This window comes from Hyperolius riggenbachi, chromosome 5 (assembly GCF_040937935.1).
Source record: "Hyperolius riggenbachi isolate aHypRig1 chromosome 5, aHypRig1.pri, whole genome shotgun sequence".
In the NCBI taxonomy this organism is placed as follows: domain Eukaryota; kingdom Metazoa; phylum Chordata; class Amphibia; order Anura; family Hyperoliidae; genus Hyperolius; species Hyperolius riggenbachi.
The window spans coordinates 224,127,492-224,199,580 of record NC_090650.1 but is presented as its reverse complement, the minus strand read 5'-3'; the positions used below and the strand labels follow the sequence as shown (position 1 = coordinate 224,199,580).

The 72,089-nt window shown below is 43.9% G+C and overlaps 2 protein-coding genes across 7 annotated transcripts in view; one reads left to right on the top strand and one right to left on the bottom strand.

Annotated features, from left to right (window-relative positions):
• CTNNAL1 (catenin alpha like 1) overlaps positions 1-10,756 on the top strand; it is a 285,190-nt gene extending 274,434 nt beyond the window's left edge. For all 5 annotated transcript variants that reach the window (XM_068236706.1, XM_068236703.1, XM_068236704.1 and 2 more), the window contains one exon: positions 8,887-10,756. In XM_068236706.1, the coding sequence (XP_068092807.1) occupies positions 8,887-9,051 (165 nt within the window). In that variant the 3' untranslated portion in view covers positions 9,052-10,756. The remainder of the gene's footprint in view (positions 1-8,886) is intronic.
• A 26,905-nt stretch (positions 10,757-37,661) lies between these two features.
• ABITRAM (actin binding transcription modulator) lies at positions 37,662-69,827 on the bottom strand. Of its 2 annotated transcripts, none has more exons than XM_068234582.1 (7): positions 69,749-69,827; positions 60,311-60,403; positions 56,839-56,890; positions 53,902-54,031; positions 52,508-52,584; positions 45,553-45,622; positions 37,662-38,187 (listed from the first exon to the last, which is right to left on the bottom strand). In XM_068234582.1, the coding sequence occupies exons 2-7, from the start codon at positions 60,375-60,377 to the stop codon at positions 38,041-38,043; spliced, it is 543 nt and encodes a 180-aa protein (XP_068090683.1). In that variant the 5' UTR covers positions 60,378-60,403; positions 69,749-69,827; the 3' UTR covers positions 37,662-38,040. The 2 variants fall into 2 exon arrangements, with proteins under 2 accessions (XP_068090683.1, XP_068090684.1); XM_068234583.1 differs by having other exon boundaries at positions 69,745-69,771.
• Between the last annotated feature and the right edge of the window lie 2,262 nt (positions 69,828-72,089).

The following is a 72,089-nucleotide window of genomic DNA, read 5'->3' as shown; positions in this document are numbered from 1 at the left end:
GCATTGGAACTCTGTCCACACCGACCAAGTAATAGCATATTGATCTGACCGATCTGTTGAGAGAAGGATCAATCTTTCCATGATCTCAGTTGTGTCAACCTTCTGTAACCATGCTTTAATTGATGGGGGGTTTTGGGATTTCCAATGTAGAGGGATGAGGGCTCTCGCTGCATTAACCAGGTGTATCGTCAGGGATTTCTTATAACTTTTGACTGGGGTATGTGTATCATGCAGAAGAAAGAAGCTTGGACTAAAGACCAGAGTCGAGCAAGTGATCCTTTCTATTAGTTTATGGACAGATTTCCAGAAGTCGATCAAGGAGGGACAGGACCAGAACACATGGAGTATATCTGCATTTTGATTTCCACATCTCCAGCACAAATCTGAAACAGATGGAAAGAACCTGTGCAGGAGATTAGGGGTCCTGTACCACCTGGTCAAAATCTTGTATCCTGTCTCTTGTGTCGAGACATTCAGGGACCCTTTGTGATTGAGGATAAGGATGTTTTGCCATTGTTCCTTGCCAAGGTTTAGACCTAAGTCCCTCTCCGACTTCTCTTGAAAGCTCAACTGCTCAGGACAGGATGACATCAGCAAAATTTGGTATAATCGTGAAATCAGATGGTTATGTGGGGCTGAAGATAAAATCAAGTTTTCGAAGGGCGTTAAGGATTTTACCCAATCAAACCAACCCTTTAGGGAATTAATGTATGAACGTATATGAAAGAACTGCCAAAAGGTAAGTTTCTTGTCTTCCCTAAGGGTTTGCATTTCAGCCATGTTTTTCACCTGTCCGTTTACGATAAAGTCTAGAACCCTCGGGCAACTGTCTTTCGGCCATCTCTGTAAAAATGGTATATCAGCTGCTGATAGAAAATTAGGATTAGCTAAGAGTGGAGTTAGTTTGCTAGGGAAGGCCGACAGCCCCAGCGCTGGGAGGTACTTCCGCATACTTTTAATTGTAGTGGAAAGCAAAGGATTGTTCCACGATTTAATCATCTGGCTTGGGGTGTCAGCCCACCCCAGAGTGGAGGCCAAGCAACTAGCAATTTCCTGTTCAATGAGGACCCATTTTTTAGGGGACGTAGCGTTTGCCCATTCAACCACTCTTAACAGTATAGAGGCGAGATGATACTTAAATAAATCTGGGATACCCATTCCACCTGAGTCTTTGGGGAGAGACAAGGTAGTGCGCTTGATGCGGGGTGGTTTGTGGCCCCAAATGAATCTGTCAATTTGGGTTTGTAGCGTGCGCAAGAAGGAAGCGGGGAGCGTAATTGGTAAACACTGGCTGATGTATAGGAACCGGGGTAGTATATTCATCTTGACTGATGCCATCCTGCCAAACCAAGACAGATAAGGCTTCTGGCCCCAAGACAGAAGATCTGACCTAAGAACCTCTCCAATCCGTGTGAAGTTCGCTTCAAATAGTTTGTGGAGGTCATTTGTAATGTCTATCCCTAAATATCGTAATGATTTCTCGGCCCAGAGAAAGGCAAATGAGGAACGGCATTTTTGGACTATCCCGGTATCTAAGGATACATTGAGGGCCTGGGATTTATGAAAGTTTATACGTAAGTTAGAGATTGCCCCAAATTCTTCAAATCTCGTGATCAAACGAGGCAAAGAGATAAGCGGGTCCTTAAGATAGAAAAGTAAGTCATCCGCAAAAGCTGCTACGACATGGTAAGTATTACCAATACACAGCCCATTAATTGTCTTATCCTCTCTGATTGCATTCAGGAAGGGCTCTAAGGTGAGTATATAAATCAAGGGGGAGAGGGGGCACCCCTGTCTAGTACCATTGGTGATCGTTAGTGGAGCGGATAGTACCCCATTTACCTTCACTCTGGCCGAGGGATTTGAATACAGTAGGCCAATCCAACCCTCCATTGCCGAACCGATGTTAAGGCGTGACAGGGTGGCGTGGATATAATCCCACGCCACCCTGTCAAAGGCCTTTTTTGCGTCTGTGGACAATATGAAGGTCCCTTTGACTGATTTTTTAGCATGTGAAATAACATCTATTGTCCTCATGACGTTGTCTTTGGATTCTCGGCCTGGGACGAAGCCAGCTTGATCTAGGTTAATGTGCTTAGGAATGTGTGGTAGTAATCTATTCGCCAAGATCTTTGCCAAGAGTTTGGCGTCTAGATTTAAGAGTGAGATCGGGCGATAATTAGAGCAATTTTGAATGTCTTTACCTTGTTTGGGAATCACGGCAATGTGAGCTTCCAGGAATTGTCTGGACGGATGCATACCTGGCGAGAGATTGTTAAAGGCTGCAACAAAAGCAGGGGCGAGGATGCTACTAAAAGACTTGTAATATTGGGAAGTGAAGCCGTCCGGCCCGGGGGCCTTCCCTGGTTTGAGGGCTTTAATTGCAACCAGGAATTCGTCTGTTGATAATGGCGCTTCTAGGTCTTCTCTGTCTGAATTTGTTAGTTCTAAGGGTTTGGAGTATTTAGTAAGAAACTCTAAAATTAAATTTTGCCTTCTGGTTTGTTGGTTTGGATCTGGTTCCCCAGAGTGCAGGTTATATAAAGAATTGTAGTAAAGACGAAACTCTTCAGCTATCTCATCAGATCTTACCAACTTGCGTTGTTGTTTATTTTGCGTTGTTGCGTTTATTGTTTATAACTGATGGAATTTAGGAAGAAATCTGTTGCTTTCTCAGAGCTCTCGCCAGGTATTTTCCAGATTTATTGCCGGATTCGTAAAATATGCGTCTACCATTCAATATCTTTCTCCTGGCTTCGGAGAACAGTAGATGGTGGAGTTTAGTCCTAGTAGAGTTGAGTTCCTCGAGGGTCTGAACAGCTAGTGATCGTTTGTGTAATGACTCTAGTCTCGTTACCTCAGATGTTAATTGGAGGATACCCTCTTCTCGTTCTCTTTTTAGCTTTGCGCCCAGTCTAATTAGATTCCCCCTCACCACGGCCTTATGGGCCTCCCAGACCGTGAGGGCCGACACCTCAGGACCCGAGTTGGTAGAAAAATAATTGGAGAGCGTGTTGGAGATTGCTTCTTTTCTGCCGCTATCAGAGAGCAGATTTGGATTCAGCCTCCAACACCAGGTTTTGGATGTTTTGTTAGGGAAGCGGAGATTAAGAAATACTGGAGCATGATCCGAAATAATTTTGGTGCCTATGGAGGCGTCAGATATCATAGGTAAGTCTCTCTGTGACATAAAGATGTAATCAATTCTGGTATGTTTGTTATGTAGAGGGGAGAAGCAAGTGAAGTCTTTCTCTGTTGGATGTGAGATCCTCCACGTGTCCTGAAGAGTCAGCCCCCGTAAGCTCGCCCTAATGGCATTCAAGGCTCTGTAGGAGATGGAGGAAGAGCCATTAGAACAATCGAGCAGAGGATTAAGTGGGACATTCAGGTCTCCACCTAGAATCAAAATGCCTCCATAAAAAGTTAAAAGTTCTGAAAGCACTGACTTCATAAACTTAGGTTGGTGTTGATTAGGGGCATAAAGTGCCACAAAAGTGAACTGTCTCTCTCCGATCATGCCCTTAACAAATAAATATCTACCCTCTGGATCCCGTCTGACATCTTGCATCACAAACGGGATACGCTTGTGTATGAGGATGGAGACTCCTTCTGTTTTTGTAGTAGGAGAGGTGGAGTGGAATGCTATAGGAAAGGTAGCATGAAGTTTTGTGGGAATATGATGTGCTCTCAGATGGGTCTCCTGGAGGAGTACAACATCTACTTTTTCTTTTTTTAAGTAATTAAACACCACCGTCCTTTTTTCAGGTGTATTGATCCCATTTACGTTAATGGAAGCAAGTTTTAGGAGTTCCCACCCTGAGTTGTGGGTGTCATTATGCGATTGTCTTGCCATTTCTGGCAGACAGCTAATACTGTCAGACAGGATCCAGTGGGGACCAATTGAAGATGTTCTGGGACAGTAAAGGTTAAAGAGAGTATAGAAAAGAAAAGGAAGTATGAGAAAGGTAAGGATCGTCTGGCACATGGGAGAGTTTGAGTATTTTACTGGAAGAAACCGCAAAACTGAAAATTAACCCGCTCAGGAACGACTTGGGGGGTCGCACCTGGACTTCAATGGGAGATCAAAAGGTCAGCGTGCAAATCAATACACACTGGGCGGGAGGGTGACACTTGACGGTCTATAAGCAGAAAAACAGCAATTTAACCAAGTAACCCGCATAACCCGTCTATATAAACAGAAGGTGATCGTTCGGCCCTGATAATACTAATGTTAAATATATCATAACCTGTATATTTTAGCTATAGTTGTCATGTTAATAACCGAACCAGATTTCAGATTTAGCTAGACACATTGCTATGCTATTGCATTAAATCTAACAAGTAACATACTGAGAAGGTATTCTAGTAGCAGGTAAGAAGCGTCACACACAGACCTGAGTAAAATGGGGAGCTGTGAAATTACTGTGTAGTAAACAGAGGAGACATTATCAAAACTTTTGGCAGAGGGTGTACCCAAGTTACTACCTAGTGCCGACCCGGGTAAGAAATGTGGGTCGTCAAGAGGATTGTGCTGGGCGATGACCCATGCTGGTTTAATACAGTTCAGTCCTCATCAGATTGGTCCTGACTCACTGGCTGGAGTTTGTTCGGGCCTGGAGTCCTCCTCCTGGCCTGTTTGGGATTGTGTCATCTCGGAACTGTAACTCTGGGTGGTGGTAATTGAATCCAGTCCCAGGATCAGGCAAATACCCTCCCATGGAGGGATCTTTAGAGTAGGTAGGCCCAGATCTGCACAGAAGTCCCCAAGCTCAGCCGAGTTGCGGAGTAGAAACAGCTTGCCATTAGTAAAAACTGACAGAGCAAACGGGAATCTCCAGCGGTAAGTTAGGCCTTTATCTTTCAGAGCTTTCAGCAGCGGTTGGAGAGATCGCCTTTTAGACAGAGTGATAGGAGACAAGTCCTGATATAAATGAATAGGGTGTTCATTAAACAGAATCTCCTCTTGAGTTCTGGAAGCCTGCATAATTTCCTCTTTAAGAGGGAAAGACTCCAGGCAGCAGATAATGTCTCTCGGTTTCTCTGAGTCGATATTGCGGGGTTTCAGGGCTCTGACAAAGTTTATCTCAGTTTCAGAAGATCTGTCAAGCAAATCATTAAAAATGGCCGACAGCGCTTTTTTAGTGTTCTCCGCCGTTACAGATTCCGGCACTCCTCTCACCCTAATGTTGTTTCTTCTGCCTCTATTATCGAGGTCTTCGAGATGTGTAGAGTGGGCAGCTAGCAGAGTATTATGCGAGACCGCTGTCTGGTGAAGCACGGAAATCCGTGCATCTCTTTTAGTGCCCGCAGCTTCTAATGCGTTCATGCGTCCCCCTATGGCGGCCACTTCAGCGCGTACTCCCGCAATGGCGGCATGTAACGAGGTTTTAATGTCCTCTGCCATCGCCTGTATGTCGGCCAGGGTAGAGGGTCGTTCACCCACCTTTGAGCTGTGAGGAGGAGAGGAGGAGGAAGCGGCCTTGGTGTCTTTCTCCTTTGCCGGCGCCATCTTGGCTGGCAGGGCTGTGCTTCTCTGGGTTCTGAAGATCTCCGGAACGATTCTCCCTTGTTGTGATGGAGGGAGTTTGGGGTCTGTGAGGGTGCTTTGGGAGCTTCTAGTGCTTCTCATATCAGTTGGGGGCCAAAACGAAGCTTAGAAATGCAGCTTTAGACGGGTTCTGCGCGGGAGCTCTGGTTTAGGCAGCCATCTCCTTACGGCGTCAAGCCACGCCCCCTACTTTGTCCATCTTGTGTCCTCTGCCCGTGTCCTCTTTCTCCCTTCCTCTGTCTCCATGTGATTTGTCCACCTGTGTCCTCTGTCCTGGCGTCCAATGCCCTGTGCTCTGTCCCTCTTCCTTAGTCCCCTGTTTCCTCCATGTCCAGGGTATCCACATTGTCCCAGTGTGTGCTGTGTCCCAGGGTCTGCATGTCTGCCAACCCCCTATGTCCCAGTGTCTGCCTGTCTCCAGTCACTCTGTGACCCGGTGTCTGCGTGTCCCAGTGTAATAATCACATAGATGCAACTGCCCGGTGTCTACTTGTCCCGGGGCCGCCTGTCTCCAGTCACTCTGTGACCCGGTGTCTGCGTGTCACAGTGTAATAATCACATACATGCCGCTGCCCGGTGTCTGCTTGTCCCGGGGCCGCCTGTCCCCGGTGTTGGTGTTCCAGTGTAATAATCATATACATGTAGCTGCCACTTCTTAACCAGGCTGTCCCCCGTGTCTCAAATACATACCTCTCCTATCTTTTATCATCTGGCCGTCCCCCGGTGCCGCCGCAGCTTGCTTGCATCATCGGGAAGTCCTGGACGTCTTTGCAGAGAAATAACCAATCAGGCTGGGGGCCAATCACTGCGCGCTGTTATGGGCCAAATTGACGGAGAGGTGGTCCCGCCCGCGAGACCATCGCGTCCTATCAACATAGGAGCAAGGAGCAGAGAGCATTCTGATTGGCCATTAAAACCAGCGCCCCCTGCCTGATTGGTGCATTTCTTTGCAAAGACGTCCAAGACTTCCCGATGATGCAAGCAAGCTGCGGCGGTACCGGGGGACGGCGCGATAATAAAAGATAGGAGAGGTATGTATTTGAGACACGGGGGACAGCCTGGTTAATAAATGGCAGCTAAATGTATATGATTATTACGCTGGAACATCACTACCGGGGACAGGCGGCCCCGGGACAAGCAGACACCGGGCAGCGGCATGTATGTGATTATTACACTGTGACACGCAGACTCTGGGTCACAGAGTGACTGGAGACAGGCGGCACCCGGGACAAGCAGACACCGGGCAGTTGCATCTATGTGATTATTACACTGTGACACGCAGACACTGGGACATGCAGACACCGGGAGCAGGCAGACACTGGGTCACAGAATACAGGCAGACACTGAAATAGAGGGACACATGGACAGGGGGATGCAGACAGGGAAAGGAGGCACAGGTTCAAATATGTAGTATTCGGACTATAAGACGCACTGACTCCCCCCCACTTTTGCGTCTTATAGTCCGAAAAATACGGTATTTTAGTTTGCGATTTATATTTTCTTTAGTAGAATTACAGGCTGTAAACCTCCCCAAATGTCCAAGAGCTGTAATAAGATGTGTTGGATCATTTCCATTTAGCAGCATGTAGTAAGGGCTTAGCCTATTTTTACACTTGGGAAACTGAAACACTTAATGTGAGAATGCTTCCATTTGTGGAGTGTATTTTAGAACTACCTTAGTATATTGTAGAGAGTATAAGTGGTCATTGCAGGTTGTCATGGAATATCCTCATGTAACACAGCAGGTGTACGTTCTTCATGGCTTCTTTACATGGAAATTGTGATTGTTCATGTGAAATTAAAATTATAGGGTGTGAGCGCAAAATTGCATCAAGAATAATTACAGATGTTTACTCTTTTCTACACTAGCCCAAGGCACAAAGCATGGAGCAGGTCAAACAACAAGTTTGTTTAGCCGTGTACTTTTTCATTACTTTTATAATAATTAAACTTGTAAGCATTAAATAATATGTAAACCTGTGCATATAAAAAACAAATAAGGAACCTACAATTGTTGACATTGTCTATAAAGTTGCAAGCCATGGGGCTCTCCTCCTGGTTTCTTGTAAGTCATTTATCTGAAAGAAGCCTGCAGCTTGGAAGTTCAGACCTTTCAGATCTTTCCAGCTGTAGGTTTGTCAGTGGTGCATCCAGGACCAGAATACCAGAATTCCATTAAACTGTTATCTGTGCAGCCAAACACTGAACAGGATCATCTTGACACTATTGCTTCCTACTTGCAGCAGAATAAAGCAGAAAATTATTTTGCAAGACATACCGTATATACTCTAATACAACTCGACCTTGTATATAAGTTGACTCCAATATTCAAACCTCTTGAGCTGGAATGTTTTATTGACTCAAGTATAAGTCTACCCAGCAAAGTTAATGGCTGCACTTGGGGCTCAGGAGGGATTAATGACTGCACTGCATACAGTACTGCAGTCTTTAACCCCTCCTGTACCATAAGTGCAGCCAACACCTGCTGCAGGCCCCCAAGTGCTGCAATTATTCACTCCCTTTTATGCAGCCCAGTATTCCCCCCCTGCCCCTTTCCTTGTTAATTGTTGTGGCCAGGTCTGTCAGACCTGTGTTTTCTTGGCATTTCCTTTCCTCAAAGTATCACTTACCACAGGTTAAATTGCTGCAAATGGGAATGTCACTATTAGTATATACATTACTCAGTGTGCTCAGTGTTGCCTGTGACTCGTATATAAGTCGACCCCTATACTTTTATGAAGTGGATCAGACCTACATTTCTAGACTTATACTTGTGTGTGTGTATATAAAGTAATTATTTTTTAGTTTGGGTGTGCTTTAAGCAGTCATTTTGGTAACAATGGACTTTTTTGGACTGTGAGGCACTTTATTTAGTGTGTTAGTGACCAGAACTGGAATTGGACTTCACCGTTCAGCTGTAAGATTGATGTAATGATTTTCTGTAACACATATCACTCCAGTCTGAGGTTGCCTAAATACAAAATGCTAACATTAAGAGATGCATCCCACACAATGTGTTTTTCTCCTGAGTGCCTCCGTTCTCTTTTCCGGTATCTGTTCCGGAAATCTGGCTCAGTCACACCAGTCAGGTCTTCTGTGCATGAGCAGAGGGGACATGCATGTGTAGAAGAGCCGACTGGCGCGACTGAGCCAGATTACCACCACCGATAGGAGAACGGAGGCACTGAGGAGGATGGTGAGGGACCCATTGCTGCTCATGGGGCTGGAGGACGCACCATGTGTGTGTATAAGATCTTTTTTCAAAACGTCTTTGGTACACGTTAAACTCATCTTTAGGGGCATGAGCATGCCATTAAAAGGGTTCTTTTGTTTTCCAGTGTAAAGCAGGCAATGGATGTTATCGATCACCTCCATCATGGAGAGAAAACCGTATACAGAATGTTGCAAATGAAGATGGTCTAGATGGGAAATCTGTAGAGGCTTTTGGAGTGAAGTCTTTGGAGCACCATGTAAATAATCTGACATTTTTAGAAAGCAAGTAGCACTGTGGAAGGGAATTTGGAGAAGATGGTGGATGCAAACCGTTTCTGTGGGGAGAGAAACCCGGATGTACTGAACTCAACATGAAGTCTTTTATTTGTGTTTTCTGCTCCTCATCTTATTGGTACCATTGTACTCTATACAGATTCACTATGTCAGGTTGAAGTAAGTCTTTATCAAATGTGATTGTTTGCATTGTATTCCATTCACTGATCACGCTGTTTTATGCGTTCTATTAGAAAAAAAACTCTGTTGTTAAGATCTTTTTGGAAACCTTAACCCAAAGATGCTGCTATGGTTTGTATACGTGTGATATGCAGGAAAATAAATTCTCATAATTTAAATTTGCCGTGTTACAGTTTAGCTGTCAACAATTTGTCATTTTTGCTGGTTTGCTTTTTTTCCCAATTGTACTGTATTTGTTTACCTGTATCAGGGCAATGTTTTGTGGTCAAAAGCACTGATCTGCTCATGTCTTAATGGTTGACATTACACCCTGCTCACAGCAAAGAATAAATGGCACACTTCATCATCAAACACAACCTGCACCTTGACAGATTTGAATTAAGTGTTTTATTGTAAACTTGCTGCTGTAATCTTTACCTTTCTTGGCAAAGATTCTATCATAGAGAACTATTTTCTGATTCGATTTGATTCTGTTTAGAAGATCTGATTTGAAGGCGGGAGTGTTCAGACATTGGCTGCTTAGTATAGTAGCTTGCTCTAACCCAGTATTTCACAAACCCTGCCTCATGTCCCCTCTACAGTGCATGTTTAGCAAATAAGCTCACATACCTACATGGAGAATATTCTAGTATATCTCAGCAGTGTGACATCATCACTCTGGGATATCCACATCAAATGATCTGCTGGTTGGCAGGACTTGAGGTTTGAGAACTACTGTGATAATATGCTCAAGCACAGGTTATTAACGGCTGTCCTGCCTAAGTAGCTGTGTACATTTTGTGGGTTGCCAGAGCTCAGGTAGGTTAATGAAATTTAGAGATCAGGTAACTTTACCTCAGTAGAGAGAAGCCTCTTGATAATCCAGAGGTGTCCCGCCGCCCACAAGCTCACTGTTCCAGTGCTGGGATCCTCTGAATTTATTCGGCAAAGGCTTGTGGAATATGTTTGCTTGACGGAGCTTCAGTCTGTGTACAAGCACGGCCGCACTGAGCAGGCACAAGATGATCCCTGTAGTAGCACAGAGACGCTTAAGCATGGCTTTTTACTTCATGCATAAGCTGCTCCACACTCCTGGGCAGGCTGTCAGTGTGCCTGTGCAGTGCAGTGCAGCGCAACCCAGTTAGTACACTGACAGGAGCGCTGCCCTGTAGAATTGGGTTGCGGTGGGCTTAAGAAAGATCAGAGAAACCTCTGGAGCATCCACAGACTTCCCTCTGAGGTAAGTGGATAACTTTTTGTTTTTGAAAGTCCCTGGTTTTCTTTAAGGATCTAGATTGCAATGTTCTTGTATGGCGATCCACAAAACACAACCACTGGTGAGGTCTGATAACCCCTGTGTAGGAGGGTCCCTCATGTTTATGTTGTAACCCTTTTAATTTGTAGGTTTTGAGATGCATGTCAAAGAAAATGTATCTTTTCTCAGAATGTATACCATATTTAAGTTTCATGAAAATGTAGTTTTTTTACATTAACAGTTGCAATGTAAAATTCTATTTTTAAAATAAAAACTGATGAACCTTTTGTTGGAGTATGTGCTTTACTTTAATGTCGGCAGTAGAAGATGTTGGTGACAATGTATAAAATGTCACTGTTTGGACAAGGAGTACAGTTTATAATGTTTGTGCTAGATATTTTATTTTTGTGGGACTAATTTGCTAGGTAAATAGGGCAATATAGAAGAGCTCTAGAACAGCAACTCCCCTAATCCCAACACCAGGAAAGTTGTAGAGCCATGCTTAACTTTGGGAACTCTGGCTAGTGATGAGGTTATTACTTTACCTTAGTAACATGCTATTTCATCACTTTTACCCTAGTCTGTAAACAAAAGAAGAAATTAGAGGTTAACTAACCTCACTTTACCGGGTATGTTCACAAGATTTATGCTATTCTATTCCTTAAATGCTAAATTTTCTCTTTGATAAAATAACCTGTATGTTATGTAATGCTGGATGGCTGCACTTTAACACGCTCACTCCACCTATTTTAGAATATCAGACAAGCGCAGCTACGGCTTCTCATATACACCCTAAAGAACCCTACACCACCTTTCAAAACATTTACATGAACTTAACACCCTTTAATCCTACTCTCCTTGATCTGGTGTGGAGACTTTAATTTCACATTAGATAGAAAGATAGAATTTCTAAAGCTTACATAAACACGCTAGATTAAACTTGCCACAACACTCACGACCGACCCCCCCCCCCCCCCCAACGATCCTCTGTTCGACAAAGAAGCCGTGCATGTTCCGTTCATTCGCACTCTCCCTGTCATTCCGCACTTCTCTGTGTGTGGGCAGCAGCCGATAGTGTTCTGGGCATGCGCGGTTGAGAAATTATGCTCTTGTATAAGCAGCATTTTTCAAGGATCTGTGCCCATAACACTACCGGCCTCAGCTGCTGTGCACAGCTGGGCAGGAGCGTGAAATTACACTGAGCGTGAGTGGACAGAGCATGCACTGCTTCTTTGTCCTCTGTGCAACTGGTTGCAGTTGGAGCCACAAACTGGACATAGCCGTGTAATGGCGAGAATCCCACCCAAAACTGAGAACAGGTAAGTAGAAAGATCTTAAACTACACACCGTGGCATAGTTGTAGTGTCAGCTCAGATGTCCTTTAAACAATGACAATTAAGCACTTAGGGGGCGATATAAGACAAGGCTAGGAAGCATAGATCTTAAAATGAGTCAGTAGGAAGTTTGGAAACAGGATGATACCATTTATTGGCTAACTTAAAAAGAGTAAGCTTTTGGCTAATTCAGATTTTGTTCCTGTATACTGGCAAGAAGGAGATACATAGTTTGTTTTGCTAATATTAAAAAAAAAAAAAAAAAAAAAGTAATTACAAAACTTCCTGTTTTCACTGATGGCTAACCGTACAATGCTCTACTACTAAAACGAGTCATGGAAGCAGAGCCGGGACAAGGTCCTCCAGCACCCAAGGCTGAGACACCAAAGTGCGCCCCTCCATCCCTGCCACCCCATCCGTCACACACGGATTGCTATTAGACTAAGAGGAGCCACAGGGCCCACAACCTCCCCAACACCTTAATATCTAGTTATCTGGCTTGCAGTCACTGCCATGTATCCCCTTTTCTTATTTCTTTCTGCTTCAAACACAATTAGGAATGACAGCTGAATGAATTCTGCGCCCCCTCCTACACTGCGCCCTGAGGCTGGAGCCTCTCCAGCTTATGCCTCAGCCCGGCCCTGCATGTAAGAGTTAAACTGTAGCATAGAGACTGCAGCTGTCATTCCCTAAGAAAAAGAAGAAGCCAACCATAAATTTAAGATATCTCAGGTGTTTAACAGAGCTGACCAATAATAAACTGTCTGACAGCGGTGAGGGGGAAAGGGTATTTCGCATAACTGATAATTCCTGCCTGTGAATGTGTGCATGAAAACTTACCAAATTCGGGAGTTCTGCTCTCTAGTGTAAACTTTTGGCACTTCTCACAGCAGCTTGTATATCCATCGAACAGAGGATGGGATCATCAGGTGACAGAAGATGCTGTCTGGCATCACACACCAGGAAGTGAGAGATGCAGGGATCTCAGGAATTCAGGCAGCAAAGCAGGGTGGCCCAGCTGCAGACCAGGAGAGGTGACACACTTTGACATATGAGCCCTTATGTCTCCAAGTCCTGCCGCCCTTCTGCTTTTACTGCCTAAGGTCATGGCCCTTGTGGGCTTCCCAGAAATCCGGCCATGTGTACAGTAGATACATGCCAAATGCACAGTCAAATCACAACATTCACCACATTGTTAGGTTGCCTTGCAGCCTGCTGATCTCTTTAGCAGCGGTAGTGTCTAAATCCAACACCTGAAATGAGCATGCAGCTAATTGGGTCAGAGAACCTGATCTGCACACATATTCAGGGTCTGTGGCTTGAAGGATAACTGTAAAGAGAGGGATATGGAGGCTGCCATATTTATTTCCTTTAAAACAATACCAGTTGCCTGGCTATCCTGATGATCCTCTGGCTCTAATACATTGAATCGAAATAGAATATCAGACTGCGCTCAGCTTCTTAAATTCTTATTTATTGAAGAAAAATGTTATGCAATGCAGACCATTAATTGATCCTTTGTATAATAAAACACTTAAACCCCCCTGCAGTGGGGAAAAAATGGCCATAAAAATGTGTGTATACACAATACGATAAAAATTGAGGATTTGAGCAAATTAATATGCATGGATGAAAACTAATTAAGACCTTGCTTGAATCCTGTCAGATTCTAGTACTTGTAAGTATATTGCTTAGTTTCTTTAGGAAAAGTACATGTGTTAACCTCGGATTAATATATGTTATGTAACAATCCAGTGTATAATCTTGTGAGTGAGGTTACTCTGTTCCTTTAAGATTATTGCGTGCAGTAGCTTTAGATCAAATCAAAGGGAATAGCCCAACAATCCAGTGTATACGTTCTGTATAATGTTACTCACGCTCCTTCAATACTTAAAGATTGAAGAATTCAAAAATGTGATCAGCACCCACGGTTTCAAGATGAAGACAAACGTACTGGAGTGCTATGACCATCCGTACTTGAGTACCTCCTGGACGGCAACAAAGTCCACAAAAAGTTGGTCAGCACCTCCAGAAATTAAGCTCTTTTCAGATTAAAACATAGCTCTTTATTCAAAAAGTTTAAAATCCATAAGGACAGATGGACATCATATGGGGCTGAATTCCAGCGACAGCCCGCTGTTTCAGACCTCTCAGCCTTTCTTCAGGCTGGACAGTCCCACAATGGTCTGAAACAGCGGGCTGTCGCTGGAATTCAGCCCCATATGATGTCCATCTGTCCTTATGGATTTTAAACTTTTTGAATAAAGAGCTATGTTTTAATCTGAAAAGAGCTTAATTTCTGGAGGTGCTGACCAACTTTTTGTATACTTAAAGATTGACAGATGGTGTCTTGTGGGGAGCCGCTCAATCCTACTAGCTCTGGCCTGCGGCAGAGTGGGAGAGACTGGACTGGCTGCTATAGAGATGTGCGCAGCGTCTGACAACTCGCCCGGCTCCCGTGGAGTATGAGGGCCGTTTTCCCGCTGGTAGATTGAAACTCCACTGCGGCTGCTTTGAGAAAGGAAGGCGTCCCTTCCGAAACGTCCGCATTGGCTACGACGCATGTGACGTCACATCACAGGCGTGCCCACTCAGTGCTGGTCCGGACTGCTGCAGCCGCGACAAAGTTTCAATCTACCAGCAGGAAAACGCCCCTAATACTCCACGGGAGCCGGGCAAGTTGCCCAACGCTGCGCACATCTCTATAGCAGCCAGTCCAGTCTCTCCCACTCCGTCGTTCAGCTGATAAGACTGGACTTGAACGATCTGCCAGGCGGATCGTTCAAGACCAGTCTTATCAGCTGAACGACGGACTGTACACATGCCCGATTTAAGGTCCGGACGACTGAACGACCAGACGTCCAAATGACAGGTCGTTTAAAAAAAATCCGACGTGTGTACGCACCTTTAAAGGAACAGAGTAACCTCACTCACAAGATTATACGCTGGATTGTTACATAACATATTAATCCGAGGTTAACGCATGTACTTTTCCTAAAGGAACTAAGCAATATACTTACAAGTACTAGGATCTGACAGGATTCAAGCAAGGTCTTAATTAGTTTTCATCTATGCATATTAATTTGCTCAAATCCTCAATTTTTATCGTATTGTGTATACACACATTTTTATGGCCATTTTTTCCCCACTGCAGGGGGGTGTAAGTGTTTTATTATACAAAAGATCAATTGATGGTCTGCATTGCATAAAATTATTTTGTATTCAATAAATAAGAATTTAAGAAGCTGAGCACAGTCTGATATTCTATTTTGATTTTATGCTTTTACCTAAGGACCTGGGATATCCTTTAGGGCCCGTTTCCACTATAGCGTTGCGGAATCGCCGGCGAATCACCGCAGGCAAATCGCATGCGGGTGCGATTCCGCATGCGTTTTTTGCCGCGATTTCGCATGCGATTTCGCATAGGTTAGGGTGATGCGATTTTAACCATGTCACTGCCTGTGTGAATTAACATGGGTACCTATGCAAAATCGCACGCGAATTCGCGGCAGAAAACGCATGCGATTTCCCTATTAAATACATTGCGTGCGATTCGCCTGAATTCCACACGCAGGCGAATTCTGAGGGCCCTACCATGCAGATTTTTTCTGCACAGAAAAACGTGCAGGAAAACGCACAAGTGGAAACAGTCCCATTCACTTGTACTGGCTGTGCGAATCCGCATGCAGGCAACGCATGCGGATTCACGATAGTGGAAACGGCCCCTTAATCAGACTTAGCTGCTGTTTGTATTGCCGCAACACTATATAGTATTCTAATACATTTAGCCATAGACCCTGAGCAAGCATATGCAGATCAGGTGTTTCTGACATTGTCAGATCTGACCAGATTACCTGCATGATTATTTCTGGTGTTTGACACTACTGCAGCCAAATAGATCGGCAGGATAACCAGGCAACTGGTATTGTTGAAAAGTAAAATATAGCAGCCTCCATATTCTTCTCACTTCAGTTCTTTAAAGTAGTAGTCCTGGTACACACTATGCTATTTCCCGTCAGACAGGTTGAATAGATAATTTTCAGCATGCCCAGTTTGCTCCCAATGAGGAACAGAATACATGTTCAGATCACTACTGCACTAAATGGATCCTATTCTCAATCAGATGCAGATCTGACATGCCAGAAATGATTGATTTGGCCCATAGATCTGATGGGAAATAACTTTGTATATACCAGGTGTTAGAGGCAGAGGATCAGCAGTACAGCCAGGCAATTTGCATTGTTTAACCACTTGACGCCCACAGCGCTAACCCCCCTCCTAAAGACCAGGCGTTTTTATGCAGTGCTGGGCTGTGCAGGCTTTTCAGCCTCCTGCACAGCCCAGCTTAGGAGCCCAGCGATCGGGCTCACCACCTTTTTTTTTTTTTTTTTTGTCCCTAAGGGGACATGCCGCCGGAGGGGTCCGCTCGCTGCTGCTCATTTTTTTTTTCTTTAGCCTCTACGAGGCTCTGTCTCCCTCCCTCCCTCCTCACCTTGATCCTGAATTGAACAGGACGGCGATCCGTCCTGTTCCGCCTCTCATAGGCATCAGCCTATGAGAGGACTGCGCTCCTTGGCCAATCAAAGGCCGGGGATCGCCGATCTCGTACAGCGCTGCGGCCCCTGGCATCGCTGTACGCTTGTAAACAAAGGGTATTTTTTTCCCCTTACGTTTACAAGCAGCCTGCTAGCCGCGATCAGCAGCTAGCAGGCTATTCACGGAACTCCGTTCCGTGAAGCGGCAGGGAACGATCGCGCATGCGTGCGGCTGTTCCCTGGGTAATTGCAGCCCCAGGACTTGGCGTGAGGCAGTCTTTAAGTACTTAAAAGGAAATAAATGTCAACCTTCTACTGAAAAATCGCATGTAGTTCTGCAAAGTGTTTTCCCAGCCTCCATAGTCCTCTCACTTCGCTTGTGCTTTAAAGGGAACCAAGCAGCATTTTTAACCCGTAGGGCATCTCAATACCACATTAAAAATGCATGCTAGAAATGTGGCTCATTAACCTCCTTGCCAGTTATCCCGCGCTCAGCTCGGGGTAACCTGCGTAGGAGGATTTCTCCGGCCCCGCTGGGCCTATTTTCACAATTTTTTTTTTTCCTGCACGCAGCTAGCACTTTGCTAGCTGCGTGCAGTTTCCGCTCGCCGCCGATTAGCCGCTACCCGCCGCCCCCCCCCCCCCCCCCCCTCCAGACCCCCTTCGCAGCCTGGCCAATCAGTGCCAGGCAGCGCTGAGGGATGGATCGGGATTCCCTCTGACGTCCCAACCTCCATGACATCGGTGACATCATCCCGCCCGGTCGCCATGGCGACCGGGGAAGCCCAGCAGGAAATCCCGTTCTGAACGGGATTTCCTGCTTACTCTGATCGCTGAAGGTGGATAGGGAGATGCCGCTTGTCAGCGGCTATCATGTAGCGAGCCCTCGGCTCGCTACATGATTTAAAAAAAAAAAAATTTAAAAAAAAAAGTGCTGCGCTGCCCCCTTGCCGCCAGAATTGTAACGGCAAGGGGGTTAATTATATTAAAAAAAAAATCTAATTTACCTCATTTTTATATTTAAGAGTACAGGCTGTATTTTCCTACTTATGCCAGTAGACAGGGAATGGAGAAATTGCAGGCAGATAAGGACTGCTGTGATTAGTCTTTATTGCACAGTAGCATCATCTGGAGGGAGGGGGGTGGAGCTCATGGTGCTTCAAACTGGGAAATCACACATGCTTAACTTCAAATCCTGATGCCATAAGGGCAGTGAAAAGGGATGGGGGGTGCAGCGCATACAGCTATTTGAAACTAGGAAAAACTGCAGGAAAATAAAGATGAAATAATCCAGGGCACTGCTGCAGATAGCCATTAAGCTACTCTGGGGGAATTGTGTCTGCCACTGATTTTAAACTTTGCTTGGTATTTGCTGCTGAGGTCCCTTTGAAATCTAGGAACAAGATGGAGATGCTTTTGTCCCTTTTTTGTACTAGCAGTTGAGCCATTGGCAAAACAAAGCTGGAAAAATGCAGATATCCACCAGATACATATTGGGAATGGGGAACTTTTACATGGATGACCAATTATTTGCTCACCCTTCCTGACTTGCTTAAAGAGGAACTCCAGTCAAAATAATTATTGTAAAAATTAAGCACTTTTCTTTATTACATTATGTACAAATGATTTAGTCAGTGTTTGCCCATTGTAAAATCTTTTAAATCCCTGATTTACGTTCTGACATTTATTACATGGTGACATTTTTACTGTTGGCAGGTGATGTAGCTGCTGCATGCTTTTTGGCAGTTGGAAACAGCTGTAAACCGCTATTTCCCACAATGCAACAAGGTTCACAGACAGGAAACTGCCAGGAGTACCACGGTCCTCAGAGTTTCTTGTGGGAGGGGTTTCACCACAATATCAGTCATACAGCGCCCCCTGATGGTCTGTTTGTGAAAAGGAATAGATTTCTCTACTGATTGGGATAAAGTTCAATTCTTGGTCGGAGTTTCTCTTTAAGTTATTAAATCACTTAGATTTGTCTGGATTGCAACTCAATTTAGACAAACATGAGGCAATATCACCTTGCAAATACGAACCATTATCTTGGAAAACTTTAGGCCCGGTTCACATTAGCGTTACAAAACTGTTTGTTCCTGGAACGGATCCAATGTTAACTTACGGATCTGTTTTCTACGATCCGCTGAACAGACCTCAAGTTTCCTCCTGCTGCAATTTTTCTGGACTGCCCAGTGGAACGGAAACAGATTCTGAAGCACTGCATTGGGGGCAATTAGAAAATGGAACGTTTCTTCACACTAGTTCTAGCCAGCAAAATTCACTTTGCTGTTAGTGGCTGGGGGGATGAACAGAACGGAAGAAGCTGAATGGCAACAGTGAAAAACGATTCGATCGATCGGTGATCAGATCCGTCTTCACGGATCTGTTTGCCACTAAATTGTCAGTGTGAACCAGGCCTAAATCAACAATTTACCCACCTGGAGACTGCCTAACGCCGTGGCCACGGCGGCAGCCCCAGGACCGCGTAACGCTGATGAGCGTCGGGTCCTTTTTGCCGGCGATTGTGTGTGCGCATCGCCGGCATGCTGTGCGGCTCCCCTCTGTCATCAGCCCGCCAGCGGGCTGCGATCATTCAAATGGCCTATAGAAGTGTATAATAGAGGACGGCAGCCTTGCCTGCTCTAACACACTGATCCTGCTCCTGCTTCCCGCCGATCACCCCCACTGACCCTGACAGGCATCTGACTGAGGTCTGATTGACAACTGGTCGCCTGTCCCCAGCTCTGATCAAGGTCTGAGTGACATGTGAGTGACATCTAATGTATGTGTACTGTTTATTGATATCTGATTGGCTGTCACCAGCTCTGATTGGCCTTTAATCATCTCTGATTGCCCTGTGATTGATCTCTGTTTACATCCTTTGGCATCTGACAGCTGCACTGTGATTGACATCTGGTCTGTCACTATCCTAGTGATCTAAAAACAGGCCAGTGAGTTGGCTAGGCCCCTTTTTTTTAGGGTGTTAGCATCAGTTGGCGCCCAGCCCACTACACCGCAGTCACTAATTAGTCGCTGATTAGCGTCATCACTGTCGCTAATCAGCATTGTCACTATATAGTATCTGTAAGTGATCAGTACTGATTGCATTCAGATCTATATAAGTACATTAGGGTCACCTTACAGTAGGCTCCGCTAAAAACGCAGTGTTTGCCCGATCAGGCCTGATCGTTTGGCCGCACTTGCGTTCAGCCCGCCCCACCGCAGTTTTTTTCTGATCACTGCAAAAACACAACACAATAGTTGCAGCGCTCTAAAGATCCGTTTTGATTTTTTTTTTTTTTTTTTTGAATCAAAACTGAGCGACCGCAGCTTTTTACTTCATAAGCACTACTTTTTGCTAGGTAGGTGTGCTCTCTTTCCTGGGTAGTCTCAGAGAAATACCCCCTAAATTTAGCATCCCAAAATAGCAAGAAATGGGTAATCCCTGCAAGAGGCCTACAGGATGCTGGCCCAGTCGGATGAGAGTGATTGGGACTTCTCATCCGACGATTCATCCGGGTCAGAATACGAACCTGACTGATAGCGATGACGAGGTTGGGGTCCCTGCTAGCACCAGGCGTACCGCACCCCATGTCAGTGGACCGCAGGTCGCGCAGGATCAACCTCAAGGGCAGCAGAGTGGTGCTAGCGCTGATCCAGGTTTTTATGGTGAGGCATGCACCATCAGCACAGCACATCCTGGACTTGGAACCAGTACTGCCATAGACCCTGGTGAAGTGGCGAGCACCAGCATGGCAGTTGAAACTGGTTCGGTGACATGTGCAGTAAGACCCCGGTCGCAGCCACTAGAAAGACGGGCTCGTATTACCCCTAGCCTCCCAGAGGTGCTGGCAAATCCCGATTGGCAACCCCCTGGTTCCGCCGCACACATAGTGCCCCCTTTCACCGCCCAGTCTAGAATCCAGGTGGAGACAGATCTAGGATCGGCCCTAGACTTTTTTCATCTGATCTTCACCGAGGATCTCTATGACTTAGTGGTGACGAAGACCAACCGTAACACCACACAATTTATTACCGCCAATCCGAACAGCTTTCATGTCCAGCCTTTTCGGTGGAAACAGGTCACAGTTTCCGAATTTAAAATCTTTTTGGACCTTCTCCTCAACATGGGTCTAACTAAAAAAAAATGTATTGCGGTCCTATTGGTCTACACACCCAATACATCATATGCCCATGTACTCTGCTGCCATGTCCAGGGCACGTTTTGAGGACATCCTGCGCTTCCTGCACTTCAATGACAATACAACCTGTCATAAAAAAGACCACCCTGACTATAACCGGCTCCACAAAATTCGGCCCATCATAGACCACCTGTCATCCAAATTTGCAGATGCTTACACCCCTGAACAGAACATCTGCATAGACTAGTCCCTCGTACATTTTACCGGGCGCCTTGGCATTAAGCAGTACATCCCAAGCAAGCGTGCCTGGTATGGGGTCAAGCTGTATAAGCTCTGTGACAGGGCCACAGGCTATACATATCATTTTATGGTCTATGAGGGAAAAACGACAAAGTTGGAGCTGGTCAGATGCCCTGACTACCTGGGAAGCCGTGGCAAGATTGTTTGGGACTTGGTGTCACCCTTGTTCCAGAAGGGGTACCATCTTTACGTGGACAATTACTGCACAAGCGTGGCCCTCTATCAGCATTTACAGCTACTCGGAATTCACTGCTGTGGCACCGTGCGGCCTAGTTGCCAGGGCTTTCCTCAATGGTTCACTAGTATCCGACTTGCACGGGGGAGAGGGTTGCCTTGTGTAACGAAGACCTGCTCACGGTGAAATGGAAGGACAAGAGGTACGTTTACCTTCTGTCCACCATTCACACAGACACGACAGTCCAAACTCAGCGAGCAACTGAGGTTGTTGAAAAACCCCTCGCCGTCCACAAATATAACCTTAAGATGGGAGGGGTGGACTTCAACGACCAGATGTTGGCTCCCTATTTGGTTTCCTGCAGAACCAGATGCTGGTGTAAGAATGTGTCTATTTGATTCAGTTGGCAATTTACAACAGTTTTGTTCTCTACAGTAAGGGTGGGAGAACTAAAGGATCCTTCCTTCAATTTCAGAAAGAGATTGTTTCGGAACTCCTGTATCCAGGAGGAGCTGCGGCCCAATCTCAAAATGTAGTTAGCGGGCTACATGAAAGACACTACCCGTATGTCTTTCCAGGTACCCCATCTCACCGTTCCCTAAGAAAACGTTGTCGTGTCTGCAGCAGGGCTGGAATGAGGCGTGACACCCCTTTTTATTGTCCCACCTGTCCTGACCAGCCTGCCCTATGCATAGGGGAGTGATTTGAGAACTACCATGAGCAGGTACACTATTAGAGTAGGGAACGCGAGACAGAGTAGGCACACAAAGGTCTCTCAAGGCTCATTCACACTGGCGCGATGCATTGCGGCAAATTGCCTAGCGAAAGTCCCACTTTGCAGTCCCCACTACGCCGTGAGTGTGTGACTTAATGCTAGTGCATACCTATGCTACTGCGCGGCTCCTGCGGCAATATGCGCCGGCCGGATGGCGATGCAAAGATCACTTGGCCGAATGCCAGACAGGAAATACCATGTACTAACGCGGTGTTTCCTGAAGGTCTGTTTATGGCGGTGCGGCGGGCGCGACCCACCGGATACGCCAATATGCAGTGTGAAACCACATATCAGCTTTCGAGAGACCCAAATACACAGGGCTGCCAGAAACCTCTCCTTCCACTTGGGACAAAAGTGCATCGTGTACTTCGCCATATCTCTGTGCAATTTGCGCTTTCCACACTGTCCCATGGGGAAGGAGAAGATTGTCCTCAAAAAGTAAAAAAAAAAAAAAAAAGCAAAAAAGTTAAGTTACAAATGTTATTGTTTGGTTAAAAAGGTTTAATAAAGTTTATGAAAGTTAATGTTAATGGATTTCTTGCATTGCTGCTTGCTTGTTTTTTTTTTTCTCTCTTTTTCCATCCTTTACCCTTCCAGGTGGACCGAGCGAACGACTGATCGACCAACCAGCTGCAGCACTGATGGTGCATCCGGACAGAAGCATTGAGAGTCTGTCAGATTACACACAAGTCGGTGCATGCAGCACTGCAGGACGAGATTTCTCCTCCGCAGTAAGATACGTATGCCAAGGCATATGAGCTGAGGGGCGGTGTTGGAGTTCCTATGCTTTGGCAAGCACTTTGTATCAAAACTGGCAAAGGTTTTTTCATCCACTTCGATCGATGTGAATGGATTAATCAGGTTTGCCAGGGCATAGGAGCAAAGTGGGTTGGAAAATGTTGTGGACGGTGCTCCTATGTCCTGGCAAACACCATGCCCCCCTCTTTTATTCACATATTTCGGCAGATATTTTTTCATCCACATTGATCAATGCGAATGCGAGAATCTTTGCAGTTGATTTTTCCTTTTATGGAAAAAAAAAAAGTTCATCACCCGTATGCCCAATATATGGAGTATAGCAGAATCTCCTAATACTGGCCATACATGTAATGATTGCGGAGATGCTAAAATGCCTGGACAGACCCCACAAATGATCACATTTTGGAAAGAAGACACCCCAAGGTATTCACTGAGGGGCATGATGAGTTCATACAAGATTTTATTTTTTGTCACAAGTTAGCAGAAATGGATTTAAAAAAAAAAATTCTCACAGTGTCATTTTCCGCTAACTTGTGACAAAAAATAACATTTTATATGAGCTCACTATGCCCCTCGTGGAATACCTTGGAGTCTCTTCTTTCCAAAATGGGGTCATTTCTGGGGTGTTTTTACTGTCCTGGCATTGTTTGGGGGGCCTAAATTGTGAGCACCCCTGTAAAGCCTAAAGGTGCTCATTGGACTTTGGGCAACATTGCGCAGCTAGCCTGCAAAAAAAAAAGTGTCACATATGTGGTATTGCCGTTCTCAGGAGAAGTAGTATAATATACCCATGCTGGGAGGGAGAAATATCTCTGTAAATGGACAATTTTGTGTAAAAAAAAATCAAAAATATTTCCATTTACAGAGATATTTCTCCCACCCAGCATGGGTATGTGTAAAAAATACACCCCAAAATACATTGTACTACTTCTCCCAAGTACGGCGATACCACGTGTGACACTTTTTTGCAGCCTAGCTGTGCAAAGGGGCCCAAAGTCCAATGAGTACCTTTAGGATTTAACAGGTCATTTTTACTCATTTGCTTTTCAGACTACTTCCCATGTTTTAGGGTCCCTAAAATGCCAGGGCAGTATAGGAACCCCACAAGTGACCCCATTCTGGAAAGAAGACGCCCAAGGGTATTCCATGAGGGGTATGATGAGTTCATAAAGATTTTATTTTTTTGTCACAAGTTAGTGAAAAATTACACTTTGTGAGAAAAAAAAAGTAAAAAAAAAAACAATTTCCACTAACTTGTGACAAAAAATAAAATCTTCTATGAACTCACCATATCCCTCGTGGAATACCTTGGGGTGTCTTCTTTCCAAAATGGGGTCACTTGTGAGGTTCCTATACTTCCCTGGCATTTTAGGGGCGATAAACCGTGAGGAGTAGTCTGGAAAACCAATAACTAAAATTGACCTGTGAAATCCTAAAGGTACTCATTGGACTGTGGGCCCCTTTGCACAGCTAGGCTGCAAAAAGAGTGTCACACATGTGGTATCGCTGTACTCGGGAGAAGTAGTACAATTTGTTTTGGGGTGTATTTTTACACATACCCATGCTGGGTGGGAGAAATGTCTGTAAATGGACAATTTAGTGTAAAAAATGAAAAAGTTGTCCTTTACAGAGATATTTCTCCCACCCAGCATGGGTATATGTGAAGAGACACCCCAAAACACATTATACTACTACTCCTGAGTACAGCGATACCACATGTGACACTTTTATTTGCATCCTAGCTGTGCAAAGGGGCCCAAAGTCCAATGAGTACCTTTAGGATTTCACAGGTCAATTTTAGTTATTTGGTTTCTAGACTACTCCTTACGGTTCAGGACCCCTAAAATGCCAGGGCAGTATAGGAACCCCACAAGTGACCCCATTTTGGAAATAAGGCACCCCAAGGTATTCTGTGAGGGGTATGGTGAGCTCGTAGAAGATTTTTTTTTTGTCACAAGTTAGTGGAAAATGACACTTTGTGAGAAAAAACTAAAAAAAAATCAATTTCCACTAACTTGTGACAAAAAAAATCTTCTATGAACTCACCATACCCCTCATGGAATACCTTGTGGTGTCTTCTTTCTAAAATGGGGTAACTTGTGGGGTTCCTATACTTCCCTGGCATTTTAGGGGCCCTAAAGCGTGAGGAGTAGTCTGGAAAACAAATGAGTAAAATTGACCTGTGACATCCTAAAGGTACTCATTGGACTGTGGGCCCCTTTGCACAGCTAGGCTGCAAAAAAGTGTCACACGTTTTATCGCCGTACTCAGAAGTAGTATAATGTGTTTTAGGGTGTCTTTTCACACATACCCATGCAGGGTGGAAAATATCTCTGTAAATGTAAAATTTAGTGTAAAAAAATTGAAAAAGTTGTCTTACGGAGATATTTCTCCCACCCAGTATAAGTATGTGTGAAAATACATCCCAAAGCACATTATACTACTTCTTCTGAGTACGACGATACCACGTGTGTGACACTTTTTTGCTGCCTAGCTGTGCAAAGGGGCCCAAATTCCAATGAGCACCTTTAGGCTTTACCGGGGTGCTCACAATTTAGCCCCCCACAAAATGCCAGGGCAGTACAAGTACGCCACAAGTGACCCAATTTTGGAAAGTAGACACCCCAAGGTATTCACTGAGGGGCATGGCGAGTCTGTGGCAGATTTTACTTTTTTTGTCACAAGTTAGCAGAAATGGAAACACTTGTTTTGTCACAAAGTGTCATTTTCTGCTAACTTGTGACAAAAAAATATAAAATCTGTTATGAACTCACCATGCCCCTCAGCAAATACCTTGGGGTGTCTTCTTTCCAAAATGGGGTCATTTGGGGGGGTATTTATACTATCCTGGCATTCTAGCACCTCAAAAAACATGACAGGTGCTCAGAAAAGTCAGAGCTGCTTCAAAGTGCGCAAATTCACTTTTTTGTACCATAGTTTGTAAACGCTATAACTTTTACCCAAACCAATAAATATACACTTATTGGATTTTTTTTTTTTATCAAATACATGTAGCACAATACATTGGAGGAGAACTTGTATAGAAATGTTACTGTATTTGAAAAATGTTACCACAGAAAGTTGAAAATATCATTTTTTTGACAAAATTCCTGTCTTTTTTGATGAATATAATAAAAACTAAAAAAAAAAATCGCAGTAGCAATCAAATGGCACCAAAAGAAAGCCCCAGCTGCTTACCGGTAGCCGTGTTTCGGCGAGTCCTACAGGATGGCTGCTGCTGAGATATTGCTTGTCCCTCCCCGAACGGAAACACCTGTAAGAGTAATCAATTTAAAAGAACCCGCCCTTATAAGGACTCCTCCTCCCTCACCAACTCAGTTATTAAGAGTACATCACCTTTAACATAAATCAACTTAGCAACTATATTACAATAGGGATGGGAACTCGGCAGCCATCCTGGAGGACTCGCCGAAACACGGCTACCGGTAAGCAGCTGGGGCTTTCTCCCATCGTCCTCCAGGATGGCTGCTGCTGAGACCAGCGAGAAATTTTTCTTAGGGAGGGATGATGGCTTGTAATACTTTCTTCCAAAAACTCTGATCCTGGCTTAACAGTAGTTCAACTCTGTAGTGTTTCACAAAAGTTGTGTGTGACGACCAGGTAGCTGCTTTACATATCTGTTCCAGGCTTGCTCACGACCTCTCTGCCCAAGAGGCTGCCAAGGATAGAGTAGAATGTGTTGTAATTCTAGTATGGAATACTTCCTGCGATCCCCTGTAAGCCCCACCTATTAGCTTTTTATGCCTGCAATCCCTTTGAGGCTCCCATATATGATACAAATAAATAGCTAGATCTTCTCCACTGAGCTGTCCTTTCTAAATAAACTATGATAGCTCTCTCACATTAATCTGTTTCACTGCTCCTCTAACATCCTGCGGCTTGGGAGAAGAAGACGGTAAAACAATCTCCTGTGAACAATGAAAAGCTGAAGATATCTTTGGAGATAGGCTAGGTCAGGTCTGAACACAATTCTGAATGAATAACCATATAAAAAGGTCATTAACGAAAAATGCCTGAATATCCCCAATTCTTCTAGCTGACGTTATTGCTACCTTTAATGTTAGATTCTTTAAAGGGGTCTGAGCAATAGGTTCAAATTTATCAGGAGTCAAGAAATTTAGAACTAAAGATAAATCCCAAGGAGGAACTAATTTCCCTGGCATTGGTTGGAAATTTGCTACTGAAAATAAGACTTAACGGCGAATCTTCTTGGACAATTGTGTACGAAGAAAAACCGATAAGGCCGATACGTGGACTCTTAGGGCGCTTACCTTCAGTCCCATATCAATTCCACTCTGTAAAAAATTCCCAAAATAATCTTAAGGTCATCCGTCTGTATATTATTCCTTTCCTTCCAGGAAGAATATGCGTTCCAAATTTTTGCATATTTCCTCGTTGTGGAAATCTTTCTGCAGTTAACTAAAGTAAATGCCACCTCTTTAGAAAAACAGTCTTACCAGGATTCTTTCCTCAATACCCAGGCTATCAATTTAACGTCAGGAGATTTGGATGAACATTTGACCCCTGAACTAAAAGGTCTTGTCTTTTCCCAGATGCCATGGGCCTTTCAGGACTAGAGACAACAGATCTGGAACCATGCCCTTCTCGGTCACCAGGGACCTATGAATATCACTGTTGCCCTTCAACCTCCATCTTTCTCAGGACCTTGGGAATGAAGTTGAATGGTGGAAATGCGTAGAGGAGACCGCTCAGCCAGTCCACTGATAACTTATCCAATCTGTTCCCTGACACCGATGGGTGGAGAAAGCAGAAATCCTCCACCTTCGTATCAAAAGCAAAAAACAAATCTGAACCCAAACGCCAAGGCAAAACAGATCTGAAACACATGAAAACAGATCTGAGACAAACGCCAAAGCAAAACAGATCTGAGACAAACGCCAAAGCAAAACAGATCTGAGACAAACGCCAAAGCAAAACAGATCTGAAAAATGCAAAACAGATCTGAGACCAACGCATGAGCGAAACAGATCTGAGACCCACACATAAGCGAAACAGATCTGAGACCCACGCATAAGCGAAACAGATCTGAGACCAACGCATGAGCGAAACAGATCTGAGACCAACGCATGAGCGAAACAGATCTGAGACCAACGCATGAGCGAAACAGATCTGAGACCAACGCATAAGCGAAACAGATCTGAGACCAACGCATAAGCGAAACAGATCTGAGACCAACGCATAAGCGAAACAGATCTGAGACCCACGCATGAGCGAAACAGATCTGAGACCAACGCATGAGCGAAATAGATCTGAGACCAACGCATAAGCGAAACAGATCTGAGACCCACGCATAAGCGAAACAGATCTGAGACCCACGCATAAGCGAAACAGATCTGAGACCAACGCATGAGCGAAACAGATCTGAGACCAACGCATAAGCGAAACAGATCTGAGACCAACGCATGAGCGAAACAGATCTGAGACCAACGCATAAGCGAAACAGATCTGAGACCCACGCATAAGCGAAACAGATCTGAGACCCACGCATAAGCGAAACAGATCTGAGACCAACGCATGAGCGAAACAGATCTGAGACCAACGCATGAGCGAAACAGATCTGAGACCAACGCATGAGCGAAACAGATCTGAGACCAACGCATGAGCGAAACAGATCTGAGACCAACGCATGAGCGAAACAGATCTGAGACCCACGCATGAGCGAAACAGATCTGAGACCAACGCATGAGCGAAATAGATCTGAGACCAACGCATAAGCGAAACAGATCTGAGACCAACGCATAAGCGAAACAGATCTGAGACCCACGCATAAGCGAAACAGATCTGAGACCCACGCATAAGCGAAACAGATCTGAGACCAACGCATGAGCGAAACAGATCTGAGACCAACGCATGAGCGAAACAGATCTGAGACCAACGCATAAGCGAAACAGATCTGAGACCAACGCATAAGCGAAACAGATCTGAGACCAACGCATAAGCGAAACAGATCTGAGACCAACGCATGAGCGAAACAGATCTGAGACCAACGCATGAGCGAAACAGATCTGAGACCCACGCATGAGCGAAACAGATCTGAGACCAACGCATGAGCGAAATAGATCTGAGACCAACGCATAAGCGAAACAGATCTGAGACCAACGCATAAGCGAAACAGATCTGAGACCCACGCATAAGCGAAACAGATCTGAGACCCACGCATAAGCGAAACAGATCTGAGACCAACGCATGAGCGAAACAGATCTGAGACCAACGCATGAGCGAAACAGATCTGAGACCAACGCATAAGCGAAACAGATCTGAGACCAACGCATAAGCGAAACAGATCTGAGACCAACGCATAAGCGAAACAGATCTGAGACCAACGCATAAGCGAAACAGATCTGAGACCAACGCATATGCAAACAGATCTGAAACCAATACAGATGCTAAACAGGTCTAGAACCAAAGCAAAATGCAAAACAGATCTGAAACAAAATCAAAAGCAAAACAGATCTAGAACAAATGAAAAAATAGATCCAAAGCTAAACAGATCTGACACCAATGCAAAAGCAAAACAGATCGGAACCAATTCAAATGCAAAACAGATCTGAACTAATGCAAATGCAAAACAGATCTGAACCAATGCATAACAGATCTGAAACAATGCAAATGCAACACAGATCTGATACCAATGCAAAAGCAAACCATATTTGAACCAATGCAAATGCAAAACAGATCTGAACCCCAATGCAAAACAGATCTGAACCAATGCAAATGCAAAACAGATCTGAACCAAACGCCAAAGCAAAACGGATCTGAAACAAATGCCAAACAAACAGATGATCTGAGACCAATGCATAAGCACAACAGATCTGAGACCAATGCATAAGCAAAACAGATCTGAAACCAATACAAATGTTAAATTAAACAGGTCTAAAACCAAAGCAAATGTAAACAGATTTGAAAAAAAAAGCAAAACAGATCTAGAACAAATGAAAAATAAATCCAAAGCTAAACAGATCTGACCCCAATGCAAAAGCAAAACAGATCTGACACCAATGCAAAAGCCAAACAGATCTGACACCAATGCAAATGCAAAACAGATCTGACACTAATGTAAATGCAAAACAGATCTGACACCAATGCAAATGCAAAACAGATCTGACACCAATGCAAATGCAAAACAGATCTGACACCAATGCAAATGCAAAACAGATCTGACACTAATGTAAATGCAAAACAGATCTGACACCAATGCAAATCAGATCTGAACCTAATGCAAATGCAAAACAGATCTGAAAAAAAAAGGAACTCCTTGAAACTACCCCGAGTTTCACTTCCTGAAAAGTTCTATTTCTCATTTACATAGATTGTCAATCACCATCGCTCCAGTTCAGGCTTGACCAATCTTATTATAACCCTGGGGAAACCTACTGCCGCAATGGCAACAATTCCCCTTCACTCCTGCTTTGCACCCACTGTTACATTGCATGGACACAGAGGATAAGGGAAAGTATAAACCATACAAGGGAAAAACACTAACAGTAAGTGCATATTCCTGCAAACAATCCTCAGTCTCTACAGCTAGTATAGGTTTACTGCAAACCTAACAAAAAATGGGAAACCAATCACTCCCTGAAACTGCTCAGGGATTCCTTATTACCCTTATTAGCAGTTGGCTGATGGTGTAATGGTTAAGGGCTCTGCCTCTGACACAGGAGACCAGGGTTCGAATCTCGGCTCTGCCTGTTCAGTAAGCCAGCACTAATTCAGTAGGAGACCTTTGGCAAGTCTCCCTTACACTGCTACTGCCAATAGAGCGCGCCCTAGTGGCTGCTGCTCTGCTCTGGCGCTTTGAGTCCGCAACGAGAAAAGCGCAATATAAATGTTATTTGTCTTGTCTTGAAAGTTTCCATTAGCTGTTTATGTAAATTGTCAACCACTACAGTTACCACAGATTTCGTGCAGGCTTGACAATTCTTTGTTATATTGCTGGGGAAGCCCAATGTTGCAGTAGCAACATTTCTAAGATATTAGCTTCTCCAAACCCTATCCGATACCCCCTCTGCTTTGCATGCACTTTTAGCTTGCTAGGTTATAGAGGGAAAGGGAAAAGGTAAAACACAGGGGAATCACCCTGCAATCTCAACCATATGAGTGTATATTCCTGCAAAAAAATGCACCATCAGTGCACTCACCTTTGCTGTTGGAACAGGCTGGGATGCCTATTGTCTGTGATCCCATCTTTCCAGCATAGTGGAGAATGTGAGGTGCAGTTCCATTTCTTATCATGTAATCGAATGTTACACTTTTGGCATCTCAATCTCTCAGGCTGCTGCTGTGCAAGTTTTGCAAAACCGTGAAAGAAGAGTCATTGCTCAGAAAAACATTTTGCTAGAGATATTTATAGATAGCAATCGTTTTCTCATATATGTACCTGTGCCAATTCCTCCGAGAGAGAAAGTCTCGGTCGGGCATCAGAGGCTGCTGTTGCGGAGGACTGCTTCTGCTCCATGGCAGCGTCGCTAGCGTCCCACGTGTAGAGAGCGCGGAATCCGCGCTTCTCTTGGCTTCTGAAGACACCGCCCCACTTCCTGTCCTCATTGGCCAAACAGCGGCTAGCAGAAGTGACACCTGCGGGACCAGGAGATCCTATGTCATAACTTCTGACATCTCTAGCTGCTCTGTAACACATGGACGCAGCAAGAAGGGCGGTAATGGCGGCGATCCTTTTGGACAACCTGCAGCCAGGTAACATTCAGCCCCCACCGCACACAGGTTAAAACTGGGGCATCCTACTCACAGTTTCCACCGCCATCCAGGAAAAAAACCCTGCCTGACAACATAGGCGCCCCAGGCCAACCTATGCCTTAAAACAAGAAATGTCTACAGGTGTATCCTCAGGCGATGGAAAAGAAACAAAAACTGTGTTGGTGAGGGAGGAAAAGTCCTTATATAAGGGCGGGTTCTTTTAAATTGATTACTCTAATGTTTCCGTTCGGGGAGGGACAAGCAATATCTCAGCAGCCATCCTGGAGGACGATGGGAGAAAGCTGTGTTAGTGAGAAGAAAAGGAGGTAAAATTCGTTTGGGTGGTAAGTTGTATGACCGAGCAATAAACCGTTTGTCTGAATTGTAAAAAATGGCCTGGTCTTTAGGGGGGTTTAGCACTGCAGTCCTCAAGTGGTTAATAAATCCCTTAGAATCTATCTAGGAGTTAAAATCCTAAATAATATTAGTAACATTCATTGTATGACCTAGTAGATGCAGTAGTGAGCAATGTTGCTATTTTTGCAGATGATACAAAATTGTGCAGAATCATTAACTCTCAGGAAGATAGTGTCATATTGCAACAGGATCTGGATAGGATGGCTATATGGGCACATACATGGCAGATGAAATTCAATGTTGACAAATGTAAGGTCATGCATTTTGGACGTACTAATGGTCTAGCACCATACAAAATAAATGGGATACAGTTGGGGACATCAAACTTGGAGAAGGACTTAGGAGTACTCATTGACAACAAGTTAAATAATCGTACTCAATGCCAAGCAGCTGCAGCTAAAGCTAACAAAATTTTGGGATGCATTAAAAGGGAAATAAAAACTCGAGATGCTAGCATAATATTGCCCCTGTTTAACTCTCTAGTAAGGCCACATCTGGAATATGGAATTCAGTTCTGGGCACCACATTACAAAAAAGATATTGCAGTTTTAGAGCAGGTGCAGAGACGAGCAACAAAATTGATGCGTGGGATGGAAGGTCTCACTTATCGAGAAAGGTTAGATAAACTGGGTTTATTTAGTCTAGAGAAAAGACGCCTTAGAGGGGATCTAATTAACATGTATAAATACATCAGAGGGCAATATAATACCTTGGCGGATGAGCTTTTTGTCCCTAGGCCTTCTCAAAGGACTAGAGGACATGATCTGCGCATGGAGGAAAAACGTTTTAGCCATTTATTTAGGAAAGGGTTCTTTACAGTAAGAGTGATTAAGATGTGGAATGCATTGCCACAGGAAGTCGTTATGGCAAACTCTATACCTGCATTTAAAGGGGGCTTAGATGCTTTCCTTGCGTTGAAAGACATCCATGGCTACAATTACTAGGTAATGCCTAATGATGTTGATCCAGGGATTTTATCTGATTGCCATCTGGAGTCGGGAAGGAATTTTTCCCTTTAGGGGCTAATTGGACCATGCCTTGTAAGGGTTTTTTCGCCTTCCTCTGGATCAACAGGGATATGTGAGGGAGCAGGCTGGTGTTGTACTTTATACTGGTTGAACTCGATGGACGTATGTCTTTTTTCAACCAAAATAACTATGTAACTATGTAACTGTCTTCTCCTATTAAAAAAATAAATAAATAAATAATGGAAATTCCCATCCCTTGCAATAGGTCAGATATCCGTGATCAAAATGATCTCTTTACCCCAATTACTTTACAAGGTGCTTCTAATACAAATTTACCATAATACGTCTCAGAATTACAAAAAAGAGTGATAATTGTATATGCAAATCTAAGGGGCCAGAGATCAAAGCTAAGGGTAGGAACACACTAGGCAGAATCACATCTGCGTTTTCCATTATGTGCTATGGGGAAAACTCATGCGACAGCCTAGTGTGTTCCTTCCCACAACCAATGAAATTTAGGTCAGCCCAAGAAGCTTAATTAACCTAAATGAATGAAAGAGGGATAGCAGTGACAGGTATTCTTTAATGGACTGTTGATCTAACAGTAAAAAATGAAATAACTTTTTATTCTTGCTTTCTGTGTCATTAATATTTTTATGGCATTAGACTCAGCATTTAATCCTTTGGAATTAATCTGTTGCCAGACATTAAATATTATAAGTGAATGTCTAAAAAAATGTATTTTATAAATAAGATGTCTCATTTCTATTTACATTATCATTTACCCAACAGCTGGTTTCCAAGAAATTACACCTTGAAATAAAATTACAGATTAACACTTCAAAGTTGAATAGCGGTGCAGAAATTATTTTGATATATTCATTTTATTCTCGTGAGATATTGAAGGTTCTTCAAAGAACTTAATGAAAATGCCACTTTTAATAAAAAGAAATAAACCTGTATTAGTGCCGCTTGACAGTGATTTTAAATTTGTCGTGAAAAAATATTTTTCAACTTTAGCTTGCTGCAAGACTATGAATTACCAAAACTTGTCAGTAAGTTTGAACTGAATTTCTTCGCAACAGCAGCACTTGTTTCTGTTTTTTTCAATCCTTGATGTTATGTCTGCTTGGCTCAATTACTTTTGTGCATCTAAAGCACGGACACTTTCAAATATTCTCAGCAGGATGTATTAAAGTGGAACTGTAGTGAAAAAAAACTCGTAATGAATACAATACCTATGGTAAAATCTTTCCTCACCCGAATTACAGCCTGAAATGTATCATAGTTTCCTATACCTCTAGTCCTGTCAGGTGCATCTCTGTGGAATGTTCATTTACTGAGATTACCAAAGCCAGTAAAAAAACAAAAAAACGCCTGGTCTCTCAGAATGTTCTGTGAGGAAAATTCCACATAGCTAATAAAAAAAAAAAAGCCTAGGCTAAGCATCACTGGGAGGGCAGGATTACATACCAATATACAGTAATATATAGATATATGAAGTGTTTCCAATGCTGAAACCAGAAAAATTACCATAAGGCTAAGTTGACAGTGCGGTATAGTGGTGTGTGGCATTGTTACGCACTGCATGCAGTGCATTACTGCAAAACGCACACGACAATGCAGAATACATTTTATTGACTGTATGTGATTAACCACCCTGGCGTTCTATTAAGATTGCCAGGGCAGCTGTGGGAGGTTTTTTTTTTTAATAAAAAAAAAACAAAAACATTTCATGCAGCCAACTGAAAGTTGGCTGCATGAAAGCCCAGTAGAGGGCGCTCCTATGCCGTATGTCTGATCGCCTCCGGCGATCCACAGTAACAAGGAAGGCCGCAATGAGCGGCCTTCCTTGTTTCGTTTTGCTCGTCGCCCTGGCGACGAGCGGAGTGACGTCATGGACGTCAGCCGCCTCCGATCCAGCCCTCAGCGCTGGCCGGAACTGTTTGTTCCGGCTGCGCAGGGCTCGGGCGGCTGGGGGGACCCTCTTTCGCCGCTGCACGCGGCGGATCGCTGCGCTGCGGCGGCGATCAGGTAGCACACGTGGCTGGCAAAGTGCCGGCTGCGTGTGCTGCTTTTTACAGGGAGCAAATCGGCCCAACAGGGCCTGAGCGGCAGCCACCGGCGGTAATGGACGAGCTGAGCTCGTCCATACCGCTAAGGTGGTTAAACACGCAGATGATGTGCAACACCATTTTCTCATTCCAATGCGTTCCTGCTGTTACAGGGAACGCAATGCCCACTGTGAACCTAGCGTTAAAGGACAACTGTAATGAAAGGGATATGGAGATTGCCATATTTATTTCCTATTAACTACTTTGGCTTACTGGACGTACTAGCTACGCCCAGGAGGCCATGTGCGCGTCCGCGCGCTCCCGGCCGCGGTTCGTTAGTCTGGCAATCAGTGAATCGGGCTATGGTGCCCGATCACTGATTCCTCTCCCCCGCTGAAAAAGCTGCGCTTTTTCTGGCTGTAACGTCCCCCATACGTCGCTCTAAGCGTATGTTACACTTAGAGTGACGTCTTGTAAACAAACTCATGGCCGCCATCTTGTGGCCAAAAAGTAAATTTACAACTAAAAGTGAAAAAAATAAAAATTAACACACATTTACATTATAAAACTATGGCTTACATCCCACCCTCCCAAAAATACCCAAATAAAATGTTTAATACAAAAAAAAAAAAAATCATTACAATAAAAAAAAAAAAAAGTAAATATTTACCTAAGGGTCTAAACTTTTTAAATATCAATGTAAAGATGAAATATTTCTAATTTTTTTTTATTTTAAACTTGTAAATAGTGATCGATGCAAAACGGAAAAAATGCACCTTTATTTCCAAATAAAATATTGTCGCCATACATTGTGATAGGGACATAATTTCAACGGTGTAATAACCGGGACATATGGGCAAATACAATACATGAGTTTTAATTAGGCCTGTATTATTTTAAAACTATAATGGCTGAAAACTGAGAAAATGAATTTTTTCCGTTTTTTTATTATTCTTCCTGTTAAAATGCATTTACAGTAAAGTGGCTCTTAGCAAATTGTACCCCCCAAAGAAAGCCTAATTGGTGGCGGAAAAAACAAGATATAGATCAGTTCATTGTGATTAGTGATAAAGTTATAGGCTAATGAATGGGAGGTGAAAATTGCTCGGATGCATAAAGTGAAAACGACTGAAGGCTGAAGTGGGTTAAGCAATACCAGCTGCCTGGCTGTCTTGCTGATCCTCTGCCTCGAACACTTTTAGCCATAGATCCTGAATAAACATGCAGCAGATCAGATGTTTCTGACATTATTACCAGATCTGACAAGATTAGCTACATGCTTGTTTCTGGACACTACTGCAGCCAAATAGACCGGTAAGGCTGCCAGGCAACTGGTATTGCTTAACAGGAAATATATATGTCAGCCTCCATATTCTTCTTACTACAGTTGTCCTTTAAATTGGGGGTCCTGAATAATTTACTGCAGTCTACTATGTCACTACAGTGCTTCTTTAACCCCTAGCCAACCACTCCACGTCAATTGGCATGAACGCAGCGGCAGCCCCAGGACCACTCCACGCCTGCAGGTGGGGATTGCAGCGCGCATCTCCGCATGAGTGCTGTGTTGTGTGACCCTGCAGCTTGGCCTTAAAGCTGCAGTGGCCTATTTTACAAAAAATGGCTTGGTCTGTGTACCTGAGACGAATCAAGTGTCAGGATTTAAATGTACCTGGGGCTTCCTCCAGCCCCCCCCCCCCCGAGGTTGTTCGGTCCCCAGCTTAACAGCCCGGTACACTGGCAGAATCGCGCTTTGTCTCATTCCCGTGGCTGGGAGCATTCTGCGCCTGCGGGGTACTACTACACCAGTTTCCCGGGCCATCCAGCGGTTGGCCTGAGCAGCCCGGGGAGACTGAGGGACTGAATGGCCTCATGGGGGCTGGAGGAAGCCCCAGGTAAGTATAAATCCTGAGACTTAGTTCTGCTGCTCTGCAGTGAAAGTAATGTATTTTACATGCAGGGAAGGCTTGGGAATGCTTTCAAATGTTCTTTTATGTAACTAAGAATAGTTAAAGGAATTTTAGTTTTGGGAGTATAATTCCACTTGATATTTTGTGTTTGTAATGATCTGTTCTCCTGTTTGGAAACACTAAACTGTATTTTACAGACTAAGGTATGTGATAATATATTCACTTGTATATTAATTACATTTAATAACCTAGTATAGCACTTACTATGCGTATAATTTAACCTCAAGACTAGACAGCCGGGACATACATAAATAACATTAAGGGGTAACCCTGCCTAATGTGTTTGTTAAGGGGGGGGGGGGATGTTGACTCGTTTTATGTGTATTTTTGTGGGGAAATTATGACAACTGTATTTTGTGTGAAACACTGCCACATTAAGTGTATTTTGTGGAGTAACGCTGACGCATTGTGTATTTTGGGGATCCACTGCCACATTTTGTGTATTTTGGGGATCCTCTGCCACATTATGTGTATTTTGTGGAAGAAATGCTGCAGCAGTATGAGTATTTTGGGGATCTGCAGCATTGTGTGGGGGTAACGCTGCCACATTGTGTATTTTAGGGGATCTGCTGACCCACTGTATTTTGGGGGAACCGCTGCCGCATTCATTTATTTTGTGGGGTAAGGCTGCCTCAGGATGTGTATTTTGTGGTGGAAACGCAGCCACATTATGTGTATTTTGGGAGCTGCACTGCCACATTGTATGTATTTTGGGGGAAACTCTGTCAAACTGTGTCTTGGTGTCTGAGGAGGATCTGCCTCCTGTCCTGGGGCCTGTGTTTGGTGCCAAAGAGGTCTGGGTGCTGCCATTTGTTTTTCTGGCTGCTGTCATTGTTTTAAATGTTCCATCCCGTCCGATTGATATCTTATCGATTTTTAGTCAAAATCGATCTGACATTTTGGGGTATTTATTCCCAGCAGATGAATCAAATCTGCAAGGAATCAAATGAGAAAAATCAATGAGTGTATGGCTAGGTTTCTGCCAATAACAGAGACACAATAATAGTATGTAATAAGAATAAACTATATAGTATGGAGCTTAAATGCCAATTTTATTGTTCAGTTTGATAGAATTAGAATTTGCTATATAAAGAAAATGGCATTTGTGTAAGCAGATGTAAATACAAATTATTTTTACAATTTATGTAAACTGGCTGGTATATGTAAACTCAGTGGTACAGTGACTCAAGTGCATGTTTCAAATGATCATATAATACTGTATATTTAAAAACATTCTAGACAGAATGGAAAAAATAAAATTAAAGTCAATGGAAGGAAAAAAAAAAAAAAACACGATTGTATGTCAAATAACTTCTACAAATGAAGGTTTACATAAATTATCCAACAAAAAAGCACTCCGCTGGGCATTACACATGTACTGGTAGACTTTCCACAACAAGCTCACAAGTTCTCTACACTTCTGAAGAGCCTTCTGTAGTCAGCGATACTCTTTTCTGCAATCTCTCTTCATACTGCTTCTGGGAAAGTAGATCTTCAGTAATTGTCTTGCTCTCCTCAAATTTTGGTAGCACCACTGCAATGTAGCCGTCAGATGTTGGCTAGAGACCACAAGGACATGAAAAACGATTTATCAGAAGGTTATTTACGGTAGCTATTAAAACTGACGTAAGCATGCTAAAAATCTGACATGAACCTTGGCTGCAAATAATGTGATTCTGGCTTTCACAAACAGTAGATACAGTAGAATCTCAGATACATTAAACCTCTGGCTAAAGTAAACTCAGTCTCCAGGTCCCGACCATGCTCCTGTGTAAATATACAATAAATGACCACTTCTGATACAGTGAACTGCTTTGCCAGGTCCCTGGAAGTTTACTGTACTTAGTCAGCAGATGACCAGCCTACTAGGTAGACCCACCTATAAACATTCGGGGCAGGCCACTGCATCACTGCAATAATACAGACACCAACAGTGTGCTTTAAAAGGTGGTGTGGTTCTTTTTGCCAATCATCCCCCCCCCCTTCCTTTGTTTCATGTTGGGGGGTGCCAACTACCAAACTTCTTGACCATGCTTTTGAAAATAATGTGATGTGGCTAAGTGGATTGTGGGTGTGATCACATCCATCACCCCCTCGAAAAACATTCCCAATGAGAGGCAAGAATGGCCTAAACCTATGTACTCACGTAATTTTCGCAACAAATTTTTGGGCCGAGAGGTCGTTTCCCCGATATCGTGGGTACAGGCAAACGACCATGCGAATCCCCAACGACTCCCACACAAAGTTCCGCGATTGCTTGAAGTCTCATTCGCTCCCGACGTGTAACGTCGTGCATACCCACCGGCAGGAAGAACGACCGGCGTAAACGGGACGTTGCAGGACCCGTCGGGTGGGGAGTACGGAGCTTAAGGGAAGAAGTTCTTGATCAGAAGATGCTGACGGTCAGGCAGTCTCCTTGGTGGGGTGCATGCTGGGTGGACATGGGCGCATTAGTTTACTAACCACTTCAGGACCATAGGCTTATCCCCCCCCCCCCCCCCCCCTCCTTAGTGACCAGGCAATTTTTTTTTTTACAATGCAGGCCACTGCAGCTTTAAGGGTTCGCTACAGGGCTGTAAAACTCAGCACACACGATTTACCCCCCCCCCCTTTCTGCCCACCAACAGAGCTTTCTGTTTTTGGGCTCTGATCGCTGCTGGGTTGTTTTTTTTCATTATTTATTTGTTGTTTGTTTTTTTTTAAATAAAATTTCCTTTTTATTTTACCCAGCCCTCCCTCCCCCCGCCATTCAATGTCAGCGATCGGCAGTCATGGGCATCATTGTATGAAAGCCGATCGCCCCTGAGACTCTCAAGGGGACAGCAGAGTGACACATAGATCGCTGTACCGTGTAAATAAACGGTGGTTTCACCATCTAACAGGGAGAGTGATGACAGAGCGGAGCTCCGTTATTCAAGCAGGGATGCGCCACCCTCCCGATGCCGATCGGCGTTAGGTGGTCAGGAGGGGGTTAAAAAGGGAGGACAGAAGGGATTAAATTAGAAAAAAGACCACTTTACTTAAGGTAAAGTCTTTTCCAGTAGTCATGAGGACAGCACCCCTGGATGAGACTTGTCTCCCTCCCCACTGTGGACAGGAAACTGTTAAAAGAAGAATTTGCATAAGCAATAGGCAGCCACATAGAAGATACTACACCTACCACAGTACCTCAGTTAATAAAAAGATGACTTGGACATTTAATGATGCTTACACAAATGTATTTCTCTTTTCTACCCAAATAAGGGTGGGTTGCAGGGGTGCTGTCCTCATGACTACTGGAAAAGACTTTACCGTAAGTAAAGTGGTCCTTCCCAGAACGTCATTTCGGACAGCACCCCTGGACGAGACGATATACAAGAGTTAAAGCCTTAGGGTGGGACCACAGCTTGCAAACTTTTCTTCTGAAGGATAAACCTGCAGAGGCAGATACATTAGGGCGATAGTGCTTTACAAACGTATTGTGACTTGACCAGTTCGCAGCTCTGCAAATCTGATTTATAGAGGCCCCTGCCCTCTCTGCCCAAAAAGTCGAAATGCCTCCTGTGGAGTGAGCCATGATAGAATTTAATTGCTTTCCCTGTGTCTGCTATGCTGATGAAATAGCCCCTCCAAAAAATTTATAATCTGTGTAGGATTTAAGGAAGATTCCACCCAATTAATGATCTAACCTAGATCTTGTAGGAAGACTATTGTCATAACAATCTGCTCTCTTACCGAATTGGGAGATGTCCACCAAAACAGAAAATCATCAAGGTAACATAAATGTTAACTTTTCATTGTCTAAGAGCAGCCAGAACCTCAGACATTACCTTCATAAACAACCCTGGAGCTGAGGATAATCCGAAGGGCAAAGCATTAAACTGATACATTCTTACCTCTTCCTCCATCTGGATGGCAAACCTTAGGGCTCTTTCACACTAGAGGCTGCGGTAGAAAAGGCTGAAAGTCAGCCTTTTGCTTAACGCCAATACATAGCGTTTTCAAAGCCTTTTGAAAGAGTTTTACAGCCCATATGAAAACGTCCTTTTTTTTTTCTTCTATAAAAATAAGTGAACAAGATAGCTGTAAAACGCTTTGAAAACGCTGAAGTTGGCGTTTTCCATTGACTATCATTGAAACGCCAACAGCCAACTTCGGCTGTTAACAGCCCTGAAAAAGCTCCTGGGAGCGTTGAAACGCAACGCTCCAAAACGCCGAGTTAGATGTGAAAGGTAAAATGAAAGTCTATGGACTTTCTTTTACCTAGCAAAACGCCAACTTCGGCCGTGGCGTTAAAACGCTGAAAAATCCCTCTGGTGTGAAAGGGCCCTTATTGAGAAGACAGATGTATCGGTAATTGAAGATAAGCATCTTTTCGGTCTAGAAAGGCTAGGAAATCGTCCTTCTGTAAGAAATTAATAATAGATCGAATCCATCCTGAATTTTCTGTATTTTACCTTCTAGTTTAGACTCTTTAGATTTAGCATGAACCGATAATTTCCCTGTAGCTTCTTCACTAGAAAAAAACAGGGGAATAGAATCCCTGTCCTCTGACATTTCGGTACTTCTCGAATTAATTTTTTTTTTTTTTTTTTTTTAATAAACAGGGAAAGGACTTCCGATTGTAGGGCTGAAAACTTTATTTGATCCTGCGAGCGGGGAGTAAATGCAAAAGTCCTGAAGAGGAGGCTGGCTGAACTCTATTCAGTATCCCTCCAAAAACCACCTTAAGGGCTCTTTCCCACTAAGACGTTGCGTTAGATGAGACGCTAAGGTCACATAACGTGCCCGCAACGCATGTGAGCTTTGAAGTTAGGCGTTATATAGAGCCGCGTTATGCGTCCGTGATACGTACTTTTTGACGCATACTATCGGACGAAAACGGCGCATGCGGCCAATAAGCGGCAGCTCCAGGAAGTAAACACTAAAGTGCATATTAATTAGTCATGTGGCTGGCCACAATAGCGGACTCTCCCCTCCTCCTCTCCTGCACGAAAAAATAAAAACACACGTTACTGAGCATGTGCAAACAGTCGAATGCAGCTAAAACCGCGTAGAACGCACATCATGCTGCACTTTCTTTAACGTCCAGCGTTACACTGTAACGCATCGTGGGCACTGTGAACAGCCCATTGATTTTTCATTACTATGAGTTGGGCTGCGTTACAGGCTGCTCTAACGTATGCCTGTAACGTCCCACTGTGAAAACAGCCTAAATAACCAATGTTTTGTGAACTGTAGTTGCCATGTTTCAAAAAAAAATAAAAAAAAAATCTGCAATTCTCCATCTCACTGGAATACTAGCGTCATTGCTTATCTGACTTCTTGGTAAAAGTGAAGTTGGACTTGGGCTTCTGTGACTTGTAGGAAGCCCATCTCCTGCCCTTAGAGGACTAGGGATCTGACTTATTCTTAGAAGAGGGACGAAAGGACCGTTTACTTTGAAAAGGTCCTTTCTTAAAGGAATACTATCAATACCCAAGTGTTCTAAAATGACAATGTACAAATAATGTCTAAGTTGCTGTGTAAACATTTTCCTACCTTTCATGTTAAATATCAGAGGTAAAAGCTGTAATTTATTGAGGATAGGATTAGCTATATTGGGACAAATCAATTGCAGAAGGGGTGTCTGCTTCAATGCACAGCCAGAGTTGCATATCGGACTACAGAAAGCAAATATCAAACAAACTCTGAAAGCAAAAACAGTATGAAAAGCTGTGACAATTAGTTACATTTCCTCTGCTCTCTACAGACACTTCAATCAGAAACACAGGACACAGAAGCTGCAGCTGTTCTCTCTGTCACACACAGAGTTACACAGAGTTAACTGATCAAGTGTGAGGGGAATTTCCCCTCTCCTCATGGCTCAGAGTCAGTTTTGTCAGTAAAGTTTGAAAGTATTTTGATAACAGTAAACAAAGAGGTTGCTACTAAAATGTATACACCAGTACTTAGCAGCACTTCCCAAACAATTCCAGTGTCAATTGAAAATATGTGAATCGATAGTATTCCTTTAACAGGAAGTGTGTGTGTGTGTGTGTGTGTGTGTGTGTGTGTGTGTGTGTGTGTGTGTGTGTGTGTGTGTGTGTGTGTGTGTGTGTGTGTGTGTGTGTGTGTGTGTGTGTGTGTGTGTGTGTGTGTGTGTGTGTGTGTGTGTGTGTGTGTTTCTGTCTAGAGGGTCATCTGACTCAAACAGCAGACCCCCTTCACAAGGTACACCACATAACTTGATTTGAAGAATTGTCATCATTCCAAGTTTTTTACCCATACACCTCTTCTGGCTGCATTAACTAATGCCGTAGTTCTGGCCGTAAGTTTAACCGTATCATCTGAAGCGTCCACTAGATAATTGGAAGCATTCCAAACTTTAGGGAAATCATTCAAAATTTCCCAGAAATCTTCAAAAAAGTAGGTCAGTTTTGTTTGATACCCTTGAAAAATATGGATCTAATTTAGGCGGGGTTCCCCAAAACTCTGATCTTCAGGAGAAAGATAACATTTAGATAATGATCTGGGCCAAAAAGCCCTTTTCCTAGATTATCCCGCTCCTTCTTAATCCTAATCTTAAGAGTAGCATGGACTGGAATAAGCCGAGAATGAGGATCCGCCAAACTCTCATACATTTGATCCAAAGATGTCAAAGATTTCTCCTCAGACTTAATACCAATTGTCTCATGCATAGCCATTAGTAAGTCTTTCATTAATTCAGGGAAAAAAAACACCTTTCGGTTAGGGCTCTTTTCCACTATGAAATGCGATCGCAACCGCATTTGCGATCCCAATCCCACTTCAATTTCCACTATGCGATTGAGCTACTATACTTATAGTACAGCTCAATCACATACAAACGCAGGAGGATGACGATTGTGCTTTGTCCAAATCGCATCGCAATTAGATTGCACTAATGGAAATTGCTGCTGCAGTTTCCATTAGTTTAACATACCTCGCGATCAGAATCAAATCGTAACTCGCAGGGTAGTGAAAAAAAAGGCCCTTAGTCAGTTTTAATCAAATCTTCCTCCTAGTTTGATACATTTTCTCTGTGCAGAGAGAATTACTATAAAGGAGGCAGCCCCAGCATTCCTTTACATGTGCATTTTTGTCTCCTTGCCCTGAATCTGTCTAGTTCTTCTAAACATTCTATTTAATTGCTGCAGCTTAGAAGAATTTCAAGAATGTTACACATGCAGGCTTTCTGATGTGAAATGTATCTGAAAACAGGTACCCAAGTGGTTAAAAACACAGCCTGGGTATTCTGGGATGCAGTTTGTTCTGCTCTCACTGCAGCTGCCTGGGAGGTCTCTCTCTCCATTAGCTTGCCTGTTATTGCTGGCTTATCGCCTTATCTAAACAGCCAGGGTTTCTCTGCTCACATTCGCCTGCTCTAATTTTTATGAATTAACCTTCAGTGACATGTGTTGTGATAATCTCCGCACAAGGCGGTAATTTCCCACACCTGCTCAGGAATTATAGATTTTCATGCGGACACAGGTTTTATGAATGCACACTTTGCGGTACTTATCCGTTAGCCGGGCGCATCCGCAAGGTGGCGACAAAACTTTACCAGAGTTACATCTTTCCCTACTATCCATGTCGGCCTGGAGGGGGAATAGTAATTAGCGCCACCTGCCGGATGCACCCGGCTAACAGATAAGTACCCACTTTGCTTAATGGTGGGTAAAGTCAGCTATTTTGAGCATTACCACATGCGGGAATGCTCTATGAATAGAGGCCGGTGTCTCTTGGAAGCAGGAGGCATAGTTGGAGGTGCAAACATAGGATATGATGGATTAGCTATAACAGGCAGATAAGCCATAGCACTACTAGTCCCAGGCCTATCTGAAGCAGCGGAGGCAGTAGAAGCAATAGCAGAATCTTTAATGTCCTATTGCTGTGGACCTTCTCTGTACAATACTGGCATAATTTCCATTCAGAGTTGCTAATCCATGCTGACTGGACTGAGTAGAAGATTTGTCAGACTTTTCAACCTTCTCAGTCTTATGTCTTTTGGGGTATAAAACATAATAAACGATAGCCAGCCATTAGACAAATCCTCCTATACATAACATACATCCAGCCAAGCAGAAGAAACATAACCACATCTACTTGCCAGAGAGGGATTCTGGGCAGATTTAGCAGATTGTGCAGGAGCTGACCCAGAGGCGTCCTCCATGATCCCAGCCACAAACCAGAGTGCATCATGGACTCTACAAACTTATACCTGTGCTGATGATTTGATGCAGCTGATCTAATTATGCGTGCAGCCCCTGCCGGCTAAGCATATGCTTAATCAGCTTCTTACCTTAAGGAATCAGCTGTATGCTGATTCCGAATCACCGCCGCGGCCCCTGCCGCCCGGCTCAGACTTCAGATCACGCGGGACGCCAGCGCGTGACTACCTCCGGGTCAACCGGAAGTGAACTCTCTCCAATGCACACACATGCGCGCATAAAGTTGCTGCCTCCAATGGAGAAGCCTCCTCCACGCTGCAGGGCTCCGACTGTTCACTGAACAGCGCTGCTTGGAGCCCTGGAAAACGCTGCCCCTGCCGCCTGACATGGATGGCACTCCTGGAGACCTCTCCCATGCATCCCGTCCGGGACAGGAAACTAAGCTGAGGTACTGTGGTAGGTGTAGTATCTTATATGTGGCTGCCTATTGCTTATGCAAATTCTTCTTTTAACCGTTTCCTGTCCACAGTGGGGAGGGAGACAAGTCTCATCCAGGGGTGCTGTCCGAAATGACGTTTTGGGAAATAAATACTGAAATTTGAGAACAATGAGAAGGACAATGCAAGGAGTTTTTCAAAAGATTTCCTAAAGGCATCACCATTTCAATAGCCGTAAAGTGCGCAACACTGCTTTCGCTTGCTGCGCAATTTTGAATATAAGTTAACATTCTTAAAAGGGGGAATATTGTATTAAGCTAAAGAAATAAAGATGTACCTTTTTTTGCAACAGTTCAGGATTGTGGAGAATATTTTCATTCACTTCTAGCAGACGACCTCTGATACAACTAAAAAAAAGATACAATTAGATTATTCCAGATTAAGTAATAATGTATATTAAAACCAGGGCAGAAAAACTGTATCAGTATATAAAAGGCAGGTGTTGCAAAAAGCTGAAACTTCACAAACTGAACCGCATCAGGCGGACTATGTGCAAAGTGGGCAGAAAAGATCCATATATTGACGAGACACTATACAGCTGGCTTCTGAAATGTAACAATACCACCTATGAATCTATATGCTTCTCCATATAGGTAACTGTGATGTAGACTTAAACAATATAAATTCAGGTTATGTTGATAACTGTCAGCGGCTACATAGTGAAGACTGGATGACAACATGAATTTCAGTAGGAAGTCCTTCCCCTCAGACATCTTGCGTGGCTCTATTTATCCGTAACATGACGGATGGCTTCACTAATCAGCAGGGAAGTGTATCTGTTCTATTTTTTTTTTAAACCAAAAAATAAAGTTTATTTAACAGGTTTCTTAAGGTTACAACAGAACCAGATTTGTTATTATCAGCAGTATATACAAATGACAGTTCTCTATACAACATGACGGCAAGTTGGAGTGCAAGTATACAGTTTACGCTGGACACGCATGAAAGGCAGATACAGATGTACAAAAAGGATTATTAACAATGCGCTGCGGCGGTGCTTCATAGAGTATGTTGTTAAAACACATTTTAGGATATGGGAACAGGGGAGAGAAGAAGACCACCGCAATACATGCAGTCTATAGGGTATATCAGCGAAGAGTGCATAAGAGGACTTGTTAAACGTAGGGTTCATTTCAAGGCCTATCTTTCCATCTATCCCAAATTAAGGAGAATTGTTGTGGGCGTTTTCTGTGCGCGTATACAAGTTTTTTAAAAGGTAGAGTATTATCTAAGCGCCTCTTCCAGCTTAATAGGGATGGTGATTCTGGAGATAGCCATTTTAGTGCGATCTCCTGCCTTGCCGCAAACAGAGTTTCACTGATAAATGACTTGGTGCATGGTTGAGTATCTTCGTCTATCTGTAGCCCCAAAAGGCACATTCTGGAGTCTAGAGTGACCGGACAGCCCATCTTGTCATGCAAGAAATTGATCACCTGTAGCCAGAACGCTGCTACTGGCGGGCACTCCCACATAAGGTGGTAGAAGGAGGGGTTGGTCAAACTACATTTGGGGCACTGTGCTGAGGAATCAGGTTTATATTTGGCCACTCTGGCTGGTGTTAAATAAGCATGGTGTAAGATGTATAACTGGGTGGCACGGTCTTTAATACATATTGAGGATTTTTGTACATTTCCTAAAGCCTCCTCCCAGTCTTCATCATCTATGTCCAAGCCTGATGCTATCCAGTAGTTCTTAGATGCTACCGTGCGTTCCAGAGCTTTTGAGCTAATTAACTCTTTGTACAAGTCCCCAGTTAAGTGCCTCCTGGGTCCGTCTTTAATCAGTGTAAGTAATGGATGTGCCAATAATTTTACGGGGGCCTTACCGAATTGTTTGCAGAAGGCATGAAACAGCTGCAAGTACCGAAAGTATTGAGGCGCCAAACTGGGAAATTGGGAGACAATCATATTAAAGGGCTTTAATTTACCTTGGTGCAAGATTTGTTTTAGAAAAACCACGCCTGAGTTTTGCCAGAGCGATACATCTGGAATGGTTTTAAATTCTGGGAGTACCTTGTTGTTCCATAGTGGTGTGTGTGGATCGTATACCCCAGCATCGTTCAAGGGGCACACCCTTTTCCATATTAGTTGGGCTTGGGTAAGTATAGTGTTTGTATGTTTACCAGTGGGGATATTGTGGCAGAGCATGTCCATGGCTATATTTGCTTTGCAAGGGTCCAGGCTGTATCCCAGGGCTTCTGGATTATATAGTGTACCTGTAGTAAACCATGTTGAGATATGTTGAATTTGGGCTGCAAAATAGTAATGCTGCATCGACGGAAGCGCAAGGCCACCGAGCCCATTCGGATTAATGAGAAGTGAATGCTTAAGTCGGGCACGCCTATTGTTCCAAATGAAAGCAATGAACAGGGATCTAATGCGTTTAAAAATAGTGAGCGGGACATATACAGGTGATTGGTGAAGTACGTATAGCAACTTAGGTAAGAGGATCATTTTAATTAAGTTAATCCTCCCCACCACCGTAAGATGCAGCCTGGACCAGGTTCTACACTTGGTCTGTACCAACTGGATAAGTGGGAGTATTTCCGCTTGCATATACTGTCGGGGGGATAGATGTATGCTGACACCAAGATACTTAAAGGATTGGACTACTTCAAGCTGTATAGGTTGTGGGGCATTCTCACTTGAGGGCTGATCCACATACATCACAACTGATTTCCCCTTATTTAACTTGAGGCCTGAATAGTACCCTGCCTCTTCAATAGTATCCATAGCAGTTTGTAAGGATACATCGGGGTCAGCCAAGTAAAGGATAGTGTCATCCGCATAGAGGCCTATCTTTTCCTCGGTGTTGTGGGTACGAAAGCCACATATCCGAGGATGCGCTCTTATACGGCAAGCAAGTGGTTCTACAGCTAATGCATATAACAAAGGAGAGAGCGGGCAGCCCTGCCTAGTACCTCGTCCCAGTGGAAAGGGCTGGGATATCCAGCTGTTAGTGCATACTCTAGCTGTTGGAAGGGTGTATAGCAGCTTCACCCATTTTATAAAGTTGTCACCGAAGCCAAACCTGGCGAGGACCGCCATCAAGTAGGGCCATTCTACTGTATCAAACGCTTTGGCCATATCTAAAGATGCCACTATTCTAGAACCTGAGTTAGTATGCACCGCTTGCAGGTTAGTTAAAAGACGGCGTATGTTCATAGCCGTGTTCTTGCCTGGCATAAAGCCTGTCTGATCTTGATGGATAAGGGAAAGAATTACTGTATTAAGTCTATTGGCTAGAAGTTTCGCTAGTATCTTAATGTCTGAGGGGAGAAGCGAGATAGGGCGATAAGAATCGTAATGCAAAGGGTCCTTGCCAGGCTTAGGGAGAACAATTATCAGGGCTTCCCGCATGGAGCATGGAAGGAAGCCTTTCTCGAAAGCATCGTTAAAGGTCTGCAGCAGAAGCGGTGCTATATTCTCGTCATATTTTTTGTAAATTTCAATTGGTAGGCCGTCTAGGCCAGGAGCCTTTTTAGAGGGGAAACTAGCAATGGCAGTGTATAATTCGTCTAGAGTGAGTGGTTTGTCTAATGCTTCACACTGTGTAGAGGAAAGTTTAGGCAAGGAGGTCTCTGATAAGTATATCTCAGAGTCCGACTGCGTAGCAGTAGTGCGACTAGTGTATAAAGAGGAGTAATAAGTATAAAAGACCTGGTTTATTTCTTGGCAGCCGGTTACAGTTTGACCGTGCGGGTCAGCAATGTGGGTAATTACTGGGGGGGGAAGTGTATGCTTTAGAGATTTTAGCTAGGAGGGTGCCCGCTCTCTCTCCCTGTTCATAAAACGCTTGCTTGCTGAAAAATAGTTTGCTTTTGGTAATTTCTTCAATTTGATTTTTGTGTTGTCTCTGTAGCCTGCACCATGCGTCTTTATTTCCCAGCCCAGGGTCCCTAAAATATTGCTCTTGTGCATGGGAGAGGCGGCGTAGCAGAGCCAGCTCCTTCTTTTTTGAGTCACCCTTGCATGCTGAGATGGCTGCTATCATTTCCCCACGAAGGAAGGCCTTGAAGGCGTCCCATACCACATCCAGCTTCTCCTCATCCCTGTGCCTAAATATAAAGTCATCTATATGGGTGGCTATCTCTTCATGTTTGTTTATGAGTTCAAGCCAAAAGGGGTTTAGTTTCCAAAATTGAAAGGGAGGTTTTTGACCCCAAGCTAGTACCAGCTGTAGTGGAGTGTGGTCTGAAGCCAGACGTGGTAGCATCTCGACACGAGACACAATTGCAAGAGTAGCAGGTGTCACTAGAAAGTGATCTATACGTGATCTGGTGGCAAAAGTTGCGGAGAAGCATGTGAATGCCTGTATGCTGGGATTAAAGTGACGCCAGGTGTCAGTCAATTGGACTTCATTTATAAGATTGTAGAAAGAGGTAGGTTTATCTGCTTTAGGTGGGTATCTATCAATTGCGGGGTTACATACAGCATTAAAATCCCCCATCCAGATGACATGTTGACAGGGATACTTATTGCAAAAATCAATGCCTTATCTAAGGACAGTAGAGCTATACGGAGGGGGGAGATATATGTTTAAAATTAAAAGTGGACTGCCGCTTAGTGTACAGTGTAGAAATATGTATCTGCCCATAGGGTCAGTTAGGACATTTAACAGTTGAAATGCAAGGGATCTCCTAATAAGCAGGGAAACTCCTCTAGAGTATTGTGAGTATGTGGAGTGAAACATCCAGCCTATCCAGCTGCGTTTGAGTGCCTGTACTTTATCTCCTATAAGATGCGTCTCCTGGAGGCCCACCACGTCTGGCTTGTGCCTATTTAAATAGTTTAGTAGCATTTGCCTCTTTAAGGAATCGTTAATGCCTCTTACATTCCAGCTGATGCAGCTAAGTGCACTCGCCATCTCTGCTTAATGTAAGCGTGTATATGTGAGCTTGAACCGTACAATGTAGAGAACCGTCATAGTAGTGCCGTAACCTTTTATAATCAGGATAATAGTGCAAGAAAAGGGGAAACTGAAGACAAAACCAGAAAAATAAAACCCCACAAACACCCAACCCACCCTGACCTGAGGAAATTAACATCAGGTCCTTATAGCCCTCTGACTTTGCAGTAAACCTGGGAACGCAGACTTACACCTGTAGGGTGTTACAGTCTACGTGGGGGGAAACAACTTACTTACTGTAGCAGGAACACCAACTATAAGCCTTCCCGCTCAGCATACAACTACTAACTAACGCTATATAAGTTACCGTCATTTATATATGAAAAGAACAGTTTAGCAGAGCTGAACGTAGCCCTTTCCCTTTTAACTGTGCCATGTGGATAGTTACCAACTAGGACATTGCATCATTACATAAATTTCCCATCAACATGTAGATAAACGGCTGCATTGTTGTAGCGTGCGTTGTTGAGTCCACCATTTTGTGATTGGCGGATAGCATTAAGTGACTAACAATATGTATCCTAAGGAATGAACAAATCTCCCCGAGAAAGGGTCCTCCTGGGCAAAGGATAGATGGAGTAGTCTTACAGAGTTATTGTCTGTTACCCAAGAGCTTATTGTCCTGCAACAAGAGCAGTTCACTTACGGGGGTGTAGTATACGCATGTTGTCCGCCATATTGACGATGGTAGCGTTCTAAGTGCTGCCTTGACAGACTACGGAGAGCAAAAGACTTGGCGAGGAATGCAAAAAGTCGCAGCTGTTAGAAGGAGAAAGCCCCCTTAGGGGAAAACAAAGGGAAAGGGCCAACGGGTATTTGTGTGGTCGAGACATCTTGGAGAGGGCCCAGTGCCTTAAGTGTGGACAGTACTTACAGCTTTATGTCTCGCTTTCTTCTCTCCGTGGTGAGCGTGTTGCCTTCGGTCTGGCATCCAGCCATGTCTGTGCTCCCTCCGGCGTAGTGAAAAAGTGGGTGTTACCATCAGCTATCACACGTAGCTTAGTTGGGTATAGCATTGCGTATTCAAGACCCAGCTCACGAAGCCGCTTTTTAACATTATAAAATTGCGCTCTTTGCTTCTGCAGGTCGATTGAGAAATCAGGGTAGAAGGATAGTCGCGTGTTCTCGTACTTGACTTCACCTTTTATTCGTGCTGCCTTGAGTACAGCGTCCCGATCACGGTAGTTGAGCAGTTTAAAAATAAATGTTCTTGGTGCTTGGCCCGGCTTAGGGATCTTGGGGGACACCCTGTGCGCCCGCTCAATAATAAATGCAGAGGAGAACGTGGGCCTTCCAAATAGCTCTACCAGCATCTTTTCAGTGAAGTCTTCTGGGTCATTACCTTCTATTTTCTCTGGGAGGCCAACTATACGGATATTGGAGCGGCGGTTCCTGTTCTCAATATCTTCCTGTCTTTCCCGGAGGACTTTAATGTCCTGCTGCGCTACTGTGGAGTCACGTTGCAATGGCGGCAGTTGGTCTTCTACCCGGCTGATGCGTGTTTCCGTCTCCGTTACTCTGCTGCGGAGTGTCTGCATATCTACTCTCAGCAAGGAGACGTCCGTTTTAACTTCTTCCAGCCTTGTAGTTATAGTGGTAAGGGCCATCTGGCATGAGGCTACCCCCTCCATTATCTGCTTCAGGGAAGGTTGTGGTTCTTCGTCCTCCGAGGTCGCATCGCCATCTTGCTCATGCCGGAATTTGCGCAGCTTGGCCGCCGCTTCCGAGCCGCGTCTAGTGGTCATGCTTAGCTTCTACCTGGTGCCCAAGAGGTATGGGGTACAGCTGGAGACCACACTTCGGTAGTTTACAGTAACAGGTTAGGATATAGACGGATATATAAGAATGCTGAGCGGGAGCTTCTCTCCAACACGTCCTACTCCATCGGCTTCCGGTCACGCCCCCGTATCTGTTCTATTTACATTTGCTTCAATCTTTGGAAATCTGCTTATAATTTAACTGCACAGTTTCCACTGCAAATACCAGCGGCCGCCGTCAGTCCAGCTGTGTGCGCTGCTCAGCTTTCTCCTTCTGTCCCAGCTGCAGCTGTCCCCCTCCTTCTCTCAGCTCCTCCCTCCAGCCACCTCCTCCGCTCACCATCCCCGCACACCCGGAGATCCATGAATGCAGCATGATGACAGGGATCTCTGCCGCCTCCTTCTCCAAAGCCTGCCGATTCGCGTTTCTGACATTAGCCGCAGTGAGACGGCCACTTCTAGTTTTGACCGGAAGGAACCCGAAGGTGCCAGAATTAGGGTCCTGGCCGTAAGACATACATGAAATTGTGCATAGCAAAGGTCAATGGGTAAAAAGTAAATAAATACCTGTAAACTGTGTACTCCTCTCCATCACTACAAGTTATTCTACACAGCGGGGCCAGCTCAGTTAGAAACTGAGCACCCTGAAACAGAAAGAAAACCGTTCATTTAAAACATTTTGGTAAACGGAGTTGCTCTATTATAATTATAAACTTGCAACAGTCATGCAGGCTCATTATTTCTGTTTACAAGATCACAGTAATGAAAACTAGAAAACACCAAGACTTGATGGAATTTACATGGTTGTAAACTGACCCTGAAGAGACATGTAACAACATGAGACAAGTGTACTTATATCACCAAATCTACTTACAGCTAACCTATCTAATTAGATTAGACAAAAACATGTTTTATAGTGTATGGCTATCTTAAAAGTAAATAATACAGGATTGTAAATGTTAGATTTTCTGCTGATTGTAGTGGTCAAGTCTTTTAGGGCATGCTTTACCCCTCTGTTCTGGATCTACTCACCTGTCTTCAGTCACCATTCGGGTCCTCCACACAGCTGACTGCTGCTGGGCTTGGGGACAAGCACCGGTATCGGAGTCCCAGCAGAACCATCGGGCTATCGGTGGTTTGCAAAAGACCAATGGTAATCCTCTACCACTAGAGAAGATTTTCACTTGTGTAACCAATGAGTGGTGCACCAATGAGAATGCTCCCTGTTGCTAGGCAGGTTTTCCAGTGATCTAGCCAATGGTAGCCCTTAGTTTCTGCTGGGGAACTGAGATTACCAGTACACATCCCCAAGCCCAGCAGCAATATCAGTGGAGGGGGGCTTGAATGGAAGTGATGGCAAAGGCAGCATGATAATGCATAGGAGGCACTGAAAAGTCTTTTCAATCTTACCTTCTCCTGAGGAAGCCAACGAAACTGTCGTGAGCCCTTGCTACAGACTCATGGGACACCACCCTGCCCCACAAACTGCACCCGTCACAGGTCTGTAAGAGGGCAACTTTCATCCAGCCTGTCATGCCGCCTAGTCATCGGTCCGGCCGCCACTGCATTGACCAGTTACAGCACCTCTTCAGCAGTCACATATAATATGCTAGCTACGGCCTGACTGATCACAGTGCATGGGAATTGCATGCTCCCTGTACACAGCCTGGATATCATCACCCTGCAGCACTACTGGCACCTCAGGACTGTCATCTGGAAGGGTGAGATGTACTGTATGTGAAAGGTGTCCTGCTTTGATGCATACACTTTGCTTTGAGGCTATTTTGCTTGCTGATTGTTTAACTCTTCCTAATTGCATTATAATTGATAATCTGTAACCATCGCAGGAACTGGTATTGAATTAAACATCCTCATTATACGGCCATTGTAGTGTGGCGAGGTGGCCATCCCATTCACTTTTGATATCAATAAACTGTACAGAAAAATGACGGAACACTCACCCGTTTGGATTTCCCAGACACTTTATTCTGTAGTCTGCTGCAGTTTGCACTGATTTGATAATTTATACTAGAAATTGTTTTCCCATTCTGAAGAGCTGGATGGCATTCAGCCAGTGTTACAACGCAGATTCTGAAAGCATAACACAAATACTGAAACTTTCCATAGCAACAATATGCTGTGCAATGTAAAGAAGAAATGTCATGCCTGCACCTTACAGCTACATGGGCTTCAATGCACTAAGACACATTCAATTCAAAAGATAAAGGGTCGGTAGAACATCACATTCAGCATTTAAGATTTTTTTTTCTGAATTCACTAAAATTTCACACATGCGGTAATAGTTTGGTAATTTACGGAAATGCTGCATCAGTAATGGCAGTTCTGGCTGAAAACCAGGAACTACGGCACTTAAAGTGTACTAGAGACGGCTTAACCTAAAGATTTAATACTTACCCAGGGCTTCCTCCAACCCCATAAACACTTCTGAGCCCCTCGCCGTCCTCCCACGGTCTGCCATTCAGTCGCAATCAGCCCTGGTAACTGGTTAAGTCGCATGAGTCGGGTCTTCCCCCACACATGCGCAGGAGACCCCAACTGACGTGACTAAACCAGTTACCGGGGCTGATTGCTGCTGAACGGCAGACCGTGGGAGGATGGTGAGGGGCTCAGACATGCTTATGGGGCTGGTTTCCTTTAAAGTTTGTGCAGCTTTTATTAATATAAGATAAGAGATGCTTTTAATCAGTTCATCAGGTAAATACTATAATTTACCTAATGCAAAAAAGAGTCGATAATAATCCTGATGGACAAATTGGCCAATAAAGGGAAGAACACTCCTTGCTATTTGACTCGAAAAACTGGATTCAACAAAATACAATATTACTACATTATTATACACTAGCTGATGGCCCGCGTTGCTCCGGGAAGTATTTGGCTGTGTTGGCTCCGCCCACTTTTTCTAATCCTAACACACAATTAATGACCTAGTTTGTGAGCTTTGCAGTCTTTGGCATCAATAATTTGCATTGAAATTAAACAAATCTGGTTGGCTGTGGCTCCACCCCCTTTTCTAAATTTGAACCCCAGTCACCCAATGACCAACTGTACCAGGTTTGTGGCTTGTGCCATTAACAGTGCAAGAATGGCAGCAATTAAAAATTTCCCTTGAAAATCAATAGGTGAATTTTGATTGGCTTTTGTAGGCTCCACTCACTTTTATAAATATTAATCCCAGTCACCAACTACGCAAAGTTTGAGAACCCTACCATAAACAGTGTAAGAATGGCTGCAGTTTACATTTTCCCAGTGAAATTTGTATTTGTCTCTGCCCACTGATAACCCGGCGCTGCCCGTGTATGCATTTGGCTGGTGTTGGCTGCGCCCACGTTTTCTAACCCTAATACACAATTACTCAATGACCAAGTTTGTGAGCTTTGCGGTCTTTGGCATCAATAATTTGCATTGAAATTGAACAAATCTGATTGGCTGTTTGTGGCTGCACCCCCTTTTCTGAATTTTAAGCCAAGTCACCCAATGATCAACTGTTTAACAGTGTAAGAATGGCTGCAGTTTACATTTTCCCAGTGAAATTTGTATTTGGCATTACCCACGTTATGGGGATAAAAATGATCCTAGGTAATGTACTCTGTGTGTGCCAAATTTCATTCAAATCCATTCAGCCATTGTTGTGTGATTAACCTCCCTGGCGTTAAATTTCCCCGGGATTTCTGTGCAAAAATTGATCCAATTAATTTTCATAACCATTTTTTTCCTGTAACTTGCCAAAATGTGTCAAGCAAGGGTCTAGTATACAGTGCAGGAGAGTATTGACATGTATGCACGTCAATACCGTTTGTAGCATGTTTTTGACGTGTATAACCGTCAATATCACTAGGGAGGTTAAGTAACAAACATCCAAACTCTCGCATTTATATTAGTGAGATTTATATAGTGACGAGACCTTCTGTAGTGTTTTGCAAACTACACTGTACTGTTCCTCAAATAAGTTCACAATGTAAAGTTTCTATTGTCTTTAGCATAGTCTAGGGACAATTTGTAGAAAGATAATTATTCTATTTCTACCTACTACATTTCAAAATGTAGGAGGAACACATGATGAGAAAATACAACCTCCATACAGGTAAAGTCCTGGTCAGGAATCATAATCGAACCTCTACCACTGCATGGTGAGTGCTAGCCACTTTGCCAGATAACCTACTTTAGGTAGGTAATATTTGGTTTTAAAGGGATTCTGAGGTGAAAATAAAATTACGACATAATGAATTGTATGTGTAGTACTACTAAGAAATAGAACATTAGTAGCAAAGATATTGTAGTACAGGAAGAGTTAAGAAACTTCAGTTATCTATGCAAAAGAGCTTCTCTAAGAAACCCTGACCTAACTTGGGTCGGAGACAGTCCTATTTTTTTAAAGCACTTGTACATCAAAGAAATAGTGAAAGAAATTTTCAGATAAGGTTTTACTGCAGGGAAGTTGAAAGGGTCATTAGCTCTGCTCTGTTTCATAGTTTAAAATACAAAGTGTCATTTGTAAACTCCAAATATTAGAGAATAATGCAATAATATTAAAAAAAAAGCTATATAAAACTGAAAATAAAAATGAGACTTTTCTTTGCAACTAATGTTCTATTAACTATCCGTACTATACATACAATTCATTATATCATAAGTTTGTTTTTTGCCTCAGTGTCACTTTAAATTTCAACACCACCTAAGGCCACGTCTGCATAGATCAGTCTGTTGATCTGCTCCTCAAGCAGCATTACTACACCTATGTCATGCACTCAGCTTGTACCTGCTTCTGTATGCCTACAACCACACATACACTTTGTTTTTGTTATAAATAAAGCTTTTGTAAATGGAAATTTTACAGCATGCCATGAAAGTTTCCATAAAGCTATTCATAGGCATCTTACCGGTTTGAATGCTGCAATATACAGAAGTCTTCACATGTCTTTCCTTTTACATCTGAAATAAAATTAAAATAATTCAATAGCAGCAGCTGCAACAATTGAAAGTAGTCATCTATCTTTCATTTTGTTTTTCGTTGCCCATCCATCAAAAGTCATTAACAAATACATTCCAAACGATACTTTGAGACCTTCTAGTCAACCATGACATTCATACTTGAGGTAAGGCCTTGTTCACACTGGCTGCGTTGAGAAACGTGTAAAAGAGCATGATAAAAAAATGCATGAATTTGTGCTCGTTTCAGTGGGTTTTGGTGAGTTGTTTTTTTTTGCTTATTTTTTTTTAAGCAGGTTTTGCTTATTGTAGCAGTTGTCGAAGCTTTGTCTTCATATGAAAATGTATTTTTTTTTTTTAGGGGTAAAAACCGCATGTGCTTCTATGCGCTAAAACGTGCAACCCCTTCGCTTTCATTAATGTGCGCGTTACAGCTCAATGCGCAGAAATGCGTGAAACACTGTTTTTTGTAACGCAGCTCAGCGCAGCACATAGATGTGAACCAGGCACATTACATGGGAAAATCAATACCTTGCAGAAGGCACAGGGCAATGCGCTGTGAAAAGTGCTCAGAAATGGCCCTGACGTGAACGAGGCCTAAATAAGGGGGCATAGACAATATGCCAGTAATCTGGCATCATGTAAGCACACTAATAAAAAGAAAACGTGTATGCAATGCTGAGTGATAATTACACTAACATATCCTACACAATTCCTGTCACACGCAGGATTAGGGACTTTAAAAGATGGGATTTTAAAAGATGTCATTACCTCTAAATGTTATTGAGTGGCCAGCTGTCTCTGCTCTTAGTGACATGTATTGGCTGTGACGGTAGAACTGACTTCTTGGGTAGTGCATTGCACATCGCAAGATGTGGTACTATATCTCCTGATGTGCACTGTGGCAGCCTATCAAGCCACTTTCACCCCTACAGTCATATGCTGCACTAAGAGCAGGGACAGCGTATTATGGGGGGGTCGGGGTCATGCCGCAACATCGAAGAGGTAACGGTATCTTTTAAAATCCCTAAACAGCACACACACCTTTCTAAAACCTTCTTTAGAGTAGCTTTAGTATATACATTTTACTTATGTGGAGATTTCACTTTGAAAAATGTTTACTTTTGCTCAGTGACCATTGCCCTTAACCACTTCGCCGCCCGGGTACAGTATATCTACGCTCCTTTGGACTTGAGTTCCCCGCCCGGAGCGTAGATATACGCACGCTACCGCCGCTGTTCCCGCTCATATGTGCGCGCACTCCCGTGCTCGTGCACGCCGCCAGCCGCTCGCCCGGAGATCAATGAACGGGAAAAAACATTCCCGTTCGTTGATCTCTGCCCCCCAGCAATGATCGGCTGCTTCTATGAAAAGCAGCGCGATCATTGTAAAAAAAAAAAAAAGTTTCCCAGCCTCCCTGAACATCCTGTAAGCGTACTTCCGACGCTTACAGGACGCATTCACAAAAACTATGGGCTTGTAATTAGGGATGGACACAAAACTGAAAAAAATGCACCTTTATTTGCAAATAAAACATTGGCGCCAAACATTGTGATAGGGACATACTTTAAACAGTGTAATAACCGGGACAAATGGGCAAATAAGTTACATGGATTTTAAGTACAGTAGCATGCATTATTTAAAAACTATAATGGCCGAAACCTGAAAAATGATTTTTTTTTCCAAATGTTTTCCTATTTTCCCATTAAAACACATTTAGAATAAAATAATTCTTGGCATAATGTCCCACCTAAAGAAAGTCTAATTGGTGGCAAAAAAAAACAAGATATAGTTCATTTCATTGTGATAAGTAATGATAAAGTTATAGGCGAATGAATGTAAGGAGCGCTGAAAGGAGAAAATTGCTCTGATGCTGAAGGGGTAAAACCCCTCAGTTGTGAAGTGGTTAATGATTCCTAGTCGAAGTGTTGGACAGGATTCTGTTGGGGGGAGGAGGTTGGAGACAGAAGGCCTTGGGTGGTGGAAGGGACAAGGCCTTGATTCCTGGGCCTTTATCTAGTTACAGGGCTAAACTGGCAGAATTTTAATCCAGTGGAAATTTGCATGTAAAGAGACTTCAAGCCCATCTCTGCAAATGAGAATTTACTGATTAGATTACAAACATTAATGGCTGACATCCTGATAACATGTCATATACAATCCACACAAAATAACGGGGTTTTAAATGAACAATCAGTCTTTTATTCTTCAATTTTCCAAATTTCTTCAAGATTGCGGACAAGTAAGCACAAGAACCAATACAGGACTCCACATCATAAAAAAGGACTGCCTGACACGTGTTTCACGGTCAAAGATCGTTTCCTCAGAGGCATACAGTACACAAACATCTGTTAAAAAATACACATATAGTGTAAATTGTACAATTAATTACATACCAGCCATGGTCATATGTGTATATCAGGATACAGGCATTAGGGAAAAATCGTAAATGTATCTTACCAAATGTCGGTTCATAGATAGTATCGCATTGCAATCTGCAAAAATTGCATAAACACATAAGGACCTAAGCTGATCTACATTTACTGAGAGTGCTCAGAACCCGATCACCATGAGTTTATCCTATACAAAGAGACACCAATGTTGCAGTGTGAACTAGAAACTCTCCTATAGTAGCCTGCATATCTCATATATAATATAAGCCCAAATTGTGACTCCATATCTGAGCCTATATAGGCAATAATGCATATCTGAGCTTATATAGGCAATAATGCATAGGCCAAATATCAGTGACCACGCTCATGTGACCATGGACATATGACCATGGCTGGTATGTAATTAATTGTACAATTTATACTATATGTGTATTTTTTTAACAGATGTGTGTGTACTGTATGCCTCTGAGGAAGCGATCTTTGACCGTGAAACACGTGTCAGGCAGTTCTTTTTTATGATGTGGAGTCCTGTATTGGTTCTTGTGCTTACTTGTCCGCAATCTTGAAGAAATTTGGAAAATTGAAGAATAAAAGACTGATTGTTCATTTAAAACCCCGTTATTTTGTGTGGATTGTATATGACATTGTATGAGGGGTGGAACTATACTATTGCATTTTAAGTGATCTTGTATTGATCCTGATAGCATTCAATTTTTCTCTTCCCTATGAGAGTTTAAAGGTGCCCATACATCTACCGATTTGTCGGCCAGTTGACCTTTTAATTAGATAAGTATTATCAAATTGGTGCCACCAAAAGCATTATATATTGACGATTTGACATGATGATCAATGAGATTCAAATTCTTCTGACATTATGCTAATTTGTATGCAAATATATGCAGTTTCAAAATGGACCAACCAATTTAAACCCAGGTTTTTGTATTTCTGTGATCATTCCTAGCTGCAAGCTGTCAGGCTGCAACTAAATAGTGCATTTTTAACACTCCCAAATAAAGAAAGATGATCTTACCTGCTTTGTACCATCGTGTAAAATAACGGTCAACAACAGAAGGGTATGCTGGAGACCCTTCAGCCATGTAAAGTTAAACGACAATACCTATGCCTAAGACCAAAAAAAAAAAAAAATACATTTGATTTGTGGTGCAAGAATATAATTGAACAACTCTTTCACTTGACTATTTCCAGTTATGTGTGTGTATATGTTTATCTAACACTACATTAATCCTTTAACCTCCTTAGCGGTAACCCCGTGTGTGACACGGGGTAAGCCGCCGGAGGGTGCCGCTCAGGCCCTGCTGGGCCGATTTGCTTAATTTTTTTTTTGCTGGACGCAGCTAGCACTTTGCTAGCTGCGCCAGCACCCCGATCGCCGCCGCCGCGCGCCCGATCGCCGCTATCCGGTGCGGCGCGCGGCCCCCCCCCCCCAGACCCCGAGCGCTGCCTGGCCAATCAGTGCCAGGCAGCGCCGAGGGGTGGATCGGGTCTCCCAATGACGTCCCGACGTCGCTGACGTCGGTAACGTCATCCCGCCCCGTCGCCATGGCGACGGGGGAAGCCCTCCAGGAAATCCCGTTCTTTGAACGGGATTTCCTGATCGCCTATCGCCGGAGGCGATCGGCGGGGCTGGGGGGATGCCGCTGAGCAGCGGCTATCATGTAGCGAGCCCTCGGCTCGCTACATGATAAAAAAAAAAAAATTAAAAAAAACTGTTGCGCTTCCCCCTGGCGGTATTTTTCATACCGCCAAGGGGGTTAACCTGCAGATAAAGGGCCAGTGCACACCAAAAACCGCTAGCGGATCCGAAAACACTAGCGGTTTTTGAAGCGGTTTTTTAGAGTGATTCTTGGCATGTTTGGAGCGATTTTCTAAACATGCCTAGCGTTTTTTGGAGCGTTTTTGTGTAGTGTTTTTTATATTTTGTTACAGTAAAGCTGTAACTGAACAGCTACTGTAACAAAAACGCTTGGAAAACCACTCTGATCTAGCATTTTTGAGAGCGGTTTTCCACTTTCCTATACTTCACAAGTTCACATTGAGGCAGAATCGCCTCAGAAATCAGCAAAAATGCTGCAGGACCAAAGTTTGCATTTGGGGGGAAAAAAACGAACCGCTCTAGTGTGCACCATCCCATTGCAATACATTAGCCAAGCGCTTTTCCCCCCACAAGCATTTTAAAAAATGCTCAGGAAAACAAAAAAGTTTGCTTTCTTAAAGTGTACCAGAGATGACATGTGACATGGTGAGACAGACATGTGTATATACAGTGGCAAGCATACAGACACTTAGGCTGCTTTCACAGTGGGACGTTACAGGCGCACGTTAGAGCAGCCTGTAACGCAGCCCACCGCACAGTAATGAAAAATCAATGGGGCTGTTCACAGTGCCCACGTTGCGTTACATTGTAACGCTGCGTCACAAGACAACGTACTGCATGCAGTACTTTAGACGCGGCTGAGCCGCGTTAGACTGCTTGCACATGCTCAGTAATGTTGTGGAGGAGCGGAGAGCGGCCAGGCACATGGCTAATTAATATGCACTGCACGTTGTGACGTGCAGTGTTTACTTCCTGGAGCGGCCGCTCTGTGCGGCGATTGGCCGGCGGGACCACGTGATGCCGCAAGCGCACAAGAGTACGCATCACGGACGCCAGAGTGAGCTGCACAACGCGGCTCACTCTGACGTCCAGATCCAGCACCACCAGGCCTTGAGTTAGGGGGACGTTATGCAACCTTAACGCCCCCTCTAACGCAACGTCCTGGTGTGAAATTAGCCTTAAGGTAGCCATACACTGGTCGATTTGCCATCAGATTCGACCAACAGATAGATCCCTCTCTGATCGAATCTGATCAGAGAGGGATCGTATGGCTACCTTTACTGCAAACAGATTGTGAACCGATTTCAGCCTGAAACCGTTCACAATCTGTTGTGGTGGTGGTGGTGCTGCTGCCGCCGCTCCCCCCCTCCCGCATACATTACCTGCTCCGCTGGCACGACTGCCCCCGGTCACGGCTGCTCCGTCTCCGCGCTGGTCTACAGGTCCGGCATGCTTTACTTCTTCCTGCCCGGCAGGAAGTTTAAACAGTAGAGCGCCCTCTACTGTTTAAACTTCCTGCCGGGCAGGAGGAACTGAAGCATGCCAGAGACCAGAGCGGAGACGGAGCAGCGGTGACCGGGGGCAGTCGCGCCGGCGGAGCAGGTAATGTATTGCCGCTCTATTGCGTCGGTCGGGCACTCGAACGCCGCTAGTGACGCGCTCCCTACCCGCGGGCGATCAACGGTAATTTTCCGCATGGAGCGATCGGACGAAATGGATCGAAATTCGGCGTGTAGCGCGAACGATTGGCAGCAGATTCGATCCCAGTGATCGAATCTGCTGTCGAAACGGCGGCAAATTGGGCCAGTGTATGGCCAGCTTTATGCTGTTCTCCATTTTCCCCTGCCTGAAAAGTTTATAATTAGCTATGAAAGTGACCATTTTTCTCCAGTCAGCTCACTGATAACAAATTACAGCACACTTTCCTAAGCAGAAACCTGGGCTTTTTACTGTGAGAGAAAAAGATAAAAAGGTCAATAGTTCATGTATTTTCACTCTGGGGCTCTTGAGACACTGACATTGAGCAGAGACTATGAAACATTAAATCTTCTTTGTAAATGTTTATACATAAAATAAAACCTTGAGATGTCTAAGAGTCATTTTTAGGAGTAGAATGACAGATCCAATGTTTTATCTCAGTTTATTTTCATCTCTGGTTCACTTTGAACAGAAAGTATTTGCGATAATTCAGGTTAGAGTGAGCTCCAAGATGTCTATTACTAAAATGCTATGGAAAACAAAAGTTTGCTTTCTTAAAACAGAAAGTATTTGCTCAGAACCACTCTTGGTGTGCACTGGCCCAAAGACAGATTTCTACCCACAGATGACTTGGCATCTAGAATAAGCAGTAGGAAGCAGTAGGCAGCTCCAGCCTACCTAGTCAGGGAGAACCTTTGCAGGTTTGAAAATACAGCCCAATCATATTAGATGAATAGTACTGATATAGGTCTTCCCAGACCTCCCCACCCATTGCATAAAGGAGTTATACACCTGGACAACCTTGTTCTCTGAGAGCAGTCAGGAGCTTGCACATCCAGCTGGTTTGTATATTTTTAGGATAAGGAGTAGTCGATGAGATGCAAATAATTTCGAGACGATACAGAATTATTCACTTTTTTTTGTCAATTTCCACTTAAAGCGGAATATAACCCTGCATTTCAACTTTGCTCTAAAACATTATTTACAGCATATTATATGCAACCAGCATTTTTTTTTTACTAGACCAGCATTGGAAGGGTTAAACACAGAGGTTTAAAGTTCCGTGGAGAGATATGCAGAAGTTCAGATAGATACATATAGAATGTAACAAGTGATAAATGTTACACACTCTTTGGCTGTCCTCCAGCTCCTTCTCAGTCAGAGTGTGAGAATCTGCTCAGCTGCCTGTGCAGACAGGCAGCTTTTTGACCACTGTTCAGGTCTGCATTCTGCAGGTCTCTTTAAGAGAGACTTTTTGTCAGTATTGCAGCTTGCTGCTGAGGAATTTGCATACATTCGTTATGCAAATCCCCTACCTGCCTACTGTGATGACTGGCAGTATAAAGGTTGGGATTACCCACAGTCCTTTGCTGGTCATTCCTTCAGGGTTTGTAGTAAACACTCCTAGAGAGTGTCAGCCATGCTACTTCTTGTTGAAGTTATCTTAGAGTAATTCTGGGGACTGCACTAGGCAGTTTCGTTAGTGCCGTCAGGATTGCTTATCTGTTTGTTTGTCTGTTGCGACTGTCCTGTCCCAGCGGTGGTCGATAGGAAGTCGTTCTGTGTGTCTGGGTGCTAACCGGAACAGCGGTTGTTACTGGTAGCCCCTTCTGTTGTCTCCTTGGATCGCGCTAGCCACTTTCCGCTAGTGCTGTGGATCCTTCTGTTCTGCTACTCTGTCTGCCTGGATCGCACTCGCCTAGCGCTAGTGCTGTGGATCCTTCTGATCTGTCTTCCTGGATCACACTAACCGCTAACGGCTGTGGATGTTTCTGATCTGTGTTTCTGCTTGGATCACACTTGCTCTGACGGAAGAGCGGTGGATCCTTTCTGCCTAGTTCCTGTTTCACGTTTGTCTGTCTTGTCTGATACGAACGCTTGCTGTAGGCTCGGTGATGTAACCGTTAAGCAAGCGCTCGCGTTCTCTGTTTGGTGTTTGTCTGTCTTTGGTTAGTTAGGCGTGCTTGTCTCTGTTGTGCGTAACACGCGGAGACTGCGCACGAACGCGTGCACTGGTGCGAATGAGTGCGGTGTTCGCGTTCAGCTAGCGTTTGTTATTTTCCTTATCTTTCTCTTTGTATGATTTGCTGTGCCTTTGCTACCCTTGTGCTCTGTCCTGCTCAGTCTTGTGTCGCTATTGGCAATCGCCATTCTTGCGATTGCGTTTCCTACTTCGTTTCCGCTGTTGTGTGTTCGACGTCGCTGGGTGGCGACCAGTTTGGTGGGCACACATTGGTTCTGTCCCTTTGCTCTGTTCCCTGTGGGCTATCCAGCCCTGCCTGATCGTACCTTGTCCTGGATCTGTACAATTCCCATTTGGCATCTGTGGCTGTGCAGCGGCTGTGTTCGCCTGCACTCCACAGCGCCATCTGCCGGTGGGAATTGCCCTCTGCGGGTGCATAGCACTTAGCCTGGGTGTCCTCAATTATACGCTTGTGGAGGAAATCCGCTGCGTCAGCGCACGTCTGGTGCGCTGACCACGGAGACGATTCCACAATCGTTACACAGAGAGAGTGAGTCACATTACACACTTAGATACATTTATGTAAACAAAATGTATCTATGTAAGCTTCGGATGCATCTGCAGATCTCTCCAGGAACTTTAAAGCTCTGTGTAACCCTTCCAATGCTGGTCTAGTAAAATGAAATGCAGGGTTATATTCCGCTTTAAGTGGAAATTGACAAAAAAAAGTGAATAATTCTGTATCGTCTCGAAATTTGCATCTCATCGACTACTCCTTATCCTAAAAATATACAAACCAGCTGGATGTGCAGGCTCCTGACTATAATATACTGTAAATAATGTTTTAGAGCAAAGTTGAAATGCAGGGTTATATTCCACTTTAAAGGACACAAACACTCAGCCACGGGAGCACGCTCGAGAGAGGAGTGCGGACGCGCCCATGCATGCGCAGTAGCCCATGTCCACAGCTTTCAGAAGGGCTAGTGGTGCACTGGAGGACAGCGGAACTACAGTGAGGGACCAGATAGCCTACCAGGGTTTGCATAGTTTCCGAAAATGTTTGCAGACACACACCGAGGCCATTGCGGGAAGGCCAGTAGCGCAGACAGAGCAGTAACATTGAGCTACTGCATATGCGCAGCAAACTATATCCAGGTCAAAGATCAGCGGCTTCCTCTGGTTGAGGCCTATACCGGACTGATTTACTGGTAAATGGAACATCCTGGAAGGGAGAAAAAGCTTTGGTGAGTGTCTGAAAACGTTCAGGAAACTATGTATGGCCTCTGGTTCTTCTATTTGTTTCAACTTTGTAAATACTTTAATTCAACTGGTCCATTGGTGTTAGATTACTTGAGGGGACCCAGCGGGAAACCTCATAGAGAAATTCCACTAACCTGATTGGGAGGACAACTTCCTCTCAACCTTTTAGGTTTTGGATAGGTAGTAGTATAGTACGCTCACACTATTCGGCCAATTACAACGCTTCGTGCTGTAGAGGGTGCTGTGATTGCAGTTACAGAAATTTACATAAACATTTTACATAATTCTATATCAACTCAGAACTATTTGCATCTCATTGACAATTCCTAATTAATAATGTCAAGTAGCACTGAAAATATTAACCACATAAAGCAGGTTAGTAATCTACTTTAGAGGACCCAGCAGGAAACCTCATAGGGATCAGTTATCCAATCACAGCACCTTCTTACAGCAAAGTGTTTTTGATAGGTTGTAGTAAACTACACCCACACTATTTAGCCAATCTGAACAGGGGCGGCTCAAGGCTCGTGGTGGCTCTGGTAAGAGAAAGAATTGGTAGCCTCTTTGCCCACCAATGTTTGGGGCATCATTTCGGAGCAGTGCTAGATTAGGGCGCGGCCATAGACTATGATGGGAATCAGTCTATAGCGGCACTCAGTGAGTAACGTCGGCGCCGTCAGAAGACAGAGCCGAAGTTGCTTAAAAAAAGCCACAATTATATCATTCCCCCACTATCCATGGCGGCCTGGAGGGGGAATAGTAATTAACACGGCCGGGACTTGTGCAGAAGCAGGATCGGCCATATAATAGCTGTCCCTGCGCCCAAGTCTACCTGCGCCGTTTTCATATGTATGCCATCATTTCTCCACACTACTGGGGGTGGGGCTAACGGGGAAAACCTCACAGTGAGTAGGCTGCAGACAGTGCCTTTACTAGTGACACACGCAGGTGCCGTCACAGCACACGGTCGTGGTGACACTGTGACGTGAGGCACTGGCAGTGACGTGTGCATCCATAGTGACCAGGTCGTCCGTCGGTGAGCGCATGTGGTGGCCCCACCCCAGAAATGGTGGTCATGTGCACATACCTAAGACTGCTTCTGATCTGAAACCTAGCAGTTCAAGAGAGTGCTGTCCACAAAATTACATTAGCGGTATTTCCCTATGAGGTTTCCTGCTGAGTCCCCTAAAGTAGACTAGTGCCTAGGTTACTGCTACTTTTCTTTTTTAAAGATTCTTTATTTTAAAGTTTTCAAGGAAATCTTTACAGCCAAACAATACATGAGAGAAAATAATACCAATTTGAATGACACAATGTTACATACATGCTAAAATGTATAGTATACATAAACATAGAAACCAAGCTGCAGCTCCTTTTAAACTAAATTCGTAACAATGCGAGAATATGCTTGTGTACTGATACTAAGCCAGGTTAGGAAAATAAATGAACACAGTCTCCGGAGAATAAGTGGTTACACATATCTGCCCCTATGTGTATAGTATCCGAACCCCATCTTTATGTAAAAGAGTAATCAAGTATGAGGGGGCGAGGACACCGGGGCCCAGAGGGATCATACACCCGGTGAGCTCACCCTCTACTGCAGATATCTAAGGGGCCCAGAGATAAATGGAGACATAGGCATCTCTATCAGTACTTAGTCAAATATTTTAAGAGGTAAGTGTGCAATAGTGATATAAGAGAAGAAGAGGAAAGGCAAGAAAGAAATTTAGAAGAAAAAGGTAAGTTGAAACAAAGAAGAGAGAAAGAGAGAGAGAAAGAAAGAAAAGTGCGATCTGGATCGGACGTCTCGGGAACACCTGATAGGTCTGCAGAGAAAGATTCTCTAAAAAACACGGCATGTCGCAGGATGTGAGTGACGCTACTTTAACGACAGGGTAGTTAAAGGCTATTAGCCCATTCCAGGAGATATTAAGTTTTTGTAGGTATCAGTCTCTTCAAATTCCCACCAGGGTGACCACGTGCGATTAAATTGTTCCAGACGGTCTTGAATGGAATGTGTAAGATCCTCCATATATTTAATAGATTGAATCTCTCTTAACCATTCTGCTATAAGGGGTGCCTGGTTTGACTTCCAGTGGCGTGCGATAACAAGTCTGGCAGCATTAATGAGGTGTTTTGACAATGATTTCTTATATTTACCCAGTCTCCTTGGGGTATTGTGCAATAGGTAATATGAAGGGTCGTCCGAGGGTTCTACATCTGTGATTTTAGTGATGATAGATTTGACAGCGTTCCAAAAAGGCACAATAACTGGGCAGCTCCAGAAAATGTGGAGCAAGGTACCCTTGTGAGCCGTACATTGCCAGCACAGAGGGCTGGAGTTAGGGAACATCCTGTGAATTCTATCTGGGGTGTGGTACCAATGTGTCAACATTTTGTAACCGGACTCCTGTATACGCGCTGATATAGATGATTTCTGGGATAGTATGAGAATCTTTTGCCATTGGGAATCTGAAAAAGTTCTGCCAAGGGAGGATTCCCATTTAGTGCGTAATGAGGTTGATAACCCTGCATCAGAAAGAAGCAGTGAGTATATTTGGGAGATTCCCCGTAAAACATGTCCATCCCCACTACACAGTTTCTCGAAGGGGGAGAGAGCTCTGGAGAACTCCCCCGCTACTGCTACTTTTCAAAAAAATCACATTCTATGGAAACCAAAAACAATAAGGTGTGAGCCAACTAGTTTCCCAGGAGGAATTAAAAAAAAATATTCTGGATACACTGCTAATAGAAACTAGGTGACTATACTTGACTTGTGACAGTTTGTGTGTGTTGGGGACAGTGTGGAGAGCTTCCAGTAATGCTCAGATATTGCCAACAAAGGCTGATCTCAATGACATACTGATCACAATGTGATCACTACTGATCACATTAAGATCAGCCCATCAGCATGCAGATATCAATGGCATGCGGATCAACAAGTGGCAGATATTATCAGTGGCAAAAATATAAGTGACATGCAGATATCACTAATACACAAATAATACCATCAGCAGGCAGATATATCCTATACAATAAAGCCCATCACTGCGTCTATGTCAGGAACATGCCTCTTGTGCATGTGCAGGCCATGGATGAGTGCCGCAAGTGGGGGTCACGGACAGGAGCAAGCACAGCGGCGGTTTCAGGGGTGTGGGTGCTGAGAGGAAGTTCTAAGGTGTCATTATTTGGCAGGCTTCAGGGCTAGTTATCAATGACAGACAAATATCAGCTGACACAGACCGATGTCCTGCAGATATTATCCAAAGACTGTCATAAATCAATAAAATGCAGATACCAACAAAGAGACACCCGATTCCAATAACATGCAAATACTACAGTGAAAGTTAGATTACCCAGTAAGGGCCCTTTTAAAATTAATCAGTTTTAACTGAAATCTTCTTCCCAATGCACCGCTATGGAAAAAAACACGTACCAACGCGCACTAACGCGTACCAACGCATACTAACGCACACCAACTGATTAAGTGTAAAAGGGGCCTAAGGTAGACATACAATCATAGATTTTTCACCCGATGTGGCAAAATGATCAATCCCTCTCTGACCTAAATCTGATCAGAAAAAGATTGATTCTTTCACACACAGCACAATAATTGTGCATGAGAGGGCTAATAGAAAGAAGACACTATGATGGAGGGGATTAATACACTGGATGGAGAGACATAGCACAGCAACATAAACACTACACAAGCACACATTATTCCCTCTAAAAAAACATCTTCCATTCTCTCAACACACTTCTAAACGTTCCTGTTCTGCTCGCTGCACGTGTTTTTCCTCCTAGCAGTTACATAGGCTGGAAGCCCGCCAGTAGAGAAATGCTGGGACTGCTTCAGATGTCTGTGTCAGACTTGCAAAATCCACATAATCAGCTGATTTGGTAATGCAGAAAGTAGATTCTGGGGTACCTACAAATGTGAGGGGCAGTCAAACACGCTTCTTTTTTTTCTCCACTTCCTGCTCTACACGGAAGATTCACACAGCCACAGCTGCTCAAGCAAATGCTTCTATTGTCCTCCGTGCAGGCAGAGCTGCTGGTCTTCTCGCTACTTCTGAAAACAGAGTGCAGGACCTCAGAAACATGGCCGCCATTGCTGAGTTATTCAGAAGAGACAGTTTGTTCTCTAGCGGCAGAGATTACGAGCACACTGTGCAAATCCTTAGATTAACTCTTGGACTGCCAGCTATTTTGTTTTTAAAGCTACATGCCAGTGCCAGCTCATTTTGAATTGTGCTTATTAAATGTCTTGCCAAAATCTGCATGTACCAATAATCAGTAGGGATTGTTACTTAGATGCAAATACATTTGATATGATTGAAAATTTATGCTAATTATTATGAAACAGAATAATGATTATTATTATGATAATCTAAAATGTAAAAGGACTAATCAAATCTTGCAGTGAAAAACTGTCCATTGGTCAATTTTCAAGCTGCATATATTTGCAGTAACGTTTGCATCATTCTTGATCAATTTAGAATTATTTGCATATCAGTCAAATAGAAAGTTGGCACTAAGCCAAAATGTACTAAATGCCTTTATGGCCCGTTTCCACTAGTGTTGCGTGCGGTTGGGAGACACGCGGCGGCACTTCTTCGTCTGCATGCACGCTGACGAATCCCATAAGTCGTGCCATGCACGGCTATGGGATTCGCCGCCTCCCGCATGGAAACTGATGCCAATGTCGGCCTAAACGCTAAGGTAAGCGATTTGGGCGGCGGCACCGCCATTGTTTCCTATGGCAGAGTTTCCCCGCGCGATTTGCCTGTAGGGTACTGATGGTACTGACGGTTGCCATGGCGGCCATTGGTTGCCATGGTGACTGTTGCCATGGTGACCATTAGTTGCTATGACAATGGTTGCCATGGCGACCCACTATGGCGCCGGTTGCCATGGCGACCATTGGTTGCTATGGTGACTGTTGCCATGGTGACCATTGGTTGCTATGGCGACCATTGGTTGCTATGACGACGGTTGCCATGGCGACCGTTGGTTGTCATGGCGATCGTTGGTCGCTATGGCGACGGTTGCCATGGCGGCCATTGGTTACTACGGCGGCCATTGGTTACTATGGCGTCGGTTGCCATTGCGAACATTGGCTGCTATGGTGACCATTGGTTGCAATTATTGACTGCTATGGTGACCCTTGCCATGACGATTATTGGTTGCTATGGTGACCATTGTCATGGCGACCATTGCTTGCGATGGCGCCTGTTGCCAATTTGGTGCCGTTGTTGCAAATTTTGTACATGAATACAACTTTGCTTCTTTTAACCACTTTGGTACCAGCAGCCTCTTCCCCCCTTATTATTATTATTATTATTATTTAGTATTTATATAGCGCTGACATATTACGCAGCGCTGCACAGTGTATATATATATATATATATATATATATATATATATATATATATATATATATATATATCTTGTCGCTAACTGTCCCTCAAAGGAGCTCACAATCTAATCCCTACCATTGCCATATGTCTATATTATGTAGTGTATGTATTGTAGTCTAGGGCCAATTTTTTTTTTTTTAGGGGGAGCCAATTAACTTATCCATATGTTTTTGGAATGTGGGAGGAAACCGGAGTGCCCGGAGGAAACCCACGCAGACACGGAGAGAACATACAAACTCTTTGCAGATAGTGCCCTGGCTGGGATTCGAACCAGGGACCCAGCGCTGCAAGGCGAGAGAGCTAACCACTACGCCACCGTGCTGCCCAGAGGCCAGAGGCTGCTGGTACAGTAAAACGCTGCTTCCCGATGAATCGCTGCAAAAACACGCCGATCCCACCGGTCACGCCATTCTGTCCCTGCCGTGGGCTCCTCTCTTTGCTGTCTCTATGACGGCAGAGCGCTGTGCTACTTTTTTCCTTCATTTTAACATCGATTTTCTCAAAACCTATGAGTTCTTTTTTAAAAAGCTTTGCTATTGACCGCTAAAGGCAGCAGCCAGTGACTAAAATGTAAAAAAATAAAACAAATGTAAAAAGTCAAAACAAATGTGCATTAAATGCGAATGGCAAACAGCCCATGTTTGCCAGGAACTGTCTGCCAGCGAAATGTTCAGATCATCTCTACCCAGGACACAGAGAATTGAATTTCATCAGCACTTACAGTATATGTGGAATAAAGTCTTTTCATTGTGTGCTGTTCAAGAGTTCGGGTCCGCCTTAACACTTTTCTATTTTAAACTGTCAAACTTTTTAGAATTAAAATTGTAACCAAAATTGACATTTTTCTCTAGAA

Excerpts from the sequence above, each read along its gene's own strand:
- ABITRAM (XM_068234582.1), bottom strand. The coding sequence starts at position 60,377 with ATGGCTGAAGGGTCTCCAGCATACCCTTCTGTTGTTGACCGTTATTTT. Across the intron at positions 52,585-53,901 it reads TGTCTGGGAAATCCAAACGG|GGTGCTCAGTTTCTAACTGA; the intron begins GTGAGTGTTCCG and ends TTTCTGTTTCAG. Across the intron at positions 38,188-45,552 it reads CTGAACTGTTGCAAAAAAAG|CCAACATCTGACGGCTACAT; the intron begins GTACATCTTTAT and ends TGTGGTCTCTAG.